The 60,948-nt window shown below is 41.2% G+C and overlaps 7 protein-coding genes, 2 long non-coding RNA genes and 1 pseudogene across 23 annotated transcripts; 6 read left to right on the top strand and 4 right to left on the bottom strand.

Moving 5' to 3' along the window:
- The first annotated feature begins 4,450 nt into the window (after nt 1-4,450).
- Nucleotides 4,451-5,011, top strand: LOC115749696 (RING-H2 finger protein ATL52-like). The gene has a single exon (XM_030686629.1). The coding sequence runs from the start codon at nt 4,451-4,453 to the stop codon at nt 5,009-5,011; it is 561 nt and encodes a 186-aa protein (XP_030542489.1).
- Nucleotides 5,012-8,881: 3,870 nt separating this feature from the next.
- On the top strand, nt 8,882-10,716 carry LOC115749786 (dof zinc finger protein DOF2.4-like). The gene is made up of 2 exons (XM_030686758.2): nt 8,882-9,094; nt 9,253-10,716. The coding sequence occupies exons 1-2, from the start codon at nt 9,044-9,046 to the stop codon at nt 10,273-10,275; spliced, it is 1,074 nt and encodes a 357-aa protein (XP_030542618.2). The 5' UTR covers nt 8,882-9,043; the 3' UTR covers nt 10,276-10,716.
- A 10,458-nt stretch (nt 10,717-21,174) lies between these two features.
- LOC115749774 lies at nt 21,175-23,713 on the bottom strand. 4 transcript variants are annotated; one of them, XM_030686748.2, is made up of 4 exons: nt 23,643-23,713; nt 23,138-23,288; nt 22,882-23,031; nt 21,175-21,824 (listed from the first exon to the last, which is right to left on the bottom strand). In XM_030686748.2, exons 2-4 carry the CDS (start codon nt 23,147-23,149, stop codon nt 21,471-21,473), a joined length of 516 nt encoding a protein of 171 aa, XP_030542608.1. In that variant the 5' UTR covers nt 23,150-23,288; nt 23,643-23,713; the 3' UTR covers nt 21,175-21,470. The 4 variants fall into 4 exon arrangements, with proteins under 4 accessions (XP_030542608.1, XP_030542607.1, XP_048138815.1 ...); XM_030686747.2 differs by lacking the exon at nt 23,643-23,713 and adding an exon at nt 23,376-23,552; XM_048282858.1 differs by lacking the exon at nt 23,643-23,713 and adding an exon at nt 23,415-23,549.
- A 1,727-nt stretch (nt 23,714-25,440) lies between these two features.
- Nucleotides 25,441-30,713, bottom strand: LOC115749773. 2 transcript variants are annotated; one of them, XM_030686744.1, is made up of 5 exons: nt 29,979-30,709; nt 28,181-28,238; nt 27,995-28,112; nt 27,762-27,879; nt 25,441-25,680 (listed from the first exon to the last, which is right to left on the bottom strand). In XM_030686744.1, exons 1-5 carry the CDS (start codon nt 30,543-30,545, stop codon nt 25,630-25,632), a joined length of 912 nt encoding a protein of 303 aa, XP_030542604.1. In that variant the 5' UTR covers nt 30,546-30,709; the 3' UTR covers nt 25,441-25,629. The 2 variants fall into 2 exon arrangements, with proteins under 2 accessions (XP_030542604.1, XP_048139073.1); XM_048283116.1 differs by lacking the exon at nt 27,995-28,112 and having other exon boundaries at nt 29,979-30,713.
- A 2,401-nt stretch (nt 30,714-33,114) lies between these two features.
- LOC115749667 (dol-P-Glc:Glc(2)Man(9)GlcNAc(2)-PP-Dol alpha-1,2-glucosyltransferase) lies at nt 33,115-40,577 on the top strand. Of its 11 annotated transcripts, none has more exons than XR_007199257.1 (11): nt 33,115-33,512; nt 33,627-33,715; nt 34,356-34,689; nt 35,354-35,621; nt 35,721-35,858; nt 35,966-36,170; nt 36,399-36,541; nt 36,652-36,961; nt 37,517-37,584; nt 37,855-38,085; nt 38,209-40,577. XR_007199257.1 is itself a non-coding variant. In XM_048282420.1 (9 exons), the coding sequence occupies exons 2-9, from the start codon at nt 33,423-33,425 to the stop codon at nt 36,909-36,911; spliced, it is 1,527 nt and encodes a 508-aa protein (XP_048138377.1). In that variant the 5' UTR covers nt 33,115-33,298; nt 33,405-33,422; the 3' UTR covers nt 36,912-37,086. The 11 variants fall into 11 exon arrangements, 2 of the variants coding, with proteins under 2 accessions (XP_048138377.1, XP_048138378.1); XR_007199258.1 differs by having other exon boundaries at nt 37,926-38,085; XR_007199253.1 differs by having other exon boundaries at nt 37,523-37,584; nt 37,846-38,085.
- A 1,078-nt stretch (nt 40,578-41,655) lies between these two features.
- On the top strand, nt 41,656-42,039 carry LOC115749669. The gene is made up of 2 exons (XR_004016380.2): nt 41,656-41,735; nt 41,853-42,039. It is a non-coding gene; the product is annotated as an uncharacterized LOC115749669 (long non-coding RNA).
- A 4,730-nt stretch (nt 42,040-46,769) lies between these two features.
- LOC115749664 (probable protein phosphatase 2C 4) lies at nt 46,770-49,113 on the bottom strand. Its single transcript, XM_030686578.2, has 4 exons — nt 47,684-49,113; nt 47,482-47,595; nt 46,989-47,253; nt 46,770-46,892 (listed from the first exon to the last, which is right to left on the bottom strand). The coding sequence occupies exons 1-4, from the start codon at nt 48,971-48,973 to the stop codon at nt 46,777-46,779; spliced, it is 1,785 nt and encodes a 594-aa protein (XP_030542438.1). The 5' UTR covers nt 48,974-49,113; the 3' UTR covers nt 46,770-46,776.
- A 4,275-nt stretch (nt 49,114-53,388) lies between these two features.
- Nucleotides 53,389-54,476, top strand: LOC115749697 (annotated as a pseudogene).
- Nucleotides 54,477-55,659: 1,183 nt separating this feature from the next.
- On the top strand, nt 55,660-59,098 carry LOC115749698. The gene is made up of 3 exons (XM_048282399.1): nt 55,660-56,429; nt 56,723-56,808; nt 56,892-59,098. The coding sequence occupies exons 1-3, from the start codon at nt 56,270-56,272 to the stop codon at nt 59,022-59,024; spliced, it is 2,379 nt and encodes a 792-aa protein (XP_048138356.1). The 5' UTR covers nt 55,660-56,269; the 3' UTR covers nt 59,025-59,098.
- Nucleotides 56,677-57,341, bottom strand: LOC125315937. The gene is made up of 2 exons (XR_007199249.1): nt 57,210-57,341; nt 56,677-57,061 (listed from the first exon to the last, which is right to left on the bottom strand). It is a non-coding gene; the product is annotated as an uncharacterized LOC125315937 (long non-coding RNA).
- Nucleotides 59,099-60,948: the final 1,850 nt, after the last annotated feature.

A 60,948-nucleotide genomic window follows, 5' to 3' on the forward strand; every position in this document is an offset into this window, starting at 1 on the left:
GTCTCGCCCGCCAAGACTGGTAGGCCCAAGAGCCGGGGTCGGCTCACCCCGGGTGGACGAGGCCGCAACGGCCTTGGCCGATGGCCGTCGTGGCCTCGGCGGCCGTTGGAGAAGGCCTCGCACCCTCGAGGCGAGGGCTTCGCGCCCTCGCCCACGGTTGCCGAGGCTGCGGCGGTTGTCGCCCAGGGTCGTTGCGGCCTCGCCGACCCGAGACGAGTCGACCCCGGCCCCTGGACCGGTCGGTGGTGGCTGGCGAGGCACCATAGAGAAATCAAGGGTTTGGCCTTTTAAAAAAAAAATTTCAATAATTAAACAAACCAGAAAAATAAAATCAGCAAAAAAAAAAAGAATTAATGAAAATTTTCGCGTGTACATTAAATATTCAAAAAAATTGGTTCGCCAGTGCCATGTCGCCTTTTACGGCGTATACGTCGGCGATAGTACTCAACTAAACGATTTTTGAAAATTATGACACTTAATTAACGTTTTAAAAGTTATGGCACTCAAGTGGACATCGTACAAAAGTTATGGCACCGATAATGTACTTGTCCCCCGTATAAGCAGATTTTTTTTTTTACTTGCCAATAATGTAAGCTTGATATTATTAGGGAAGATTTTGATAAATAATCTTTATTTAAAATAAAGATTTGAATTGCCAAAATAAATAAATATTTGTGGATGACATTCTTGGAAATAATATTTCATGTTCGGTATGTTTCAAGTCGGAAATACAAACTTTATTTAAAATAAAATTAAAAATAAGCTAAAAATTTTAACAAAAAACCTTAAACTTAAATAAATAAAAAAAGGAAAAGACATTTCTGGGTAGAGAACTAGGCGATGAGTGTCGCCGCCCCCAACCTTGCCGGCCATTGCTGGTGACGGGGGGGCGGCGGCGGCGAGGGCTGTGCAAGCCCTCGCCACCTATTCTACAAGTTCACATTTTTTTTTTAGTTTTGATATTTTTGTTAATTTTTAACCTAATTTTTCACTTTATTTTGAAAAAAAATTGTATTTTTTTTTATTTTTTTTTCTAATTTTTTATTTTTGTAAAGTAATTAAGTTTGTATTTTTAGTTTTTTTTTTCAATTTTTACATTTTTTAATTGATGAATGGACCTCGCCGGAGCCACGTCGGCTTCAAATAATAATAAAATAATGCCACTTCACATTTCTAGCGTAACAAATCGGATTTGGCACCGAAACGATCTTTTTTCCAAAAAATTGGCATTAAGTGATCCGATTGAAATTTTTGGCACCAAATTAATCTCCGTACATAATTTTTGGCACTAAAAGTACCCTTTTGCCTAAGAATTTGTGTATAATCCCTTCGTGAAATTGAGAAATTATTTCGTGAAGAATTGAGGGGTTAAATAATACGATAGTTATTGGATGTAATTGAGATTGAGAAACACCGAGAGTGTTTGAGTGACTTTAGTACAGTTTGTAATCTTCATTGTATCAATTGATTTATACTGAAACTTGATGATGTTCTCCCGTGAACGTAGGTCTCTACGATCGAACCGCGTACATCCGGTGTCCGATTTATTTTCTTGTTTTGTTTATTTATTGTTTGATCCGCGCAACAACTTAGCTGAAAATACCATCCTCATATTTAAGATCTCGTTTGAACTTGCATCTCGGTTTTAATACTACTTACGAATCAAGTATTTTCTTTCCAAATTAACCCTTCCCGCCGCTCCAGCTATCCTCCCCAAAGCCCATCTAATTAAAACCCTAACCCAACCTGAGCTGAGCCCATCCCCTACAGTACCGCACCGTCACCACCCTCCCATCTCGAGCCGAACCACAACCTTGTCTTTGGCAGCCACCCATGACCATGCTCCTCTCTCCCTCCCTGCCCAGTGTTCTTTGTCATGGCACCTCTCTACCGAGCATCAACGAGGGCTCGATGACCGGATGTGGTTGAACCCGTTGGAGTTGGCGAATACTTCGGAGACCTTTGTTTCTCACACCGGGTACGCCCACGTGAGCTTAGGGAAACCGAAGTGTTACCCAACGACATGTGACCCCTGTGCGAGGGATGCGGGGGTTCGGGGGCAGCGCCCCCGACACGGGTGTCTCGTTGCCCGGTCGGTAGGCGGGGGTTCGAGGGCAGCACCTCCCGACGGGGTTTGGACTTTTATTTAAGCTGGCCCGTATGGTGGAATTAAGAGGTTTTAGGTTTTCTAGCCCGTTTTTGGGCATATATATTTTGCTCGGTTTTATCATTATGCAAGTTGAATTGGCTGTAAACCGAAAAATATAGTAAAAAATCTTTTTGCGGGACGTAGCCCTAATTTTGGGATGAACCTGGGTAATCTCGTGCGTCATTGCAGTTTTTCTTGATTCGGTGTGTGATCGTCTGATTCGATTTCGATAAATCCCTTGAGAACTTGCTCCACGATCCGGTCGAGCCCCACCCTGCGGCGTTGAGCTCGGCAGCGACCAAACCCGTGGAGGGCGTCAACAAGGCCTGACCGTGGCCTAAAAAGTTTCGTGCGAATGCACATTGCTTTAGCATTGCAATATATAACAGGAGTCGCCCACACTCCCAAATCTAGTTCGAGGTTTAGGGTTTTGAACCCAATGGAATTCAAGAGCCGGCTCAGAGCGGTCTATCTAGACCCGGTAGAGACTCAAACTGCTGTTCTTGACGAGTCCTTCGGATATAAAAGTCGACCCATCTTCTTTTTATTTGACCCATTTGAAATCTTTCGGAGGACGTGCAACATGGGGATAGTGCGCTCTGCATTGCAATGCACTCGTACTCACGTCATGTGACTTACTGTCATTAATGTTGCAACGGCCCCCGACCCCCTAACACCACCAGGGCACGGAAGCCATCGCACGGCCGTTCACGTATCAAATTCGGATGTGAAATCCGTGTCAGTTGATGCCATTGAGGAGTATACTAGCTTTCGAATCTGTGTATGTGAAATTCATGTCGTTTTCGACTTTGTCAATGTCTGCTTTTCGTATGTATTATCAGCTAGTGTCGCAGGATGGGGCCGGGGAATACCGATTTGCATCTCGCCCACTCCTCAATCTCCAGTTGGAGTTTCGTTGTTCCAGAAAACACTTCCCCATGAATTTTTTATTTTTTTTTTTTGGTTAGAAATTACATTTCATTTCATTCACTTCATCAAGTTACAAGAGAAAAATATCGCAGTTCGACTGCAAATCAAAATACATCCTAAATAACTTCAAAACAAAGCAAGTTTCAGATAATAAGAGAATTTATCGGAACAAGACTATGGGTTACATTCTCAAAAAGCACATCTATGACTTATTCACACCATAATCAGCGGTTGATCACTAAATCTGTTTTCGGTAATGAGCGCACACCGAGAACTCCATCTGTTGCTATGACTTTGCCTTTCGGAGGTGCATGTCAAGGTTTGACGTCCTCAACACCATCATCGAGTAGAGTAAAAAGGTTGGACGAGCATAGATTTGACACTTATAAGAGCGAAACTTTCACGAAGTTTCTCTAATCTCCTTCAAAACTGGACTTGTTCATCAACAAAATCTGAGGAGAGCGAACCTCAAAAACATACTCACAGGAAACCCCAAATCTAAACTAAAGTGGGAGGGGAGGGAGGCCGTTAGAAAATGTTACTGGCGTCTAGGGTTTGGGGAGGGTGGAGGGAGAGAGAGGGGGTTGTGTGGAGGGAGGAGAGGAAAGAGTTGTTGTACATTTTGCAATTTCTCACTTCCCTGTGAATTGAAATATAAAATTACGTACCCAAATTACCAACGAGAAGATTTTGTAATAATGCTAGGTATCTTACTACCGGGTCACAAAATTAGTATATTAAGTATGTTATCGACGCTCGTTGTGAGGCAGGAGAGAAAAAAAAAATCTCATTGTAAATCGGTCTCACTGTACGAGCATCAGTCAAGAATACGAAAGACTGATGCGGAAATAATGCACAATAAACTCCACAATTAATGTACAAAGTCAATATATATATATATATATATATATATATATATATTAAACAATTGTAGTAATGTAAACCATTCCAAATCATGATTAGCAATTTGATTAACACTGACAGAGCTGCACGAGTCCATTTCACAAACCTTGAGAAGGACTAAAGAAGTTTATCCTGTCTCTTCCTCGGAGGAGCCAGGATTCCTCGTTAGACTTCCGATCGTTAATGGATACCATCGACATATGAGTCATGTCAATATCCTTCCGCCAAAAACACACAAAAAAAAAACGAACGAGTCTTTTTCCCACGATTCCCAAACGTTTCGTCCACGTTTTAAGAAAATCACCGGAAAATCGATAATGTCCGAAGAACTTTCCTTTGTCTCGGAACGCTTAGTGCCCTTTTATAGAAACTTATATTCCGATTCGATTCATATATCATGAGCCTCTTTTTGATCTCTAGCAAGTGAAATCTCTCTGCTCCTAGAAACACATTATTCAGATTTCCTCCATGGACGGAGAACATCACCACCACAACCGCAGGTTCGAGCTCGACCCGCTGATCATCGGCCTCCTCGGGATCATGGTCGGAGCTGTCTTGGTCGCGACCTACCACTGCATCCTCGTCGGCCTCCCCAACCCCATCGCCGCACACAATCAAGCTCAACCCAGTAGTGATTCCGATGAGCACGACCGAGAAAGTGATGATCGGGCTCAGAGGCAAAGACAGGCCGGGCCAGGCCTTGCCTCGGCGCAGCTGGACATGGCCGTAATCCGCGACGACAAGGAGGACTCGAGAGGGGAAGACGCGTGCGCCGTGTGCCTTTGTGAGCTCAAGGACGGCGAGCCCGTTCGGGTGCTGCCCGAGTGCATGCACTACTTCCACGCGGCTTGCGTCGACGCGTGGCTCTACTCGCACGCCAATTGCCCGCTGTGTCGAGCGAAGACTGATCCTCCGGCGGACGTCGTGCTCGCCGTGGCGGAACTCGACGGCATTCCGGCAGCGGAGCATCATAGACAGGCAGTTCTCGAGGGTCCGGACCCAGCCCGGGGAAGTAGCAACGTGTTTTAGTTCCGAGTTTTAGATGAGAGAGATTGGAAAGACAAGAAAGTCAGCTCGTCGGGTTGGTGATCCATGGAAGAAAACGGGGGCTGCGCGTATTGGATTTTTCGATTCATAGAAGTAACGAAGTGTATTAAAACTACGCCGGACTTAAAAATGGTAACACGTAAATATTCGAATCGAGACAACGATTTGGTCGATAGGACGGCAAACATCGAGAATTAATAACGCCAAATCGTAACTGATGAAGCCATTCATGCATTCTTATGGTAAATCTCAAGGTTCCCCACACGGATTACTACGTCACAATCGGATCGGTTTACGTTTGTAGTGTTTGAGGTATCGCCGAATCCTGCAGGACATAGAGTTGATCTAGATGCGAGTTGACGGGGCACGAGCAGAACTGTTTTCTGGGCCCGGCACGAGACAAAATCCAGGCCCGTATTTAAAAGCTGAAGGCCCAGGCCCGCCCAACTACCAATTCCATTCGGAATGTGCACTGGATTTTTAACGCGAGTGTTGCGGGTACACGTGTGATGAGATATATTTTAATTGCTGTGAAAATACAATCTAGAGTTCGGTCAGCACAGCCCATGTACGCGACATAAATTTCTAGCCACCGAATGTAAGACTGTGGTCGCTACTCACTACAGAGTGTTGTCACATTTTAGCCTCGTTGTTTTCAAATTCTTATCTCGTTGTTTCGTTAATTGAGTCAACCCGGTCAATTGTGGCTGGAAATCTCTGACACGGATGCCGGCCAGCCTTAAGTGGCGCGATCGGCGCTAACATGGTCAATTTTTATGTACACTTTATATTTTCTTTCTTTTTTCTTATGTCTTTGGCTGGCGAGGTTGCCGGCCAAACATTGTCGGCCAGAGATGCAAGAGTAAAACAAAGAAAAGACAAAAAGGATAAAATTACAAAAAAAAATATTAAAAAAAATATTAAAATGTTATATAATATAGTCCACGTCGGCGCCGGTCGTGCCACATAAGACAACCGACGTCCACATCAGCAATTTTCGGTAAAAATTGACCAGATGAATTCAATTAGCAAAACGTGAAAAAAGTTTAGGATCCAATTTGCAAAATTAAAAAGTTTAGAACTGAATTGACTGAAGTGTAATAAATTTATGATTTTTTGGACAATTTTTTCCCATTACTACCTATTGGATTTCAGTCTCATAGCGCTCATCTGTCTAATATTCAGCACAAATTCAAAACCATCACAAATTCGAGCATCATCCTAAAAAACGACACAAGCGAATGTCTGAAATAAAGGGTGCCAGCAAATGTCCAACGAAAAGAGCGTCCATCGAATTCGATCGTGTCAACCCCACATGCATATTCCATATTCCCAAAAGGAAAGACGTCGACAACTTCAAATTACTTGCTTCCAAACACAATTTATATCATGTTTGTCTATCAAAGTTGTCATTTTAACATATCCAATTATGAGCACAAGATAACAAATATAGAATTACTTACGAGTCGATTGTGTCGTCTCCTCCATCGCCATTGTCACCACATAAAAGTCATGTAGTAGTGCGTGGCCGTTGTGTCATCACCATACGGGAAATTACCAAAAAAGTTCTAAATTTATTGTACTTGTACTAATTCAGTCCTAAATCTTTTAATTTGATCAATTTAGTCCTAAATATTTTGATATTTTACTAATTGAGTCATGCCGACTAATTTGGCTAGTAATCGCGGACGTGGACAAATTTTAAAAGTTTGCTAAAGAAATTTTGAATTCTTGTTATTTTTTTGGATTTTTATTTTCTCTTTTCTCTTTTCTTTTCCTTTTTCATTATGTCGGAGAGTGTTATCATCAGAGAACCTCACTAGCAACAAAGGCCTCATCCAGACTAGGCGAGGGCAACCTCGCTGGTGGCTAGCGAGGCAACAAAGGCCTTAGCCCACGGTTCGGCGACCCTCATCGGCCATAAAAAACTTTCAAAACTTTCAAAAAAAAGAGATGATCTCAAAAAAATTATTCGTGTCGGCGTCGGCTATGTCACGTTAGACAACCACACATCCACGTTAGCCGTTTCCAGCCAAAATCGACCGAAAAGACTTAATTGCAAATTGTCGAAAGGTTTAAGACTAAATTGACCAGATTGAAAGGCTTAGGACTTAATTGATACAAATGGGATAGGCTTAGGACTCTTTTACCCGCCATCATAGCCGCCGCCGCCATCCCGTCCTCCACCACCATCAACCGCATTGCCAAAACAAGTGTACTACCAAGTGGTATAGCAGCATGAATATACCAAGTTGTGCGTATAGCGGGAATGAAAACCATAACTTTCGACATAAAAGCTTACATCCTCTTCAAAACATATAAAGTAATCACGTGATGCAGCCATAACACTTTTTCTATTTTGCGTTCTTCGATTTTTCGCAATGCAGCTAAAGTTGTACAGTTACTGCGCTTTGGCTCACCATGTTTTTGGTCCTCAAAGTTATGCGCTCGTTCTTTCGGTGGTCCCCCGGAGTCAAAAGCCCTCGTTTGACTATTTATAATTTGCATTCCTAAGTAGACCCCATAATTGCATTAAACTCCACCAATTAATCGTCACACTGCACCCTTTGGGCACCTCCCTTTTCCCAATTTTCAATGTTCTCATCCGCCATCATATTTCAAAAAAAGCATCGCCATAAGGGAATTGTTCAGAACCTTCTTCGAAGTATTTTTGTAGGGTCCAAGAACTCTTGATCATGTCGAAAGCGTCGAAAGAGAACAAGTTGATATTTTTCTTTTGGGAAAACACGACACTTAACCCGTTTCAATTATGAGTAAAACATTCATGTCTAAGGATGTCTTGTCTCGATTGCACGAAGTTATTTAGAAATAAGGATTGGGAAACATCAAAGACATAGGCGACTCTTCACTTCCATGCTGAAAATCTACCTCCATTTTGGTAAGAACGAGTTTCCAACTAATTGTGCACCTTTTACGAGTTGTCATTTTCCTATCCATAAATGCCATTACCCTAACTCACACACCACCCACGTCCAAACCCTAGCCACAACCTCACTGCCGCCGCCGAGGTCTATGGCCAGTTAACCGGCATCCTTTGATGCCACGGAGAAGCCGCCTGACCCAATAGTTGTCCCTTTGCCCGTCATCCTCCCCGGTTCCCTCGAATTCTCTCGCACAAAGGAGGTGGACTGCCCGCGGGGGGAGGCTAGGGTTTGGGACGGAGCGGGTAGACTTGGGCTGATGAGAGGTCTTTTCTGTGGTCTGAGGCTCGGGTTTTTGGAACTTTTACACGAGGGATGATATTTAAGTCATTTTAGTGGGGCTGAAGTAGTAAGCTTAATATTCTTTTACTTAACAATTTTGTGATTGGAGTGAATTTTTTCTGTTTTTCCTAAATGATTGAACTTGTGTGTATGGTATCCTATTTTCCCCCCTGAAATTCATGCATGCATCATAAGGTTTGGAGGAAGTTCTCAAGCACAAATTGAATTAGATATCCAAAACGTGGCTCTTGTGCGTGGAGACTTGACCATCATTATCACTAGATGAGTCTGCTCAAATGAAAAAAAAAAACCATTGTGGGCTGAGCTGCAGTCTCTCCATTTTCAGAGCATAAACACACATCTTTTTCCATGCATGATGAGAGCCACTAATCCCTCCCTCTCCCTCTCCCTCCTCTCTTTTTTCTCTCACCACAATGCTTAACACCGCAGAAATCTTATAGGTTAAGGAATAAGTATCAACTCCCCTCTCTCTCTCTCTCTCTCTCTCTCTCTCTCTCTCTCTCTCTAACCCTTAAAAAAGCAAAGAACAAAAAGGAGCAGAGCAAGATGGAACAACAAGAAGTTAATATATAAATAACCAAAAGGACCCCCCTTTATTTTTGCTCCTTCATTCCACTTCCTCTTTCCTTTTCTCGCCACATCTCTCTCTCTCTCTCTGCAACTCTTTTTCTCTCTCTGCCTGTGTTGATGTGATTCTCCCACTGCATATTTCTTCAAAGCCAACCCATCAAGCTTTACAAAAGAGAGATCATAGAACAACAAAGCAACCATGGTTTTCTCATCCCTCCCAGCTTATCTTGATCCATCCAACTGGCAGCAGGTGAGGGTTTTCTTCGAAGATGGTTTCTTTGCTTTGCAAGAAAAAAGCTAAAATTTTTCAAAAGATTAATATTCTCTCGTATGTTGCTTTTGTTAATCCCTTGTTTGAATATACCAGAGATATTTGATTTCTTGCTTTTCTTCCACACTTTCTCATAGCAACCAAGTCATCACCATCATCAAGCAGGAAATAGTGGTCTCAACACTCAGCTCCCACCAGCCCCTCCTCCGCCGCTGCCGCCTCCTCCCCCACAACCTCATGGAGGAGCTGGAGGGAATCCCGGTGGCTCGATCCGGCCGGGTTCGATGGTCGAGCGGGCCCGGCTAGCCAACATACCCATGCCAGAGACGGCGCTCAAGTGCCCGCGATGTGAGTCCACCAACACCAAGTTTTGCTACTTCAACAACTACAGCCTCTCTCAACCAAGGCACTTCTGCAAGACCTGCAGAAGGTACTGGACACGGGGGGGAGCATTAAGGAATGTTCCCGTTGGAGGCGGCTGCAGGCGGAACAAGAGGAGCAAAGGAAGCAGCTCCAAATCTCCCATCACCAGTGGCGGCGGTGACCAACAAGCCAGCGGCGGATCCGCCAGCAGCATCAGCTCAAGAAGCAGCGGTGGTCTCACCGGTGACATACTGAACCAGGCGACGGCGCAAATACCGGGCCTCCGCTACATGTCTCCAAACAGCTTGAGCAGCCTAGGTGAGCTGGGTAATTCGGGAGAGATGGGGTTGAACTACGGCGGGATTCCTGGTTCTATGGTTGGGGAAGCCGGGAATTTGAGCTTCCAATTGGGTGGTAGCAGCTCGCTCTTATCGATGGGAAGCATGGAGCACCAGTGGCGTCTACATCAGGTCACACAGCAGTTCCCCTTCATGAGTAGCTTGGACAAGCACACCAATCTGTACCCAATGGATGCTTCCACTAGTGGTGTCGAGCCGTCGGGTTTCGCAGGTCATCATCATCATCATCAACAGGTGAGGCCAAATCTGTTCATGAACTCAGGGGCTTCTCAGACGAACTCCGTGAAGGTGGAAGACATCAACCAAGATCAGCTGAATTTGTCAAGGCAGTTGATGGGGAATTCAGGGGCTAATGACCAGTTCTGGAGTGTTGGTGGCGTTAGCGCATGGACCGATCTTTCGGGTTTTAGCTCTTCTTCTACAAGCAGTGCTTTATAGAGAAAATGCCTTTGAAGTCTAAGCTTTGTCCAAAAAACCTTCCTTGCTTTGAAGCTTCAGTTCTTTCTGTTAGTGTAGCTTCAACTTCAACAACAAAGCCCCAATACTCATCTTGCTCGCAGCTATGACTTGCCCACAACCGGCCCACTAGTTCAGGAATCACTGAGATTTTTAAGGGTGAGCTTTGTGTTCTTCACTGAAGAAAACCCTAGAATCTGTATCTGTTTTATCTTCTTTTTCCTCTTTTCCTGTGGTTTTTTCTTTGCTTGAATTTAGATTGATGATGCCTACGACATGTATCACATGTGAAAGAGACGAACCTGCAAGCTGCATCCATATCCATGTCTTGCTGGTGTTCTTATGCTCAAGGTGATGTACAAGACGAGTTATTGGGAGCCGAAAAGTAATGTAATACAAGTTTTCTTCACTCCTTTTTGTGGATATCTTTAGTCCAAAGTTATTAATCCCATCACGTAGGTCATATACGTTCACTTATTATATTTCTGAATATTTGAGGGAGCAATGCGATTATGGTCGGAAGGTCTCTCTTGTATAATAACAATTTGGCTGGTACGGGATCGATAACTTTCAGTTACCTCGCTCCGTCATTGACGTATTTTATTCAACTCGGGGGCATGTTAATTGATGTAACTTAATCCTTCTCACCTTATGGCGCAAAATGAAAAAAAAATAAAAATAAATAACACCTCTTATCCAATTGATCTTGCCGACGAAGAAAGCATGAGTTCTTGCTGAGATGTTACTTTAGAAGACTAAACTGCATCATTTTACTCTTCTCAGATCACGACACGTCTTCGATCTGGAATATATGCGTTGCGTCGATAGTCTGTAACGATCTTTGGTGAGTAGATTGAGTTGAGCAATTCGAAAGAATCACAGTTATCCTCGCAACGAAAAGCTCAGCTGATGTTCTTTGCCACGAACTTGAACACCATCTTATACATCGAATGAGGCTTGGACAGAGACACTTGTTTGAAAGATTGAAATACGCCGTGCCCACGCCATCAGAAGAAAGATTGATTTGCTACAAAGTGATGATAATGAGATTCGTGGAATTATTTTAGAAAGTATGTTTTTGCTCATTCTCAATTGAACTTTAGCAAATCACGAAGATGTTAGATTATTTGAATGTCATGTTCTAAGATATATGTTGTCAAATAACAAAAAGAAAGACATAGCCCTGGAATCGAAATTTACTAGAGGTTGATCAAGTTGATAAAATGGCCGAAGACAATAACCGTAACGTCTCAGATTGAATTCAAAGACAATGCAACCTCTTGGGGAGTGGTATATTATTTCTACGCTAAATTTTCTATGTAACGGCTCATTCATTGTCGAACAAAATCAAGAGATCAATGATCTGATGCCCTTTTGGTTAAGGTCGCTCTAGTTACACTAGAAAATATTCCTACTACCCGACTACAATCTGAAAAACATTTTAAATTGTCGTCGCTTCGAAAGTAGTTTCATGTGTATATATGTGTCGCCCTTCATGTGAGATCATGTAAAAAAAATTTCACATTTTAAGTGGAACTAATAGAAAAAGTTTCATTAGTCTATATCACTTTGCATGTTGTCTAATTAATAATGTTCAATGGATGTCATTCATTTAATAAATACATTAAGGTTATTAGTTTTTTATTTAGTTTGAATTAAGTCTCGATCTGCCATTCGGGTTATAGCCTCATCACCATGTCGAACACATCACAGCGCCCAAACATTTCTCTCGATCTTTTTTAAGAATGTGATTTGTTTAACATAACATCAAAGCACAAATGTGAATGTGAATGTCTGACACAACTTATATTAATATATACCTCGTTCATCATTCCTAATATTCCGCCTGTTTTCCCAACTGAAAAATCTATCAACTCAATAATGTGTTTGATACGTAAAACGCAACTTACAAATAATGAGAAATGCTGAGAAAAAATATATCGTAATGTCGAGATTACCCTATCTATCTCGTTTTCTCCCTATAAATTCTTATCGGAAATGATTTATCTAACACCACCCAGGACCCTTCTTTCAATAGAACACAACATAGCTATACTTTCTAGAACTTTGGAGGAGATTTTACCTAGGTTTTCCTGGGATTTGCCGACAATGTCATAGAAGTCTTTGGGGGTTTTCGAGGAGAAGAGAAGGGTCTTCGGTCGAATACCCGAAGGAATGATTTTGGAATCATGTAAAGAATGTAGTTACGCAATAAACAAGAATATGTGTGGATGTACTGACTGTTTCTTGAGTGGTCGGTCCGTTAATTACGTGATTTTGGGTTGGTGGGACAAGAGCCTCAAAAGACGCCAAAAGATTTTGGTACCACTCAAAACCCTAACTACACACAAACACACCCCAAAATCTTTAACTGACTTACATTAGAAACAAAAAAAAAAAAAAAAAAGGTGAGGGGATGTTTCCACACTTATTTCGGTTAAAGATGAAAGATTTTGTGAGACCCACTATAGACTATTTTAGAATCTTATATTATTAAATAAAGCTGTGATTTCATATTTAAATATCCAATAGGAGGTCTGAAAATATTTGAAGGTAGGAACTCATGCTCTAACACCATTAAAAATATTGATGGATCATTGTCAATTATTCTAAAAACTCGAGCTTATATGAAGGCCTAATTAAGTATTCTCTGGCTATTTTCTCGGGTATTCAACCCCTCTTGTTGGTTTCTCGCCACCATCTCTTCTGCTCAGTCGGGAAAATTACCAAAGAATAGTCAAAACCTATTATACGGATGTCAATTCAATTCTCAACCTTTTTAATTTGATCAATTTAATCATAGTCTCTTTTGACGATTTACCAATCTAATCATTCCAATTAATTTTGGCCGAAAATTGTTAACATGAAAATTGATCGGCATTGTGCTGACTTGGAAATTTTTTTTGGCATTTTTTTTTTCTTTTTTCCTTCATCCCCTCCGCGGTCATCGAGTCTCAACATTAGTCGGCGACCTGTCACGGGCGAGGGTTGACCTTGCTAGCCTCGAGCGAGGTAGGGTCAAGGCTCACCGGGGTTGGGCTGGGTGAGGCTCCAACCTCACCGGCCATCACTCAAGCCCAAAGATAAGTCAAGGAAGAAGGACAAAAAATAATAAAAATGATACTAAAATTCAAAAAATTAGAAAAAAAATGCTACAATTTGTTCACTTTTGCTCTGACCGTGCCACGTAGAACGGTTGGTGTCAATGTCGTGAGTTGCTAACCAAAATTTGCTAAAAGTACTACATTGGCAAAATTTTCAAAATGTTTATGACTAAATTTGTCAAATTGAAAGCTTTATGGCTGAATTAGCATCCGTATAATAAGTTTTGAACTTTTTTGTTTTTTGTAATTACGGCAATGTATATCCGCGATTTGATCTTCCACATCACAATGAATGACGTATATTTGTTGGAGGACTTAAGTAAAAGCAAGGTAAAAAGTTGAAGCCCAGATTTTCATCTGTCTTTATCTTGGTTTATTGCTAGAAAAGAATTTATTTTAAGGTGTTAGGAATTCATTCTTTTGAGCTTCATCGAAATGGTCCATGATCTTTACAAAGAGTAAAGCTCGGGTCCATCATTTCCTCCATAAGGCACCCCAACAAAATATTTGACCATAAGATGCTTGACCAAATACGATTTTGAATGGTATTTTGGTCGGTTTTTTTTTCGTAAAATAGGTGTTTCTTTAGTATAAAAAAAAAAAAAGAGTGCTTAGAGTTATGAATGGCATTTGGTCGGATTTATATTGCTGAAGCGAGTAACAAATATGCTTCGAGTTAGTTTTTGCGCCCACATTCCACCACATTTCGATAATTCCACGGTGAATGTGCGTGGATTATTGATATATTGAGAACTCAAAATGAATAACCGTGCTTATGTCGAAAAGGCGTGCAAAATCCGAGTTGGCGGAAATTCAATCGAGAAATCTATTTCGTATTTCGAGCTCGTGCCACTAATTAATCATGACCATTTCGATTACAATTAGTATGACAAGTGGTTAGGTGGATCTGAAATCTATTTAATATTCAAAATTTAGACGGGGACTATGGAGTAATTAAGAGAAAAAATTAAAGTTGTAGAGAGAGAGAGAGAGAGAGAGTAAAAGAGACGGATGGCGTCGCAGGAAGGGGGTGTCCGGAACCCCCGCCCCGCCACTTTCGGCAACTTTGACGCGCGTCGATCCGCGTGCCCTCCACGACTCACAAGAAAACAAACTCCTCTTTTGTCAGTTTTTGGACCAAATCATCGCTTTGGACTCTTGTTGGAACCGAAAGACCCTACCTCCCAAAACCAATTTTACCGCTCATTTTAACGTGAAATCATCGATTTGTATGCGTAGCACGAGTTTCAATTTGATCCGTCCTATTAGAATATTTAAATATTGAAGTACGTTTAGCAATGATCCCAACAAAATCTCACGTGATATGAGAGCATGAATTCTCGAATTCAAATCCCTCTGGAACTCCTTATTCGCTTAATAATTTATTGGCACCCGTATTACTCATTGTGAGTTTCACGATCCTAGCTCGAGTCAACTATTTGTGATTCGGCGGACGCAATTGAACTGATGAGATGGTCGGAGCTTATGATTCGGGCCATCTGCTACTTCATATGCAGAGATTTTCGGACTCTTGATACTTCGGCTTATTGAGATGATGGGAATGTAAACTTGCGTATGATTTACACCATGAAACAGTGAGGACATAACCCTAGGAATGGGCCGTGTTATAAGCATGGGAAATAGGGATTAATATGATAACATCATAATTCGAAGAAGGGGGATTCGTCATCATGAAAGGGGAAGGAATCTCTGCGTCTCTGGATTTTTAGCTTTTGCAGCACCCAAGGCAACCGGCCTTGCTTACTCCCCGAAACGAAGAAGAATCATATAAAGCATTCAAAACCTCTCTCTCTCTCTCTCGAATTTTGCTTATGTGATCCTGAAAACGGCGTCGTATTTGTCTTACCCGCGTCCCACAGAACATTAGTAACAGCAATATAACTAAAAGAAGATAAAAGAAAACGGTACGAACAGCAGCACTCTATCCGACCGGAGAAAAAAAGAAACAGCGGCTCAAACTTCCAAGCCGACGTCAGTTTCGTCTTTCTTCCTGACTTCCATTTCTTTCATGCTGCTGTTAGAACAACATGGATGTTCGTGCCCTTCTCTCGCTCTCTCTCTCTGTTTTTTCTTCCGCAGCTTTTCCTTTTTGGTCGCAACGTCCCTGTAGAATCAAATCGTTTCTCGTTGACGACGGGGATGTTTATACAGTGCAGCCGCGCTCAAACATGCCACCGGTGTGATTGGCCTAACCATGAAGGGCCACCTATCTCCGGCGAGTCTATTTCCCATCGCGAGTGAACATCTGAATAGCTCTTGCGACATTATTCTGGCATGCTATGTATGTGAAAACTGTTAGGGTATACGTGTGTGAGTGAGTTGTGTTAAAAAAATCCCACATGGAATTATCGAAATGGTGTAGAGTAGTTAATATATCTAAGTTGGCCCATAACTCATTAGCTTAAGCTTTTGAGTGAAGGTGGATTTGAATGGATCCGTTAAGGGGCTCGGACTCAGGCTCCTTCTTAACGAAGATAAAAGCATCGGACTTCTACCGATAGATATCGCTCAATCACCAACATTTTATAACAAGACTTCAAGTTACCCTTCTTTGTCCTTTTAGTTATAGCGAAAACCATGTTCAAATAGGGTAAGCGAAGAAATATTACTTCATCCAAATAAATTTCTTAATAAATCCATCGTGCATTATGCAGCGTGAAATATACAGAATCCTCCCCCTCTTACGCAAAACATTTATGTATAAACTCGCGAAAAAAGCTATATGGACTAATATTTGTCTCAAACTTTTAATTTAAGCAAGTGACCAGTTTCGTTTGTTTCGGTCATCCCTTCTTCTTTTTTTTTATTGGACTTGGTCTTTGACTCTTCGGACCGACGAGCTAAAATAAGATATTCCGAAAGCCACGGTAAAGCTCCAAAAATTGTCGGAGAAAAGCAACGAAATTTCAAACGGGTCGAAAGTAACAAGATGCATGCAGTCAAATTTGTCAAAGTGTCCGAAAGTACGTCGAGAATAAACAGATTTTTGAAGGCAAAGAAATGGCTCAATCACCTTTTGCCGTCGAACCCTCAATGTAGGGTCTTGAATGAGTTTTCATGTGCTACTTTCGTTCTTCAATGATATTCAAATTGATGTTTTTTTTTTTTTTTTTGGTAAGGGATATTCAAATTGATGTTAGTTTTGCCGAAAGTTAAGAATTAAACTTTCAAGTTACTTATGCGTGGAGGATCGGTATTCAAGTTAGGCCCATCTAGAGCATTTAATATCCCGCGATTTAAGAGAAATTAGAGGTACTTATGCATTAGATAGAGGTTAAATAAAATACAAAATAGAGACATTGATCTTCAAAGAAATTACCTGAGAAGAAGGATGATTCGTCGGTGTTGATTCTGTACTTGACGCTTACGGATGATTGGATGACTAACGGTATTATTTTCGATTTCTATCCCAAAAATTTGGGTGGTTTGGTTGAGAGAGATTGTATGAATATAACTCCCGTTAAAATTTCATGATGTCATAGACAAGTAAGGTGTGATGCTTTATCACCTCTTTTCACGTGCAAACCAAGCTGAGAACAACGTAAGGAATTGAATAGGCCTGTCAAAGATGACCCGACCCAAATTGACCTATACAACCTGTTTATGATTCATTTAGCGCAATACAAATTTCTCGCTCCATATCCGACCCAACCACCAAAACATTTTCATATTTGTTCACTTTCATATTTAATCTAATTTAGGAAAAAAATTTCTTACAAATTTCCAAAAAAAATTATATTACTAAAACAATGTGGACAATTTTTTATAATTTAAAAAAAAAAGTCTGAACTTTTTCTTTTTTTCCCTTTTTCTTTTTTTTTTTCTTTTAAATCTGGCGAGGACTACCAGGTGACCCTTGTCGGTCATGGCGTGAGCCGCCCAACCCTCACCGACCACAAGCGACTAGGGGTGATGGCCACGAAGGCCTTGCCGGTCGCTGGCGAGGGTCACGACCCTCGCCCGGAGTTTGCAAGAGTCATGAAGCCCTCTTCGGCCGCAAGCGAGGGTCGGCCACTAGCCGGCGCCAACCCTCAAATGAAAAAAAAAAAAAAGTAAAATTACAATAAATTCAATAAATTATTAAAATATTATGAAAAAATATCTATGTCAATGCTAACCATCTAACATGACACAACCGGTGTCCATGTCAGCAGATTTTCAGCCAAAATTGATTGGAAGGACTTAATTGGTACCAATGTAAAAAGGATTAAGACTCAATTGGTCCAATTAAAATGTTTAGGGTTGAGTCGATACCAATGCAATAGGTTTCTGACTTTTTTTTAACTTCCCCTCCCCGCCCCCAAAAAAAACCAAATTTAGAACTAATTGTATACAAATCATGAGCTTTCCACGGTCGTGCACGACGTAGCAACATACCACTATCGAAACATAGTAAGATTGTTGTGATTCTTGTTATGCTTTGGCTTTCTTTTGTAGTTTTCAAAGCTCTTCGTCCTCTAGGTGATATACCAATTTTCTGAATCAGTTCCTACTATGCATATAATATCTATCTATATACATATTATATAGACATTTCTATTGGAAATATACATAAAAAAATTATTTTCCTCAGAGAGGCCTACGAAAAATCCTGGAAAAACGCCAGCGACTAAAAATTAGTTCTTATTCCGTTTAATAATCAATAATGAGCTCATGACATTTCGCTACCAAGCTGTGCTATATCCTTTTCATCTGGTCCACAGTGTCATTTTCTAGAATCCTTCTGCATTATAGTCAATATGCTGCTTAAATAGATAGCTAGCATGCACTCATATAACCTTTATGCAGCTGAAATGCTTTTAAGAGACTTTCGAATAGAGCAAGCCATCATGATAATGCTTACCAAACTTATGACCATTCTACCCTCGATCTCTTACTTAAGGTAGGGCTTTTTGCAGGCCTAAAAAAGCTGAGAAAATTGACAAAAAATTCATGAACCTTTTGCACTTTTTCCAGTTCAATCATAAACATTTCTCCTTTTACCAATTCAGTCATATTGGTCGGAAATTGTCGATATAAACTCCGACCATCCTACATAGCACAACCGGCATTAGCGTGAACAATTTAGTAATATTTGTATACAATTTTGAACAATTTTATTATTTTTTCCTTTTATATTCTTTTTTCTGTTTTTCTTTTTCCCTTTTCCTTTTTTTTTACCCCTTTCTTCACGATTATTATACTGTTATTCTCTTTCCCTTCATATTGTCAATGTCTATCCATATGGCATGATGCATCCGTTTCATTGAGAAAGCTTAACTTACGAAAGACGAGTTCAACAGTATTCATACCGTGGATGCCAGGGACACACACACACACACATATAGATATATAAGACAAATCTTTCTTTCAAAAGTTGATCATGTTAATGGGAAAATAGCGACAATCTACATTACACTTTCTAATATGCACCACGTCCAATACGACAAACGCGTCCAACGTTGCGTGCTAATTAGATGCCATAATTCCTACCGCGTTGGGGGTCATGTCACGAACTAAAGCGGCGTGTCGACTCCACGGCTAATTTGGAGATTCCGAAAGGGCGGCATTCTTCCTTGGATGCCATCCGCTCCTCGCCTGAAAAGTGGGGTGTGTCAAGTGTGATTTGATAGGATTTTGAGACGACAAAGGGAAAAGAGAGGGGAGGCCCATCAAAGCGGAAAGGAGAGATGGTAACAAAGATGCTAAGGTCCTTCCGGTTTCAAAATCAAGAGGAGGAGGAGAAACCGGGGGGTCCAGCTTCAAATCCGTGTCCTCTTTATCTTCTTCGACAAGGCCAAGTCGGGGGGGAGAACGACGTCGTTTTTGGGTGGTGGAGGAGGAGGGACGTTCCCCTTTTCTTGAGATCGCATGCAAGCGCAGACAGACACAGGCCTGCTCCGTCGTGGGGCCCGGCGGTGGAAGGGGGTTACGTAAGAGGAATGTGGGCGCAGGGGGGAATCCAAGATATATCCTCCATGATTGAGAGCGCACGTGTGGAGGAACGAGAATGTCCATCGACAGCCCTCGGAATCTCTCGCTCTCTTGCCTTTTCTCTCTCCCACTTTGAAGCCAGACGGGAACGACGGGGAAGGGTGTGATTCACAGAGACTGACCTCGCCAAACACTCTTGTCTTTGGAAAAAAAAAAAATCGGAAAATGTACTAAATGTATTGTATTTGTGCCATTCGGTCCTAAAAAAATACCCGACCAATTTTCATTGAAAAGCACTAACATCAACACCGGCCGTCCTACATGGCATAAGCAACGTATGACCGCTGATGGTGACGTGAATAATTTTTGTAATTTTTAATTTTTTACTTTTCTTTTTCTTTTGTTTCCTTTCCTTTCTTTACTTTTTGTTTTTCCCCCAACAGTGGGCCGGCGACCATCAATGACCACATGCGAGGGCCAGGCAAGGGCCTCCACCCCTCCCCAGCCACGAGCATCCCCACCTAGATCCAGGAGAGGGCTGCAACCCTCGCCTGTTGGTCAGTGAGGACCGCAACGCCCTCGCTTGGTTTGATTAAGGGCTGAGAGCCCCCCACCTATGGCCAACAAGAGTGCCGCGGCCCTCGCCCATTCCAACCGAGGTTTACCAACCTAGAGTTGTAAAAAAAATAGTAAAAAGTTATTGACGTTAGAGTTGACGCGTCAACTATGCCACGTAGGATGATTGGCGTACATGTCGGCGATTTCCGATTAAAATTGTCAAGATGAAGTAGCATTGGCAAATTATCAAGAATTTTACAACTCAATTAACACAATTAAAAGGTTTAGCATTAAATCGGCATAAATGCAATAAATTTAAGACTTATTTTTTTCATAATTTTCCCTCTTCCTAAACTTTTTTAATATTTTAATTAGTTATATCCACCACTTCGTTCGTGACTAGTTCATATGACAATTTCACCAACAATGACGTCAAAAGCTCATTCAAGATAAAGTTAGCCCGGCCAAAGCATGGATGCGGTTTATGTCATTATGGATGTGGTGGCATGGGATGTAATGACACGGAAAAATGACATGACACGATGACAAGACAACAATGGCATTGCATGTAAATGTTACATAAGAGCGAAGAAGATTGAAATGTATTAGAATCACTGGGGGAAAACTTTTGTGCTGCAACTGAAGTGCCTTAAATTAACTAGTTGGGCTGGATTTTGTGCATTCTAATAACGTTGAAGTTCTATTTGGGCAAATCAGAGAGAGAGTTTTCACTTTATATCCGTGCTTTATCTAGCTTTGACAACGAAATTAGGCCCTTACCTATTAAGGGCCCAACCCGGCCCGCCTATTTGAGAACTTCCGACCCGAATATGATGAACATTCTTACAATTAGGGTCATCTTCCTGAGCAGCATATTCTATTTGTTCTGTAAACACATCTTCCTCTTCCTGGAGTAATGCAATAATAGTTACATCTTCTCTATGTTTTAATCATATCAATAACATTCTCCAATTTCATTCAAACCTTGCACATCCGTTCTGGGAATTGCCCAGTTCTTTTGATCAAATTTAAGAGTGCATTTGAATCACCCGAAGATTCATTATAGAAAAGCAATTTCGTAGATCAAGTAGTAGTTGCATATCCTCCATATTTTCGTAGATCAATTATTTTTCCGTCATCCAAACACCGAAGGTCGTAAAGCAATTTCCCAACAACAATTTTCCTTCAGACAAACGGACCCTAAGGTCCTTTCCAAGCACGGAAGAAATTCAATGCCTAGATCGTAGTGTTACCACACTATAAAAAAGCTGCGGACCATGACAAATCTGAAAAGTGAAAGGATTAGAACGGCTTCCTTAAGTGTCTGCTCAGCGACTCAAGATAGAAATCGATGATATCTGACTTCAAAATGACCAATTGAACTTTTTTATCAGTGAGTCCCAAATGCTCAAAGCAACTGTTGGTCTGTTGCCAATTGATAAAAATGCTATTTCATGCCATCATCCAACGATCTGTCCCCTCAAACATGAAAAGAGTAAGGGAACTCCATAAGCATTCAAATCATCTACCTGTACCTTTTGCGGATTCCTCCTCCCGTCTGCACCCGGGAGAATGGCTGAGTTAGTACCCACTTGTCCACCAACACAGCGCTCTTGATTCTGAAGCAGAAGGATCTTGTGTGAGGTATCTGGGCCGGCAAAGGGCTAGGTTGTGATTCCTTCGGTAACCGCCAGCAGCTCTTCTTTCTGCTTCTAGAAAGTAACCAAGGGATTGAGCACCCTTGATGGTCACAGCATCTGTGTTAAGTTTCGAGCAGAGCGAGAAGAACCAGGATTTGGACTTGTAACTCCTCTTATCTCTAGAACTTTCAGCAATTCTGATCCTCGTTGACCGTCTTGGAAGTTCTAGAATGCTAGAAGCACCTATTAGGCTTCCAAGTGTAATGCTTTTGTCATGGAAGAAAGACCCAGTTGACTGAAATTGATAGCATAAAAAATTCTCACACAAAAGCATGGACAAGCTTGGATACAAAATAGAGCAAATACATAAGCAAGATGCAGAACAGTCCCACGAGAACAAAAACTTGATTAGCATACCATGTAGAGAATTGGATGACAAGCCAGGTATCAGGTATCATCTAGAGTATTGCAATACTTGATTAAATGATCAAAAGACTAACTGGACTCCTAGTATTAGCCTATTAGGACATTTTACACAACATAATCGAGAATGTACAGCCAGTGAACCATATATTTGATCATTTACATGGATAGGGGGAGTTGGGTTGGAGTGAAATCTAGTTGATACAACATATAGAAGTTGATGAAAAAAGGTTCCAGGTCATATGAAAACCGGAACACGTGAAACTAGAAAAGTTTATATTCTAGACTGCATTCCGCTGTGGACTCCTCCTATCGACAAACAAACCAAAGTTCTTCGGTGTTTCTTCGATTTCTCGACACTCACTAAATAAATGACTTTAGGACTTTGACTTGCTCTTCACCAAAAGGATGGGAAAGGACATATGTTCCTGTCCAATCTCAGACTGGAAAGTAGCAACACAACATAAACAAAACAGTTTCCACGATAAACATCTGCCCACATTTGCGTGCTGTGAGACTCCTCGTCAACCAAATATAACTGAAGAAGAGCTAAGCAAGAAAGTCTCTGAAGCATGATCAATGAGAATGACGAGGACAAAACATGTACCACTAAATTTAATGAGCAACCTAAACAAATTATCAATTCCAGTGGTGGAGGGTTTTGACAAGCCAATGGAGTATCTTCCTTAAGATGGATTCGGAGCACATATAAGACTTTCATTTCCACCGAGATCAGGTACAAACTCAAGTAGCAAGAGAATGATCACAGCCTAGAGGAGTACTTGATGCGAGACATTTCTCATTTCAGCCATGGAACTCCCCCACCGACGAATCGTACAGTTAGTATCTCGAGGCTGTCTCTTAACAGGAAATCGAAGATTCAACATATCCCAAACGGCACACGCCCATAAAATACAAGCGCAACTCACTTCTGTATCAAGACCTGAAGAAGTGTCGGCGGTGGAAGTGGGAGAGCCGGTGAGGAGAGTGCTGAAAGAGGCTGATCCGGAGCACCCACGGTTCCTCACGACCCCAACTCTCGCGTTCAACGGTTGCAGCCCCAGCGGCCACCCGCCTTCCTGAACAAGCATTTCATCAAACACATAGCAGTCAAGAACCAGAAAACAAGAAACACTCGATGCGAAACGGAACTTCCCATTTCCAGGAGGCGAATAAAGAAACAACCTGCTGAGCCATGAGTATCTCTGTCTATCCCCCTCTCCAGAAGAGAGCGACGGGGACTGCCGCGTTCTAAGAGGGAGACAGGGACGGTAAAGTCATCATGGCCAGAGGAGAGAATACCATCTTTCTCTGCTTTTTAAGGCCCCAACAGCTGCTGCAAAAGCGACAGCGTCCAGTGAGGAGGATGTCTTTTCAAAGAGGATGATTAAAAATGGCAACCCCCCCCGTCCGTCCGCCAGACCCAATAAACGAAAAAGAAAGGCAGAGCAGGAAAGCAAACGGTATATCCTCCAACGAGCCTAACATGCAATGAGGGGAAAAATATATTGCTTTCACATGGGTGAGTCCAGGCCGAGTTACTTTGACAATTTTAAAACCAAGAGAGAGAAAGAGAGAGATGTTAGGTGATGAGCAGGACATCTCGCGGTTGGGTTGGGTCTCTGCAACGATGAATTCAGCAGGTGGAGCGCAGCGAAGAGAAGAGAAATCTCAGTACGTCTGATGGGACAGATGGGGTTGGTTCTCTGCATCCATGAATTCAGCTGGTGAAGAGCGAGCGAAGAGGAGAGAAGGTGGGATTCTTTTCTTTTTAAGTTCCGGAAGCGAGTCGACAGCGAGAGGTGGGGGAAAAGGGCACGACATGGATGTAGTTCTCGGATTTACAAGTGTTTTTTTTTTTTTTAGTACTTCATCAATTTATTTATGTTTTTGTCGTCTCTATACGATGATGATATTGGAGACGTCATATCTAAGATTATATCGTCTTTTGAAAAAAATTGTAAATCGATCGCCGATTGTACTTGAATATTATGATAGATCCATCTTTATATAAAGAGCGAACTTTTACAATACTAAATTAATTTACCTTTCAGATTTACTTGCTTTGTCGAATTTTTATATTTCTTTGATATGAAATGAAGACATTTATTTCGACCGGCCGGGGATTGGTAGCTAGAGCGCTCATGACCTTTCCCTTTCCAAATTGTACCGCTCAAATTTTGCCAAATCCATGTGTTGATTTAGTCAAGTTTAAAAGTCTGGAATGGGCCCTTGTCAAAGACCTAAATGCCCCAATGTTGGGTTTAGCATTCACCTATTTGTCTCCGCTGAATTAAAACGGTGGGGTAGGGCATTGAGTGCCCCCATCCGGATCATCTCTCAAATGTTATCATAAAAATCTCACTTTTTTTTTATATTGGATTTTAGTCCATGATATATCATATCACCACCGGTTTCTTATATAAAAAGAATAAGCTGGGTGAATGTTCCAAGATGAAGGAAGAAACAGGTTTACGGTTTTGAGCAGAGGTGGCGAAATGAATCAAGAACCAACCTTCTAACCCATATTTAAGAGTTTGGGTTATAATTAGGTTCCTTAATAAATTCAAGTGAGTCATAAATGAGTCACTTAACAACTTAATAAATCTTAAATGGATCATAAATGGATTACTTAATTATTTTAAATGAGTCATAAAAATACTTTCCGACTTCTTTGTTTTCTGATTTTTTTTATTTGTTTTTCTTTTCAATTTTCTCTTTTTGTTTTTTCATTTATACTTTCCTTATTTCTTTCTTTTATTAAAAATATAAAAACTTTTCAAAGAAGTAAAATATCGACCGTGGCCGCCATCCATCGCCAACAACCACCACCACCATTCGCCTCCGCCGTTGATTGCCATCCGCCGTTGAGCTACTACTACGCCCAACAACATCTCGGAACTCACCGGATCGACCGCTAATGTATAGCGGTGCTTGGTAGTGTTTGTTCTCTTCCGCATAGTTGACCGCTGCCGGATTTCGAGGGGGGAAATAATTTCAAAAAATAAAAATGCAAAAAATATTTTTTTACGAAAACAAAAATTATTTTTTGAAAAAAATATAAAAAAAGTTTCACTATGTTGCATGAACGTGTTTCTTAACAAATTAAAAAAAACAAATATTTCATAATTCAATTAAATATAGAAGTATTGAAATAATACGAATCGAGTCGAATATGAATTGGATATACGTCGTTAGATTTGTACTGCATGAAAATGAGTCAAAACGGATTAAATGGATCAATACGAGTCAGACCATATTTTGACCTGAACCAAACCCGACCCGACCTGACCTAATTCTGAGTCAAGGGCCAGGTGTTTGTGCGGTTTGTCACCAGTCTACATCAGGCCACGATATCCCACAAGCTGATAAGATAGTCAGCACAAATTTATGAAATATGAGTCACAAATTTACTCTGTAATGAGCAATTACGTGAGTAAATTCAGGTATAACAAAGAGAGGTCGGGATGCTGGGACATTGCATATGGTTTCCCGAATATCTTCTGCCTCCCCCTCCAAGATTTGATTATCGCTACCGGTGCCTAGAACAACTGTTTTGTTACTAGCAACGTACGATTCTGGTCCCGGAGAATCGTGAGAGCTACCGAAGGAGCAAAGAATTGGATATGGTAAATTGACGAGGACCTTATCTGTGCCAGGAAGAGAAGAGTTGCTCTTCACGGAGCACGGCTTGCACCAGGACGATACTCCCCGATGCCTAGCAAGTCCTGCATGAAACAAGATGACACGTATTCAGGAGAGAAACTAGGATATGCATCTACAGAGAGTTGAACCAATTTTTCTGCGGGCGACTTAGACAGCCAAATATATCAGATCAAAGAAATTATAACATGCCTAATATATCAGATCAAGGAAATTATAACTTTCTTGAAGATTGTGAGGCAGACTCAGCGTATCTCATGTACCAAATATGCCGTCCTTCCTTTGTTATGTGCTTGCAGGTGAACGTAACATGCTTAGAACATTAATAAGCTAAAGGATCAGGACAGTCAGGACAGAGGCTGCACCACAATTGATTATTTCCCTTCCCTGGCAAGACACAATAAGACATATACAAGCCGCCTTAGAAGCAAGAGATCCTTCTTAGAGTATATTGACTCGAAGGATGCATGAAGTCTCCCGCTAGCCCATTCTAATGTAAAGAGAACCTACTGAGAGACATACACTGCAGATCCTCCAATTGAACTTTATCAGAGCAATCCCACTTTGTTTCAAATGTTACCAGTGAATTGAAAGAGACTTCAGTTCCACAATACAAGAAAACAGGGCTATGGCAATGAAATTATGTAGCGATAAAAATAGCTCCGTCACTATAGATGGCCTATGTCAATGTAGGCCAGGTATTTTGTCACGATTGCAACTAAATTAAAAAATTTGTCGCCATTGCTCCACCCTAGTGCGATGATAAATTAGTTCCATTATGTCCAAGCAAACCAAATCCAAACTTCAGCAACAAAAATAAAAATTCAACACCCTAGGGTGGAGCAATGGATACAAAATATAACTCCATCGCCCTTGTTTTGTGAAAGAGCGACACAGTCCTATTTTTGTCACCTTTCATAAGACTGAGAACTTATCAAACTAGCAGATTTTGTCGCCACTGCTCCGACCAAGCTTGAAGAGACTTGTTTTTTTCGTCACGTTAGAGTAGAGCAGACCAGTCCTTTAGCAACGAAAATGGTAATTCATCACCATAGATTATGTGTATGCAACAAAATTGAGATCTCATCGCATTTGGTCTGAGCAACAATGACAAAGTTTTATTGTCGCCTTTTATAAGATCAAGAACTCAACAAAGGCGACAAAACTATCATTTCATTGCCATTGCTCCTAACAAGCGCGACAAAACCTTTGACCAAAAACTTTTCTTTTTTTTTTGTCAGACAACAAAACCTATGTTATAGAGCGCTAAAGTAGACCAAACCAGTCCTTTCGCAATGAAACCAGTGATTTGCCGTTATTGTGACGACGTTCTATTTTCATCGCCTTTGATTTGAGCAAGCACAATAAAATTAGTCTTTTATCGTCTTTGGTCTAAGCAAACGCGACCAAATGAGTTTTTTGTCACCATTGATTAGACAAAAACAAGACTAAGGCAATGAAATCCTCATTTCGTCGCATTGGTGCTTAATGTAGAGTTTTTCAGGAGTAGAACTTACGGTTGCTCAATTTTAATGTTAACAAAGCTAGATTATTATATTTATATGCATTAGATAGTTTGACAAATTTACTATGTCTATCTTAAATATAGTTTATAAGTTGTCAACTAGAAATAAAAGTTCAATTAGGATAGAATGATGTCTATCAAGCCTAAGCATTGAAGAGCTTGACCACGTCATGATAACATGCTCGAGTTGAAGTATATATATCCATAAATTTAGAATACCTATTAAGGTTATTATAACAAGGAGTACTAGATTTCATAATCGGTAACTAGATCTTATGCTTTGGATGACGGTGGCTAAAACCAGAACAACCTAGCCAAAACTTGAATACCCAAAGGACCCACACAAAAACCAACCCAAGACGACTCAAGTAGGGAAACAAAAGCTGTAAGTTGGGGAATCTGCGAAACAAATCAATCATCAGAGCTCCCTATACAACACATAAGACACCAAAAGTCTGTAATATTGGAAATTGTTGATTAGCTCCAACAGTTGTCTACTTGCATGCATTGTTTTTGCCAATAAGGAGCATTAAAAGTTTGCCACTTTTGCAATTGAAAGTATCTTACTCAACTATGCAAATACGAGCCAAGCAATGGAGTTTGGACATTGATGTAGATTACCTGGCAGGCCTTATTTTTGGCTCTAGTTTCTGCTGTACTAGGGATATCATGATTTGGTTTTGAAAATCTCTTCTCTCGCCGCTCGCATGAGCCCCAACCATCAGAAAATCGACCACCCCTAGTAAAAGGATCAGATGCAACCGCAGGTGAGATTTTTAACAGTAGTGAAGCAGCCTGAAATAGTTGACTGAATCATGCCTTCATGACAGAATCATCCAAAAGACACAACATACTGCATGTATGCTCTGATGACGAATTCAGCACGCTGTACATTCCTGTTCTCATCAAATTCAATAGTCTTATCTCTGATTTCGTAAGAAAGATTGAAGTAGAATGATATTTTTCTCCAACCTGTAACATGAAATGCTTCTCATCACATCTATCATACCATATTAAAACTAAAATATCTGATAGACTACCCGACTTCTTTATAAATGGGTTCCCGGAAATCATTGTGTAGTCAGTCTTCTCCAGAATCTGCCCGGTCAAACAAAAAGATTCACATGTAAAAATGTGAAACCAGATCTAATTATTTGCAAAAATAACACAGACATCGAGCAGTCAAGGAGCAACAACCAACATCCTTGGATCCCAGATGACTATATCTAAACAATGCAAGTTGGCCAGTTTAGGCATCACACTTTAACCAAGAAGTGACTGAGTAAGAAGGTAGACCCTAAAGGCGAAAAAAAAAAACTAGCTATGCTCATAATGGCTAGTAGGAAGATGCTGGAAAAGAAAATTCTTCGAGCAATCTCTATAGCCTTTTTCAGAATCTCCGACTTGGTGCTTTCTCATCAACCGCTAATTCTCCTAATTTTTATCAATATTTATCTTCTGGAGAAATTCGACGACTTAATACTTTGAAAAACCTTTATCATTTCGTCATGACCACGAAAATGCACCTTTCTGCAACATAGTTTCTACACATGGGCCAAACAATACCAACTCTTTCTATAAGTAATAGAGATGGTTTTCTTCCTTTCTAGATTCTATTTCCTGCGTATCACAAAAGTTTCACATAAGGTCAGCATCTTCTAAGAGATAATGCAGGGGTCTTAGCTGGAAAGGTTCTTGATTCATCATCACTGCGAATGACTCAGCAGCAAAAACGATAACACCACCATTTACATCAATATTAAGAAAGCCTTTCCTGCTAAGTGCAATGTAGAGCATTGCCACCCTTACTGCTATCTTATTAAAAAGATAACCTTAAGCTTAACCAACATTTGTGATCTCAAAAGTTGCCAGATGTGCCTCTCCATGTCATATCTCCTACTGGGTGCTGTGAGGTAAATTCCCATCAAGTTGTCCATCCTTCAGTATATTGTTTACCAAAGCTGCTTGCTCTTTGGTATCTATTGGTCTCTAATTTTTACCATACTTAATTTTAACCTCTTCCCTCACTAAATTGCATTTCATCTACTCCACCATTTACTTACTTAGACTACACATATGTTATACTGTACTTCCAGATAGGATATTGCAGAAAATCCACCAGATTTTACCTAGTACCTTGTCTAGGAAATGACTAAATCCAAGATCCTGCGCAGGCTTATACTGACCCAGCGAGTGTTTGGCTTGCCTTGAATAGGACTAGACTACTAAAGAAATTTAATTTGACAAGAGAAAATCAAGTTCTTTGGGGGAAAAAAGAAACAGAAAAACTGAACCGAGGGATCAGTGCCAGCAATCTGACAATGGCAGCTGTTGTTGGACCATGGCCGCTGCTGCACCACCATGATAATTGTCCTTAATGGAAATTTTTTTCTAACTCTACTTATTCTCAACCAGGTCATTATCTAGTGGTTATTATCTAGTAACAGTATTATCAGCTAAAAGCCTAAAAGCATACCAAGAATCAACACTTCCTCGGTATTTCAGGAATGTATTTTCTTCTACTTCTACCACCGCATAATACAGTTCTCATCCTAAAACTGCAAAACATGACGCTGATAATTATTCAGAGAATCCAAAGCAACAGGACAGCCAACACAAAGAGTCACTATACTGACATGTTTTCTCCATAAATCTCCCCTAGAAATTTCTACTCTACAACGATAACAGCTTGAACTTGATGGAACACGCAAGTTCACAGGAATATCCAGTAAATTAAATTCCTATCACACAATAACGCAAGGACTTTGTACATGCAGGTTTCCTACAGGACAGAGCATAAGAAAATCCAAATCCAAAGCTAAAAGCATCAAACAATACCGCCATGGCAGCATTCTGATACTCCTTGAACAGCGAAACCGTAGGAAACTTCCCATTCAAGCAATGCCTCATGACCTCCTTCTCCTCGCTCTGCACATAGTACCCCGGCGAGCTCATTGCCGACCTCGAGATCTCCGGCGACAAGTACGCCTCTGGCGACGAACGCATCGGCGTCGTCGGCGTCCGCTGTGCACTCCTCACCAGCGGCAGGGGACTGGCCTCGCTCGCTTCGTAGCCCCAAGACCTGGCGATCTTCTGCGGAGGCGGCAGTGGCCTGTAACCGCTGTCCACCGGCTCCTGGACGACCTCTCCGTCCCTGAGAACCCTGGAATCCGAGTCCGCGCGAGGCGAGTGGTGTGCTCGCTTGTTGCATTTGGCGGAAAATGTGAGAGCCGGAGGAGAGTGGTAGGAGACAGGAGTGGGGGATTGGTGAGTGGAGTGCTTGATCGGGAGCAGCTTGCGAGGTTTGGAGGAGAGAGAGGCGGCCGCGGAGTCCATTAACGCCCACAACGTCGCGTCGTCGAGGTCCTTGTCGTCGATGGAGTAAGAAGCGACTTCCGAGGTCATTACGGAGATGCAGTGGAGGTGGGGAAGAAGAAGAAGACAGGATGGTGAAGTGAGGCTAGGGTTTCGAGAAGAGATTGTTGGTGTTTGGCATCGATCGCCTCTCTGGTTCCGGCTATGGTATTGGCTCGGGAGCGAGGCAGAGGACGAGAAAGCAGTCGCGCCGTTTGAATTTGAACCGCTTTGAAGAAACGGCATCGTTTTCACTCTCAGTACGACTCACGTATGTTTGGGAAGGATAATAACATAAAGGGAAAAAGACACCAAAAACCTTAAACTATGCTCGATGTGACATATTTACCCCAAATTTTTCTTTGTGACACAAAAAATCCTAAACTTGTATGCATGTAACACATTTACCCCAAGCTTGTGCTGGTGTGACACATTTACCCCAAACTTTTTATTGTGACATTAAAAACTCCAAACTTATAGGCATGTGACACATTTATCCCAAATTTTGAGGTAAATGTGTCACATTGATATAAGTTTAAAATTTTTGATGTCACAAAAAAATATTTTGAGGTAAATATGTCACACGGGTATAAGTTTAGGGTTTTCGATGTCACAAGAAAAAGTTTAGGGTAAATGTGTCACGTTAGTAAAAGTTTTGGGTTTTTGGTGTCACAAAAAAAATTTTGAGGTAAATGTGTCACAGTTGACATAGTTCAGGGTTTTTGGTGGTTTTTTCCCTAACATAAATAATTTATGAATTTTATTCTAATGTACAATGTGATCTATAAATTTTAAATTTACTCAATATGGTGTTTGAACTTTAGCTCAATATATAATACCATCACCGAACTAGGGGTGCGCAAAAAAGCTGGCAACTACCCGGAACCGGAGTTTCGTAATGGAACCGATGATTTCTAAGGGAATCGGTGAACACCGGTCTGGTTCCCATTTTCAGATTCTAAGTGTAGAATCGCCCACCTATCCACCTGGACCCGGATTGGATCGGTTATATATAACGTATATTACTTAGTTTGTATTGTTTTTAAATGAAAAATCTTAATCCCAATTTTGAAACTCACTCACCTCATCTCAAATTTTCTCTTATTTCGGTCTTGACTCTCTCATCTTAGACTTTCAATGTCTCGCTCACGGTCACGTCTTTGGCCGTTCATAACCTCCATCTCTCCCTCTCAGTCTCCTCCTTTTGTTTAGTGAGACCTATTTCATGTACCCATCGGAGAATTAGAGTAGACCAGAGGTCTAGTTCTCGGATGGATCCATGAAACCAATGAGCAGATTCCGATTTCAACTTTTCGGAACCGGCCCTTAATGAACGATTCTCGATTTTAGGGTGATGCTCACTCTTATTTTCAATATGGTCCATGAATTGTTGATGCATGTTCAATTTAATCCATGAACTATATTTAATATTTAATATTATATATTTATTAATTCAAGTTCACGAATAAGAAAAAGCCAAAAACATTCTTTTACTTCGACCAATGAAAGGCGAAAACGGCACCGCTAGCCGCCACAAGGCTGGCTGAAGGAACCGGTTAATTGCCCCCCGCAAACTATAAGGTGCACATGTTGTCCAAGTCGTGATGAACTACTTTAGTAATTACAACTACAAGACAGTATTTAATAGGATTTATCTACATGAATGACTGGATTTAGTGGGACTTATGAGATATGATTGGATTGTACTTTGATGAATTAATTAGCTATTGTGCTTTGATTAGCTATTGAAATCAATTACTATGCATATGAATTTTGAAATAAAAATAGAGTACGCAGGCGGTGTTCTTACGAAAAATTTCAGTTAAAATCGTATGTATATTTTTCCAACATGCAAGCAATTTGACCAGAAAAAGAAAGAAAATAAATAAAAACCAAAGGCAAACCTCCCGGGCCATATGTGAGGCGAACCTTGCTAGAGACCGACGAGGATCATCGCCCCCCCCCCCGGCTGTAGCAAAGAAAAAAAGGAAATGAGAAAAACTAAAAAAATAATAATTTAATTGTCTATCGTGAAAATCCCCTTGATTGATTTGAATATTTAGTCGGCCTGTAAGGTTAGACTCTTATTTGAAATTGTCAATATCACTTCATGCTCTTATTCGCTTTAGGTCCTTATTTGAAATTTTCTTTTTTATATATAATATTCATCTCTTTGTACCTTAAGCTGTGCAATGATCGATTTTATCAATCCGGTTCGATTCCTGAATGGGTCCAAGAATTAACGAGCAATTTTCAATTTATGAAACTGATAATTCATGGGAAGTTCTCAATTTCAAAGTAGGAATCGGTTCACTCTAAAACAAATCACTCCTACCTCGGAGCTCGACCTTCGTGCCAACCCCATATGATGACGGAAGAAACTAGGTTTTGATTACTTGACGACGACGGCGAAGAGCATAGTAGATATTTCTGTTATTTCTAATTTTATTCCCCATGTAATTTCGGTAAGTTAAAATAGAATATCCATTTCTTCGACAAAAAAAAAAAGAAAAGAATATCCATTTCATTCTTATTCCTGCGCATCTGTGAACGTCACGGGGCGTGAATTCTGCTCTCTTGTCAGCGGACGGGCTTCATCTCGGACGTAGCCCGTCCAGACAGGCCCATTGAATAACTCGTGTTCGAGCTCTTTTGACCCGAAGCCAGCGTCTTGTCGACCCGACATCGAACCGGCATTGGCCAACCGTAAGAGGCAGCTTCTTTTCTTCGTACCTTCCGAAGTCTGGCGGCATCCTCCGTCCTGCCCTGCAGGGTGCGGAATGGTCCGACTCTAAAGGAGGAGGGAAAAGTAATTCAACAAGTGCCTGAAGCTGCTGTTTTTTCGCTGTATTCTTGTTCAGTTCGGTCGTCTGGCATTGTCTGATTTTTGCGAGTGTCGAGGTCGGTCAGGGAGAGCGAGAGAGATTGATGGGTAGAGTCGCAGTTGCAGTGATCGTGAGCTTATGGGTCGTTCCCGTGTCCATTCTTGTGAATCGCGTCGTTCCCGAGCCTTACATGGTAAATAAATCAGGGAGTGATGGAAAAACTTTCTTCCAATTCTTTAGAGTTGGGCAATTTCTTTGTGTCAGTTGTTTTTGTTAATTGCTTTTGCTTGTCCGAATTGTCGTGCAGGACGAGATATTTCACATACCTCAGGCTCAGCAGTACTGCAGAGGCAATTTCAGAAGTTGGGATCCCATGATCACCACCCCTCCTGGCTTGTATTTTCTTTTGCTCCTTTTCCTTTTCCTTACGGGCATTTTACTTGTTTCTTTTAAGTTCTTTGCTTTTTCAAGATACAAGCATTTGCTAGCTAATGATGGTCGTGCTAGATTTGATTGGTTTGGTATGTTCATGTCACTGGGTGTAGGAATTAGGATGGACAGCATTTCATACTGGTTGTGCATGTAAGAGGGTTCTCTTTTGCTATCGTTTATGACGGCTATTGAGCTCAAAGCTGTATTGCGAGGCAAAGGAAGTGAAGAGAAGGCTTTGTTATATGTATGTAGAATTTGAGGGGCTGCAAGGAGATTGCGTTTACCTTTTCTTTATGTAAATCTAGCGACTGAAACCAAATCATGAATTGACTGGCTCAACGGAGTTATCAAACGAATTCTGGTCCTTTCGAGTAATCATGTGCTGTGATCAGTTTTTCTTTTCTTTTTTCCCTTCTATAGGAGAAGGCCATAACGTTTATGGCACTGCTTTTTATGTAGTTTGCTTAGGCCTACAATGTTTTCCATTCTCTCACTGTTTGACAAGATAAAAGCCGAGGGGAAAAATAATAGAATATTATCACTTAGATACCGTTTTAGGGGGAGATGTTGAGTTGCAGAAGTTGACTGGTAATTTCTTGTTCAGGTACTATCTCTCACTTGCCTATGTTGGGATTTTGTACCCAGGGATGATCTTTACTCGAGCAATCGCATCTTTTCCGGATATTTGCTCACCAGAAATTCTTCGTTCCGTGAATGGTGTCTTGGCCGTGATATGCAGTGTTCTTGTATACGAGATAATGACATTATTGAGGCCCGGGGTCAATGATAGGAATGCTACAGCTTGTGCAGTGGTTTTAGCATCATATCCTCTACAGTGGTTCTTCACTTTTCTGTATTACACTGATGCTGCATCCCTTACTTTGGTTCTGGCTACGTATCTTGCTTGCCTGAAGAAGAGATACTGGATAAGTGCACTAGTGAGTGTGCTTTCCTTAGCTAAACTTTTCGGTAACATACTTTTAATTATCACAGTGCAGTGTGCTTCGTGTTGGTGAAATAGTTTCAGTGTCAGAAGGAAGTACAGAGTGTGGAGAAGAGCAAAATGAGAAGTTTGATACAATTGATGAACTAATTGTATGTGCTGTAGGATTATCAGTCATGTAGAGGTCAGATTGAGACATAAAGTTAAAGAAGACTAAATATTCGGCGATGCAGAATAATTGCATGCCGTCTATTATATTTATCCACATGAAAGAATTTCATTTGTTATGATGATGTATTCATTCTTTAATTATCTACCAACTCCTGACTAAAGTGAAAAGTATTCACTTCTATATGCCATTCTTTTTGTGCTTTTGTCATTAAGTGGATTCTTATATTTTTAGTTGTTTCCAGATGCTAAAAGATTTTACACCTTGCTTTTTCTGCAATTTTGAACAACATTATCGAATCATTAAAATCCATATTGAGATGAATCGAGTTCTTTGTCATGCGTTTGAGTGAAAAGAATGTTGCATTGAACTGACTCTTTCAGTCTTGATGATTATAAGGACTTTGTAGTAATTATTAGAAACTGAAGTCCAAAGATATTTAGTCCTTTGTCTAGTTTTGAGTAACTTTTCTCATAAATATCTTTTGCAGATGGGCGCATTGTCCGTAATCGTAAGGCAAACAAATATTGTATGGATGCTTTTTGCTGCCTGCACTGGAATCATAGACATTACCCTTCTTTCTGGAAAGTGTCGTGTAAAAGTAGCTGATATTGATGGTCCAATCAATGTATCAAGTCAGCTAATTCGCAAGAATAGTAATATCAGCTCAAATTTGAGAAGGCGAAAGAACAATGGTGCCGTGGATACTGGTGAAAATGTTGGACCTACTGCAAATATATTTTCATCTGAGATGCCAGGTTTCCTGAAACAATTGTTATCAATTTGTTGATGCACATCAGCTCCTGAGAGGCTATGCACATTAGTTGAAATGTTTTTTCCTCTTCCATCTTGATCAGGTTTGCTAGATGAGATTAAGGCCATTTTGTCAACTTCTTGGCATATGAAGTGGGAGATTTTGGTGCATTTTGTACCCTTTCTCATGATCCTCATGGCCTTTATTGCATTCATCAGGTGGAATGGAAGCATAGTGCTTGGTATAATTCATTTATCAGTTTTCTTTATTTGACTGTCTTTCCTGATTTTTATTTCCTGTTTTAGGTTATTTGGGGTTCAGTTCTCACCTTACATCATTATGCTGCAGGTGCAAAAGATGCACACACTGTTTCTCCTCATTTTGCACAGGTTATGTACTTTGGTCTGGTTTCTACACTGGCCATGGCGCCTGTGCATTTCTCATGGGGTCAAGCTGCAAGAATCTTCCGGTCCTTGTGGAGAAATAAACCTCTAAGTTTTCTTCAAGTTCTTATAGCTATTTGTGCCGGTTTCCTCTCTGTTCATTTTTTCAGGTCAGATCAGTTAACCATTGTATAAGAAACTGGCTTGCTTATTAAAAGTTAACTATGTTTGAAGTAAAAATCAAGTAACTTTTGCTAATGGGCATGCATAAGTGTTTCAATTATAGAAAATCATATGATTTTACAATTGGAAATTCATCTCACAATGTGGAAACAAATTTGTGCAAATGCGTTTGCTTCTTACACCTGATTCATCACTCTGGAAATTTGACCGTGCAGCATAGCTCATCCCTATCTCCTTGCTGATAATCGGCACTATCCGTTCTATTTATGGCGGAAGGTCATCAATGCACATTGGTCCATGAGATATCTTCTGGTTCCGCTTTACGCATACTCGTGGCTTTCGATTTTCAGTGTTTTGGGTGAGTTCACTGCTGATATGCTAGTCTTGATCAGTACACAGCTCTTTTGACTCCACTTTATCTGAATTCATATAGTGAAGTGAAAGGTGGTTTAATCCTTTTTTTGGCAGGAAGATTTCAAAAAAGGATCTGGATTGTAGCTTATTTTCTAGCTACTGCAGCAATTCTTGTTCCTGCTCCGTTGATCGAGTTCAGATATTACACTGTGCCATTCTATCTTTTGATGCTGCATTCTAATGTTACTGATAGTCGAAGTTGGTTCCTGATGGGCTTCCTCTATGTAATGACAAATATCTTCACGATGTCCATGTTTTTATTTCGACCGTTCCAGTGGAATCATGAGCCTGGGATTCAGAGATTTATATGGTAGCCTTTAGAAATAGTAAGGGTCTACAGTATGTGTGCACCTCTTGATTATAGATATTTAAGCCTGTCCTTGCACCAAAAACTAATGCAAGAATATCCTCAGCCCTTTTTGTTGTACGGTTGTCTATGAATTTTTTGGAATGGAAATGATAACTACATTCCTTAAATGGCGTATTGTACGACTCCATTTATGGCAGTCGATGATGAACCCTTGTTCTACTTCTAACTTTTCAAGTGAGTGCCGAGCACTAAGCGCAGCAACTTTTTCGAACGGTGTGTTGTCTTGTGGTTTTTCTATGTGTGGGACTCAGAACGTTTAATCAGTTACCATCACGTGTTAGGATTTTAATATTTGTTAGACCAAACCTTTTATTGCTATTTTGTGTGTTTCTTAACAACATGTGTGGTGCCATGGATTCAAAAAGAGCTGGTTCTTAGCTCTTCCCATTAGATCCTCTGTTTCCCTGGGACAAGTCAGGACTTTCATTACTTTTGCTTTGCTGATGAGTGAAACTGGCCTAAGGTTACCAATTGATGATCAAAATATGATTGGACATTTGAATGTTGTGAATTGGCTAATCTACATGTCAAAATAGTGTGTCTTGAAAGTTTCAGGTGTTTCGAGTTAAGGAATAAAGGCAGAGTGTGTGAGTCTAAATATCTACAAAAAGCCAAAGGTAAAAAGTGAAAGGGAATTTTCTTCAATTATAGTTCGAAATGAGGTTATAGATTATAACTTCAAATTCCTTTATTTTTTATCTATGAATTTCTTCAAAAGAAAGTAGAGTATTATTTTTTCCAATACTCAATTCATATCAATTTTGTAAGGAAAAAAAAAAAAGGAATCGTGATGATTAACATTATCTAAATAGATGTATACTCATGGTCTCTGTCTCTGATACTGTGTCATTGACTTTGGACGCTTACTATGCGTCAAGCTCAACCAGTTCAACTTTGCTACCGAGTAGGCTGGCGAATGATGGCTAACACCACCATGCTTTGCCCTTTGACGTGGTAGAGGAGGTGGACCAAGAGAGTCCAGGTGATCATTGCTGTCGCTGTCTTCCTCCTCTCGTCCAATCCGAGGGCCCCGGCTTGATCACTGGCCGATGATCTCAATATGCCCGCTGCTTTAGTTGATTTGACCTTGCTTCGCGATGCCGGGGTAAAGAACGCAGGTAATTTTTCCAAGCTTTGCATGATTTCATTTCATGAACTTCGTGTTACTTTAAGTGGATGTACCACAAAAGAGAAATTAATCTGAGTTTTAGCCTCAGCTGAAATTGTGCGGGCCTTGTTAGGGTTGTAGTGTGTTTGGATGGGAGTGCACCTACCATTCCTTGAAGGATTTCGGATCTGGCTCCAAAGTTGGCTCATCCACATTGAAGTTCGCTTTTGATGATATCTGATTATTTCTTTGAATTTTTGAGAAATAAGTTTTGTCTTAAACTCAGTTTTGGCGTTGGTTTGTTGCCTCGGGTACTTTGGTTATGAAATTTTTCTTTTTGGCTATGCTACAGAAGTATGACCTTTTTTCTTCCTTTCGCTAGCCAAGTAGGCAATATTATATAGATAAGAGAGGAGTGTACAAGATAATTCCAAGAACTGTCCAGAAATTACAAAACCAAAGTGAGAGTATCAGCAGCCTTAAGTGCAAGAACAAAAGGAGGATTGAGGCATCCTTTATATCTACGAGAAAGGTTCCGTCTAGCTAGTTCTTGGGCTGTCATGGTTGCTTAGCTCGGAGTCGAACTTTCTCTTACAGAGGGCTTCTCTGTCATGAATGTCTGAACATCATTTACAAAAGCTTCCACTGACCAAGGAGACTCTGAGGAATATATTCTTTCATGACATGTATGCTATCTCCATCTAAATGAGGCGTTGCCAGCTTCGTGATCTTGCCAGTGGAGATGCAATTTTCGCTGCCCATGCTTCTCCACTTTCTATTGTGGTGGTCTGCTCCAAGAAAAATCCTTCTTGATGTCATTTCCTGCAAGTGAGATTGAGCATTTAGTGTACTTCTCTGTGAAAGATCCAATAAGGAGTTGTATTGAGCTTTTACGTTCTTAATGCATTTATCTAATCTAAAGCAGCCTTTTCATGTTTATGAGATTCCTCCACATCCACAAATAATCTAATAGTAGGAGTCTAGAGATTTTAAAAGGCTCTATCTCATCATCAGCTAGATCAATACTTGGATCTAGAATTGCCTCTATCCATTCCATTGTCTGTCAGTGTTGGAGGTTATCGGTTCTAATGCCTTAACAACCACACCGGTGTAGCCACATGACAATAAAAAAGTACATGTTTGCTCTTTTCAAAGAGAGCATTACAAAGGACTCTTTAGTTTGTGTTTGCTTGTTGACCAAAGTGAAAGTTTTCTGGCAATGCTAGAACTCCGGCTGTTATCCTCTAAGCATGCATCTGCTACCTTTCTTAAGATTTGATTTTCCTAATTTGTTTCCACAAGTTCTGTTGCACACCATTTACCTGTCCAAACCGGCAAGAAGTAGCTGTTGCAATTCCAGATTTAACATTGTAATTACCATCTATGTTTTGGAAGCCAAATTAACTTATCTTCAAGTTTAGTGAAACTTAAGGGGATTCTCATGACACTATCACTTCTTCTTTTAATAGTTTATAATAGTTCCACATTCCATCCTCCCCTTCTCTTATTAAATCATTCACCTGGTGAGACTATTTTTTGGTTGGACTCAGAATCCCTCTAAGTTTGGTACCAAGGGGTCTGTCCAAATGTTTATGTTTACCCATCTCCAACCATAAAGCAAATTCCTCTGCTAAGTGTCTCTCTCCCTTGAATGATGTCCTTCCATACTTCAGAGTTGTTGGGCATTGTGCAACATGCAAAAACAAGTATCGCTGACAGTATTTTTGTCAGAACAAACTGACACACACAGTCTTTTCTTATCTGTCGCTAGTTGCCAAACTAGTTTTGATATGAAAGCTTTATTGACATCCTCCATTTTCCTGAAACCGATAAGTTCTTTGGTTGGCATAAACTATAACTATCCCAAGCCCGTAGGTTAAGATTGGGACTTTGATCTTGCTTATTTCCCCACCAGAATTTTCTCATGATTCCATCCATCTCTTACAGATTTTTAGGGCACCATGTCAGTGGAAAATATGTGGTTGGGGATTGATTGAAGGGCAGATGACATAAGTGTCACTCTCCTTGCAAAGGAAAGGATTCTCCTTTCCAGGTCTCTGTTTTCTTCCTGAACTTATCCAAAGTGGATTAATATTTTCCCCTATGTTACTTGAGGCACTTAATTAGTCCCTCAGTCAGGTGTACTGTGTAGTTGCTGCATTTCGGTTGCATTGGATGGTTAGGTTGTGCATAGAAGTTGATCTTTGGTTCTTTAAAGGGATTAGTTATTGGCTAGTTATGTGTTTCATTCTGTCCCCCATTTCCTTCTCAGAGCATAGTAACTAGGTCACAGTTTTTCCTGGAAAAAAGAGAAACTGTTGCCATGAATGACAGGAATTACCTTTCAGATATGTCAGTAATCATGCATGCGTGAATCAAGCATTCAATAAAATTACATAGTTCAGAAGAACAACTTGGTAAGTGAATTGATGTAGATGAAGGGACGGAGTATAGTGAACCCTTTTGTAAGTATTGACCTCATGCGATGCGCCTTTGATTGAAGAAAGGTCATTCAGGGAAATCCCATTGGTTCTTTAACATCATCAGTTCTGCCTTAGATGTCACACATATAGGTCGAGCTTCTTTTGAACTTTCCCTCGCTCGATACATGATCGTTTGGTGTTGATTATAAATGAAAGTCATCTTTCGTTGTATCAGGAAAGATATCAGCGGGAATGACATGAGCGGTCTTTCTGTCACTTTGTTGTTCAACTTTAGGTCGTGCTTGAACAAATGCAATCTTAACCAATGCAAATTAGTTAAAGTGAGAATGATGCACATCACGTTTATTACAAGCACAATCTAGGATCTGTCGCACATTCCTATTTAGCCATAAGAATCTAACTTTGTCAAGTGAAGTTTCGGAGTGTTCCAAACAGGTCGTGCGAGACTATTGGTCTTGTGAAAATTACAGCCTTCTTCTTGTTGTATTGTTAGTGCAGTTCTGTGATAAACAAATGCTGCTTCAGATTAAAGGTTCAAAATGTTTCAGTAGGATTATATTGCTCATGGTTCTTTTCCGCTTTTCAGTTTGTTAGATTCAGATAGCCCAATAATTATGGAGAAAAGTTAAATGACGGTATTACCAATTTATCTTCCTCTTGAAGTTCAAACCTGCTAGGTCGGGGTGTACAGGAAAGTCTAAGTCTTTTAATCATTGCATTTTTTCTATGAGAATGTCAATTGTAATGTCTAAAACTTTCTGATGAAATGTGTCTAACATGACTAGAATGATATCCAGATTCAACATTTCCCGGCCATCTGGGACACACGGCTCATTGATTTTCTGATTTATTCACGCCTTGTAGAAGACGTGGTTTATTTCTTGTTACATGTGCATGATCTACTTTGATTTTCTTGGATGAATTTTTCCAATTGAACAATACAGAGTTGATTTAGTTTATTTCTTTCTCAGAAGACAATGTTGATCAAACAGGACCGCGTCCAAGCTTTATGTCGATGGATCCATACCTTCTCTTGCATGACATACCTGCAAGATGGTGCTATTCATAGTTTGTTTGCACATGGTAAGTGACAAGGTTGGATGCCATAGTCTAAGATTGAGTTAATGCTTGCTATTTCTGGCCACTCAGTATTACTCATTTGGGGTGGATTAGTTGCAGCTGTGCACCTTTTGCAAGCAGACAATTGCAGAGTCAGGTTGGAGACTCTGCTTATCCATGCTGTCCCTCTTCGCTACAACACGGATTTCAGATTTGAAGTTTTCCGCCTTTTTGTCGCTCATGCGATGTGCGTTGATATCGACTCTCTTCATAGGGTTCATATGAGGGCGTTTCTTCATGATAACTGAGCCTAGGGCATACAGGTTGAGCGCTCCTCTAGGCTTGACTTTGCTATATCCATTCTACACTCGGATGCAAACGTGAAGTACAATAGCACAGGCGCCCTCGATTTCTCCTGAAACCTTGAATTATCTTGTTAGATTATTCCATGAAAGCTCTTACCGCGGGGCTTCTTCTTCTTCTTGTTCGCGTAAAGCAGATAAGGCATCAGCTCCTTTTTAATTTAGGGTGCGTTTGTTTCATTGGAAATTTCATGAAAATTAATTTCTAGGAAAATAGTTTTCATTTTTGGTCAGTGGTTTAATGAAAGTGATTTTCATTTTGCTAAAAAGGGAATTTCTTTTTCCCCGATCCAAGCTTGTTGTTCTCAATTCATGAAAAATGTGTTCCATGGATCGATTAGTTTTCAGTGATTCAAACACTATAAAGTCGAAAAAAAAATTTCGGAAATAGTTTTCTATCAAAACAAACGAGTTGTCCGAATACGAATTAAATAAGGGCCAAAACTAAACGAAAATAAAAGAGGCTGTAGTAAGCGCCAGCACCCAGTTTCATCCTCATTCAAATTAATTAAACTGTCAGTTTGACTTTTACTTTCTGGAGTCAATGAGCAAAAACTCAATGACTCTTTAAAAAAAAAAAAAAAATGCACGATGAACGTGGTGGTAGGGAAGCCCTTATGTCAGCCATGGCGTCTGCCACTTGAACAGATTCAGACCACGCAGCAAAATTAAGCAAGAGAAAAAAAAAAGTTGATTAAACAACATTAACTGTCAACATCTATGATAAGACCAATGTAATCGAAATTTATGAGGTTAAGGGGACTTATGACCAATCGCAATTGATTGTATCCGACCTATGCTATACACAAAATGGAAATTTGAGGGAGCGTACGTGGATTCTTCTATAGCTTTGATCGAGATGGGAGGTGAGAATCCCACTTTGGACGACCAGAGATTAAAACCCAATAAACAAAAGCTTCCAGAACACCACCTCCTCCTTGCACATATTTTTAAATTATCCAGTCTTTTTTATTGAGTGCCCCCCCTTCTTTTTTTCTTTTTTTTTATTGCCGGGAATTTTCTTACTAAATATAAATTTGTAAAGCGGGCATAACTATATCTCTCTCCCTAACCCATGAACATGATAAAAAATCGATTTTGGTAACTCCCCAGCCGTTCAGATATGCGTGGGAAGACTTTAAAGTTTAAAATCCTTTGTCACTGTCATCTCTCGAGGTTCTTGGCTGGAAAGATGGACCCATCTAACATAATGTATAAACCCTTTGGGTGAATTCATTGTTTTCGAAAGCTTGGCTTTGTATGAGACTTAGAGATCCAGCACATGATCGTTGCCGAAAGTCAACTCCGCGATTTATATAGTCTTCCAAGATCATTGGATCAGCTGATGCACACATCTCGCAAATGCTCCACATCAGTGGTTGGGATCCGAGCATCACCCCCATGGGGGGATACCGCTAACAAATCTCGGGTTTGATTCGGACGACCGATCATCGGGGCTCCCCGAGCTCTCCCGTTCCCGTCTAGGATTTCCTCGAATCGATCCGAGAGAATGATGATGTTGCGTTCGTGAAAGTCACGTGACACTGCGGACATTTTTTTTCGAGTAATCGACAGCTAGCTTCATCATATAGTCACTCTTTGGTGTAGGGGTGTCGCAAACTAGGTGCCTCTCTATTGGAATATTTGTCAACCACGTCCATGATTGACCCCTATGCTCCGCGTGTGAGGAACCCATCAATGTCACCACTCGAGATGCTTTGCCATCTTCCCCCCCAACTTTAGGGTTTTATTTATACCGATCAAGTTGGTCACGAGATGTCAGAGGAAAACCTAAACCACCAGCAACTGTCGAGGACTCTGAGTTGGCCGCAGCCTGTTCTCTCTCCCTTCTTTCCACATATGCATGCGTGATCAATTAACGTCGAGAACTCAACCAACCCTAACTTTCAAGCCCATTTTTAAAGTCTTTTCACCGCTATCTCAAGAACACCAAGAGCAAGAAGGCACCTCGTCCTACGTGAACCTTTTGTCTTCATGCATCCATCAAAATCTCGAACTGTTGTTATCTGATGTACTCGACGAACGGAGGAGATGATGCTGGTCCACATCTGAAAGCAGAAAGTTCGGCTCTATCCTCGTATGTCACCTGGTTGACTTTTTTTTTGGTTAACTTCCAGGAGTCTTTATAGCTTTTAGATAGTGCCCTAGGGTGGATAACATTAGGGCATTGGGAATATTGAAAAGAAAACAGAGGATGAAATAAACAAATCGGATCAGATGATGTTGAATTCCCGAGTCAGGACAGGAAAGCGTGGAAATAATGTGATTTTTTGACTATCGCCATCAAGGCCACAAACTTATCACTCCCTCCACTAATATGCAACCGCACTTACAAGTTGACAATAACCAATATTCTTGCTTTGGACATGATAAGGGAACAGATACTTTCGTATATTATTAAAATTTAGGTTAGTTGGAATATGCGTATGCCTGACAAGCTTTATTTGTTCTGTCTTAAGTTGACCCAAATGGTTGTGTCTTAAGTTTAGATCAATGCCATTTTGGTAACCAAAGTTTAAAAAAAAAAAAATTGCTTTTTCAAGATACAAGCGTACCGATATCTAAATCCCTATAAAATCAGTTCTCTAGAACTCTGGATATTTTTTTTTCTACCTTTTGTTTTCGAATTTTGGAGAGAAAAGGAATTTGCTCTTTTTTTTTAAAATAGGCAAAAAACAAATTATGATTTCCGAATCGGCTTAATGAGACACAAAAGAATTCAAACAATTAACGTTTGACCTAGATTTACTCTTAGTGATGCTGTGCTTTTGGCAACGTTATACATGATGAACCAACACTTGGTGCGAAAACAACCAAATTAGAGATGACAAGCTTTGTGCAACTCTTTGTGTGTGATGCGACACAGAGAAAGTGTATAAAAAAAAAAAAAGGGAGATAAATGTTTGCCAACTTGCACATTGACAACTACAATCACATGATTTGTGAACTGCCAAAATTCAAGATTTGAGGACAGCAATGTCGGTCAATTCACCATAAATTTGTTCTCATGGAAATTTATATAGGACTAAATTTCATCTATTGATTGTGGTTTTCCTAAGTCCTCACGGGTTACAACAAAATACGTATGACCACGACATGTTACGATCACTAATGAAATCGGTATTCTAGTAAAAACAAGAAGCCTAATGGGGTTCATATAGGAATTTCTCGGGCGAGCTATACATGACCATCCCCCATCAAGTTAGTCCGGTTTGGCATTGAGGTCACGCCCTTAGAATATGGAAGGTGTATGTTTCCACTCCTACGGCTAGGGGGACACTGGCTAATGGAAGATCTGAGTTAGATCACTCCAAGGGTAGTGATGATTATTAGGTTTGATCCACGGACACGCCTAGGCCCTAGAGTGAACCTATACGTCATCGAGGTTTATATAAGAAAAGTTATCAGATTTTCATAATGACTCGATCACGCCTAGGCGGGTTTGTACCTTTCCACAGTACAAACAAGGGACCACTGTGCATTAGCTAATCTCGTGGACACATGCAAATCGCCACATCCACGTGCATCGAGGAAGGCGCCGCTCCTATGTTGGTAAGCATGACCCCCCTTTGTTACACTCGGAGAGAGGGACATTTGGATTTGAACATAAGATACAAATCGAGTAATCCTAAAATGGTAAGGTACACATGTGAGGGTGTTAGGCGAACGAAGCCTCACATCAAGATGCGGTATAATGTGAAACTGTCGATATGTCCTAATTGGCCCATAATTTATTAATTTAAGCTTTTGAGTGAAAATAAGTCCGGCGGGATATATTGAGCTTATGTTGCGTCATCCCAACAAGTGATATCAAAGCCGATAATAGAGTAGTCGGCCTCCAATGTGAATCAGTCTTTGGTGACTTCATGCTAAATTTGGCTCGATCAAGGATATTGAGGTACAGTTTGAAGGGCAAATGTTGTTCCTCTCTCCAACATCAACCAAATTAGGTCGGGCTAAGATGAAAATTTGAGTTGAGATAATGTTAGTGCAGAAGGAATGTTTAGATAAAAAGGGGGAACATGCCCAACACAAAAAAACTCACATTTGAGGGAGAGATTTGTCAAGGTGTACATGTGAGGACGTTCGGCAAAAGAAGTCTCCCATTAGAATGTGGCGCAATGTGGAGTATGCAGTATATTCTAATTGGCTCATAAGTCACTAGTTTAAACTTTTTAATGAAAATTGGTTTAATTGGATATGTTAACGGATTTGAATTTGAATTTCCTCTCGGGTAATCCCCTTGGATGAAGGTATTTGATTTCTACTGCGTCGATCTAACACTACATAAGTAGATAATTTACTTTGGATTTGGTAACCTAAAGGACGTAAAGAGTTGACCTCCATTTTCTTTAGCATAACGCAAGAACCACTCCATATGGCATGCCAAACCACCCTTGCCAACTCCACAATAATATTTACTTTCCTCTGGCTGTTTTCCTCCATTTGACTCTCTGTATGTTATTGCTGCATGCAACGACCATATTCTTATTCCTCTGCAACATCACTTGCCCGAATTGACTAAATGCATTGAGCATCATCTGGTAACAACTCCACAATTGACAATTAGAGATGGCAAACGATTCACATGTGTTCGAGTTGTTGACGTTGTGTCCGTCGCCAATGTTTCGAAATGATCGGGACATTGATGAGCAAAATGGGTGGAGGGCCATGAATCAGAAGATAATAAGCAGAAGATATGCACATAGTGACTGTGGTTTATGAAAATATGATTTCCCCAAAGCCTAGTCATTACAAAAATACAGGAAGAAGGCGAAAACTTGGGGACTCAATTCTGTAAACATTTAGCTGTATCTACATTGGTGACCGCCATATTCTTCCTTCCAAGGATATGATGATGATCGAAACGTCGTCGTGGTACCGGCGGCGATCCCCTTGAGGAATGTCAAGCAACTCATGAAAATCCATACCTGCAAAACAGTAATGTTTCGTTCAGGCTTATGTAATTTGCTATTGATTCGTTAGCCTGACACGGTAATTAGATCCGTTCGAGTAGGATTCCTCACCGGCTTGCTTGGCGGCTTGGAACAACACTTCTTCGACAAGGTGCTGGGCGGGGTCTCCTTCGGGGAATGAGGAAAGGAACGAGTCTACTTCGGAAACGGCCTCCTGATTGGTGAAGTACTGGTTGAGCCCGTCCGAGGACAGTATCAAGAATCGGTCTCTCGGCCCGAGCCTGTGGTGGCTCAGAGATGGCGTGCAAGTGAGATATGGGGAAGTCCCAATGTAGTCGATTCTGAACATCTCCAGGAGAGCATCGTTCCACTTCGGCTGTAAGTACAAGGGAACCAAATTTTAAGCTGTCGATCGATTAATCCCAGCGTGGGATCACAATCTTAACACGCGGATAGACGCGAATCAAGGGGGATATGGTTTCCAAGTCTCCTAAACAAAATGTCCGGATCTATGCATATCGTATAAATTCGGAGAAGCTGCATTTCCCAGTCATTGCACGCCGGAAACTTTGAATGCATTGAGGACTCGATAATGGAAGTGTACCTGTTTGAGAAACCCGGCGCCGAATGCTCGGGTGACTTTCAGATAACCCTTCACGCGGTCGTTCACTACCGCGGAAGCATCGTCCGGATGTTCATTCCTGATTCTGTGCACTTCCTGAAGTACAGAAAGTTATGACACTTGGAATTTCACAACCTTTTCAAGGATCGCAGAGTCAGACTAAAATTGGCAATGAAGATCGTACCTCTTCCACATATGTGCTGTGATCCTGGGTCAGTTGGAGGGAAATCAGATTGTGCATTTCGTCGAACTGGTCACCACCGTCACGCGAATCGATCCTATAAGCAGTGCCCTTCGCATCCGATTTACCCTTCCGAGCCAAAATAGCCCGGCTATCCCCGACGTTCATCAAGTAAATATCCTCGCCCGTCATCAGCATCGCCAGGACGCAAGACCCCATCAGGGCCAACTCTGGATTCTCCTTCACCATCCTATCCGCTGTCTCCAGAAACGCTCCCTCCGTCTTCTTCAGTGCCGTCTCGAGCGCGTTCAGCACGTCCGAGTGATCCGCAGCCTTCCCCGAATCCGACCATAGACGAAGGTTTCCTCTGTCCCCGTCGGCTGGCGTGGCCAGACTCTTCTTCGAGAGCAGCCCTTGGAGTTCTTTGCAGACAGCAGAGTAAAGATTGGAGAGCAAGAAATCGGGGGCATCAGGGCCATTGAAGCCATCGTAAATCCCCACGAAGACCCAACCATTTTCCTCGGAGACCACCACGTGCATTCTGTCTTCCCCTGCTTTGCCCTGTGCCCATTCGAGATTTTGATTCTCCACATAAAACTCGCTCTCGCCATTCAAAATTCCACTGCTGCTCGTGCTCTTAACGTTGTAAAAATCCGAACTCCTGCCTGAAAACATGTAATCGTTCGCTCTCAACACTCGCTTAGCGATCGCTCTTCTCAAGTACTTGGCCAACCTGCGTTTCTTGGAGCCGTACCCGCCGAGAGAGAAGTCCCTCTGCCACCGATCGCACGACGAACGGTCGACGATCGAGCCCGAGTGGTAGAGACCCTGATCGATAGGGCCGGACGCGGACCTGAGCTCGATGGGGCCCGACAAGAACCCTTTCTCCATGGGGCCCGACCTCGACCCGCCCCGGGGGACGGGCTGGAGGGGCACGGACGCGAACGAGACGGAGCTCTCGAAGACGGAGGCTTTCTCGAGCGAGGTCGTCGTGTAGTAGCACGCGTCGGCCAGGGAGGTGGACAGCGGGGAGGAGGCGTTGGCGCTGATGGAGGCGCCGGATATCGAGCTGAACGTCGTCGACGTCACCGTCGTCTGGGTCGTGCAGTCCTCGGAGTGGAGATCGGAGGAGGATGCCGGGTCTTGGCGGATGTAGCAGAAGGAGTGGCCGTGGCCCTCGTCGGAGTAGGAGGAGGGGTGGGGGAAGGAGTCCGCCCCGTCGTGGCGGCGGGAGATCTCTCCGGCGCCGGAGTCGGCGAAGCAGCGGCGGAGCCGGGTGATGCCGTTGCCCATGGCAGGAGAAAGCTGGTGGCTTTTCGGCGGGGGAGGGCTCGTCCTTGGCGGCGGATGCTTCAAGCTCAAGCTGCCATTGATGCGTGCAGGGTGTCTGAAATGAAACGCTGAAGCAAAATGATCAAATGGAAGAGAGAGAGAGAGAGAGAGGGAGGAGTTGACTTTTGGAAGGGGGGTTGGGGTTATTTTTGAGTTGTTATATGATGTTTGAATTTGATTTTTGTTTTGTACTTTAATAATGTTGGGAGTTGACTATGAATGGTCAGTTACTTGAGTAAAAAGTTTTAGCGTTTTGGCGTGGCAAAAAAAAAAAAAAAAAGGAGAAGGAATAAATACAAAAGTCAAAAGGATGGGAAGTGGAAGTGGAAGTGGAAGTGGGAGTGGGAGTGGCCACCTTTGCATTCTTCCTAGTAAAAAGCTTGCCTGTTTTTGAAAGGCAAGAAGGAGGACCAGGAAAAGGCTCACCAATTTTTTTGGGGGGCTCTAAGGCATTTATTCCTCGTTCATGTGTTTGGGGGGCACATGGAAGAAAAATAGAAAGGATTCGGTTCTTTATCCACATTTAGAAAGTAATTAGATTCTCATGAAATTGGTGGTACATGACCGAGACCTCTTGTACTGATTAGGACGGTCCATGTTAACAGTTATCCTGATAAAGAAGTAGGGCAAGCTCCCATCGATTCCTCGCCTCCTCTCGTCTCGTCGTGCGCCTCGTCGTACTTTGAACCAGCTACCAGTGCGCAACTTTGTACTTGAAGAGCTTCCCTCCTCGGCCAGACACAATCCTTGCATCATCATGTCTGGGCTTGGTGCCTCTCTGATTGGCCCATCCCATCTGTGGGTTCGCCGGATATCGTGCGAATGATCTTCTTTGACACCATTGGGTGTCGATTTTGAGCTCAAATGTCCTCCAAATAATGGATGGACACTTCGCGAGGCCATCTTTTCTTTTGAGTAGTTCCCTTCGAGGTAACATCTAGCCGGAGACTAGCTTGCTGCATTCGAACCTGCAATGTTTCTCGGTCGCAGGTTTGTTATGTCGCTTCGTCGTCATCGAATTGGGCTTGTAACTCCCTGAACGACCACAAAGAACATTTGAAATACGTATTAGGTTGGGATTATCATAAATGGTTACTGTTGTTGTCATTGTTCTCCACTGTGAAATCTACAGTGGGAGTAAATGGCTGTGAGGAGAAGAAGAACCTGTAATTGACATACAGTTTTAGAGAGCAAAAGCGGTAAAACTAGGAAGTGCTTTGTGAATGAACATCTAAGAAATAGTGAAGTCGAGAGAGGGAATGGATCGCTTAGGCTGCGTATGGTAACGTTTCTATTCCCAGAATAACTTTTAGAACGGAAACATTTTTTTTCTGTTTATGTTCCCAACAACGATTTTTGGGAACAAAAACGCGTTTGGTAATTGCAAAAAAATCTGTTCCCGGAATAAAAAAAGAACAGAAACACGTTTGGTAATCGCATAAAATTTATGTTCCGGAACAAAAAAGAAGAAGAAAAGAAATGCGTTTGGTAATTGCAAAAAAATTGTTCCTAATTTTTTTCATTTAATTGAGGGGACTATATATATTAAAATTAAAATGTCTTTATCTCTTTAACTTACTAAATCAAATTAAATCGCATTTGTTCAATTTACTAAATCAAATTGGACCAATATATGTATAAGTAATTTATGCACGATTTATCAAATGATGATATGGACGAGATCAACTATAAAAAAAAAAAAAAACCGAAAGAGAAGACGAATTGGAATTAGACAACGAGAACATCAAATATGTTTTCTATAGATAGGAAAAATTGCAATTATGAGTTACACGTAAATGTTCGCAAGTAGTTAAAAATATGATTACCTTTAAACGGGAACCCTAGAAAAATATTAATTACACTTTGAGTGAAATCGGGGACTAAAATGAAAAATATTTGTGCATTTAGGTCCTTTTAGTCCAATTGTGCAATTTTTCCAAACATGAGGACTGAAATGAGATGCAAGGTATCAAAATCTCATGTCATGACTCTAAAAGTAAAAATTTTGGTTAAAATGATTTAAAATGAATTTTTTTAGTCAATTTAGGATTATGTTCAATGAAGAGGCATGTGGTCCCAAACTGAATTTTGTTAAATTTAAGAGACCAAAATGAAAAGGGAATTAAAATAAGAATATGGACTATTTTTGCACATTTTTCTAACCACAAATACTATTTTTCCTTATTTTCGGCTGTTTTTATAATTAAAATAAATCTGCAAAATGTCAAATATTACAAAAACTATTTTTTGTTCAAAATTGGTTGCTAAGGCTAGGCCAAAGCTTCCAAGGTTAATTTTGTAATTTTATGAATTTTTTCATATTTTAAATTAATTTGTTAAAATAAAATGATCAAAAATCAAGTGTCAACATCATACAAAAACAAAAGAGAAAAAAGTGTGCTAAAAAATAAAATTGTTCCCAATTGTTTTTAAAAAATGTTCCAAATGTGTTTCTAAAAAGTGTTCCAGGAACACAAAAACAAGTTTTTCTTGTTTCTTGTTTTTGCTCCAAAAATGTTTCTATTTCTCAAAAGTATTCCCGGAACACTTTGGGAACACTTTTTTACCATACGCATTTCCGTTCCCAAAGTGTTCCGAGAACACTTTGAGAACAAAAACACTTTTTTGAAACGTTACTATACGAGACCATTAAACTCTGTTTGTTTCACGAAAAAAAATAATGATTCAAAAAATAACCGATCAATGAAAAATATTTTTTTATTATCGACAAAAATTGATGTTTATAACGGTTTTGTGGACAAAAAAAAATTCGTTCATTCATTCTTGTCGACAATACAAGCGATTTTTTTAGGAAAATATGTTCTACTTTATTTATTTTCAATTAAAAAAATGAATAGAGTTAGACCTTTTTATTTTGGATATGAGCATTAGGAGTCTTAAAACTTGTTACGAAAGTGTAATTGGTAAAACTTACAAAAAGTGCAATCAAGCTCTAAAATTTGTCAAACTTGTACAGTCAAGTCTTTCCGTTAACTTCATTTAATTTGGTGAATGGAAAATGTTGACGTGATTTTTTTTTTTTTGTTATTTCTTTATCTTACATGGCACTAACATGGGTAAAACGACATCATTTTGGTCAAAATTTAATTGTTTTAATGCAAATTTTAGGTTAGTTATATTAAAAAAAAAAGAAAATTGTAAAAAATAGTACAATAAATGGAAAAAAAAAGTTGGAAGATGTAGACGAGGGTTGCATCACCGTCGGCGGCCCCACCATCGCCGAAAAACATCGGCAATGATGGTGAAATGGTCGGTGGGGTCACCAAGCCTTGTCCAAAGGCCACTACTAGGGGCAAACCTCCGCAACTAGCAAGCCTTGGCTAGACCTGAGTGAGGGCCCACTACTCTCGTCTATTTGGGGGGAGGGCTACGACCCTTGCCAGCAATTTGCAACCCCCACCAACCATTCCCCCACCATCGTCGACGAGGTTCACTTGCATCTTCCTCCTTTTTAAATTTTTAATTTTTTAATGCAATTTAAATAAAATTCGTACTAAAAAGTCAATTTTTGATCAAAACAACATTGTTTTAGCCATGTCAGTGCCAAGTAAGATGAGAAAAAAAAAATTGCATAATTTTTTTTTCGTTAACCAAATTGGACAGAGTTAACGGAAGGACTTGATTTTTTTACAATTTTAGGATTCAATTGCACATTCGTGACAACTTTTAGAACTTTCGTTGAATTTATTCCTTTTTTTTCCCAACTATATATGCTCTCTCTTTTTTTTTTGGGCCTTTCAGACCCGAAAATTTTCGACGATCGGGCCCATGTGGCCCCGTCACCTGGCGCAATCATTGGAATCAGCCGAATCCATGAAGAAAAAATGGGCTTGACCCGACCTAAGTTCAATTAGGTCAAGGCCTAGCCACGGGCCCGATACCTATCAATGGGAGAAAAAAAAAACGGGGATAAAGGCGGAATTCTATACTTCATGGATAGACAAACTTCTAGAAGGCGAAATGCGACGCTCTTCCCTTATTGCCTCCCTCTACATAAGGCTCACGAACTCCTGAAAAAAAACAAGGCAATGTGCAATGTCATTAAGGTGCACTTTAGCAGGATTCCGATCTCTAAACATTTAATTTATTTAAAAGTTTAGAGATCACATTAAATAGATTAAAAATTTAGGGGTAACATTACATGTTGAGTTAAAATTTAGGAGCCACATTGAACAAACTAAAAGTTCGAGGATAATATTCTTAGGCCCCAACAACCTAGACTTGTTGGTAACTTGCACTCTGATATCAATGTTGTGTGGTTTTGGGCCTCTCTCATTCTAAAAGCTAGTTTAAAGAATGATATTTTTCCTCACACTTATAAACCGACCACTGGCCTCTTTCACAACCAATGTGGGATGACCCTAACAATTTCCCCCTCACACAAGCCATCGGCTGACGAAACCCTCACGTGCAAGACCTGTGCAACGCCTTGGTGCGTTACCTGCCTCTCCTACTGGCCCCCAAGCATGGTCGAAGCCGTCCAGTGGGAGTGCCCCGACTGCTCCCTGCTCGCTGGGGCCGAGCCCTAGCTCGCAATCGCGGTGGGGTTGGGGGCCTCCAGCAATCTGTTGGTGGCGATCCACGTGATCGAGACGGATGATTCATTGACCGAGCTGGAGAAGGCGAAGAGGCAGCAGGAGCTCCTGATTGGCGGCGCGAGGGCCTCCGAGTGAGAGGACAGGAAGGAGAAGGGCAATGGCGTGCTCGACATTCTCGATGGGAGGTTGAACTGCTCATTTTGCATGCAGTTGCCGGAAAGGCCGGTCCCGACACCTTGTGGACACAACTTCTGCTTGAAGTGTTGTCAGAAATGGATTGGGAAGGGGAAGCGCACCTGCGCAAATTGCCGCCATGAAATTCCTGCGAAGATGGCGAGCCAGCCTCGTACTAATTCTGCACTTGTTATAGCCATCAGAATGGCGAAGAGGGTCAAAATCAAACAATTAGAGTGCCCGGGCCAAGGTCCATCATTTTATCCACAACCAAAGCCGGCCTGACAAGGCATTCAATGCTGAGAAAGCAAAGAAGGCCGGAAAGGCCAATGCTTGTAGTGGAAAGATCTTCGTTACCGTCCCTCCATATCACTGTGGTCCAATCCTTGCAGATAATGATCCAGAGAGAAACCAGGGTGTGTTGGTTGGAGAGACTTGGGAAGACAGGATGGAATGGCAGAGAGTGGGGTGTGCACCTTCCTCTTGTTGCAGGGATTGCGGGGCAGTCGATGCATGGTGCACATTCTGTGGCTCTTTCGGGGGGCTATCAAGACGATGAGGATCATGGCGAGGGGTTCTTCTACACAGGGAGCGGTGGAAGAGACCTTACTGGCAACAAGAGAACAAATAAGGAACAATGTAAGGATCCACTTCCACAATCAAAGTGGGATATCCTCAACAATCTTCCTCTTAAACATCAGGCCGCGATAACTTATCTCTCCCGCGTATGACTTTTGAGTTCAGACTTGTTGGGTGATCTTGAGCTTCTCTCATTCCAAAAACTAGCTCAAAGGATGAAGCCTGTCCTCGTACTTGTAAACCGACCACCAGCCCGTTCCATAACCGATATGGGACAATCCCAATAGCATTAGGCCAAAATTCAAAGACTATTTGTATGATTATCCCTCTATTTTTGCTGGACGCAACTACACTTTTCGGGATTGGTGTACTCATGATTAATAGATAAATGACATGAATTTTATGGCAATGTGACACATAAATCGATTTTTTAGGGTTTTCTTATGTTGATCATGAACCTTAAATCCTAAGCTAATTTAGAAAAAAAAAAAAAAAGTCGGATTGAAAAAGATACTACAATTTATGTTGCTCTTCAAGCTATATGCCCGGATAATTCATTTCAAAGGCTTTTCACTTAGTTTTCTAAGCATCGTTATCAAAAAAGTGCCCTTTATGAAGCCAAAATTGGGAAAATTACCTAATCAATCATAAACTTGTTATACATATGTCAATTCGATCCTAAACTTTTCAATTTTGCTAGATTAGTCCTATACCTTTGTGTGAAATTCCAATGTGATTCTTTCGGCCAATTTTCTTCCAGAAGCGGCTAACATGGCGATCTAGTCATTTCAAGCCTTTCTGCGTGGCACTATGTCATATCGGTGAGTTCAGAATTTTGCGCAAATATTTATAATTAAATTAACAAAATTAAAAAAGGTTAAAATCGAATTGACATCCGTACAATAGATTTAAGATTGATTGGACAATTTTTCCGGCCAAAAGTTGCACTATGACTCAATACCCCTCAACATTATTTATCAATATTGGCCCATACATTTGTGACAGCTAATCTTTTCAAAAATCAGCCATAACTCATAAGCAGCCACTTTTCCTTTCAATAAACTAAAAAAGAATGCCACGTGTCCGAGAGAGAGGAGAGATGGCAGTTAATACTGTTGAAAGCGGCAACAATTTGCCGAATGGGAGGAGAGACCGAAAACTCTGAAATTCCTATTCTCGTCGTTCTTTTGCCTTTCTTCATTCCTCTTCTACCTTTGGGCCATGTCCCGACCTTCACCCAAATTCCTCTCTCTTTCCCTTCTTCTTTGGTAAGAAGATTTCCCGCGAATAAATGGCCAAGTGCCGCATCTCGCTAAGTTTATTATCGTGTCGTGATTTGGCTGATCGGCCAACGATGCCAGCGATCGACCATGTACACGGCGTCGCGAGCACCACAAGAGGTAATGGACGATGCCGTTTTCTGCCGTTCTTCTTGCTTGTTTCTCTGTTTAATTGTGCGGATTTTACATTGAATGTTGCCTGCTGTTACGCCGAATAACTGAAGCGGTCGTTTATTTGTGCGGACGCTGTTACAATGAAATGAATGAACAACAAGTAACTTATTGCTGAAGCTATCCATTCCCGTCATCACATGAGCAGGTTTCATCCAACCCCACATAGTTTTCCCAAATTCAAAGAAGTTAAGGCATGTTGTTCTGTCCGAAAGGATTTCCACGTGCTTCTCCGAATTCCTCGTCGATTATGCATCTTTCAGGTTCAGCTATAAAGATGATTGCAATCCGTTTCTCCTTCATTCGTAGTTTCCCCGATCTGTATTGGGCACCGTATGCTTTGGGAATCGCGTGTATGTAACATGGTCTTGAGTCCTTATCTCGTGTATTCTCTCCGGTTGATCGATTGCCTGTAACATGATTCAGCCGTCAGGAGCTGAAATCTTCTCTGCGAGACTCTTAAGAGATCCAAGAGCAGCAACCCCATTATCCCAATGGGGAAGCACGTGCGAAGCAAGAGCGCGCAGCTCCATTTGGAGAATCATCAGCAGGGATGCATGTGGAGTATACTTCACGGTCTCAAATACCATCAGTGGCATTATGTCAAGAAGAGGCTTCCGCACGTGAGGCAAGGAGGCGGGAGGCATTCGGCAGGTAAAGCAATAGCAATCCCCGTCCATTTCGATATCAATGATGCTGTTGATATTCGTTGGTAGTCTTAAGATATTTAAGGAGATTCGAGCAGTACCCTTCAAAATGACAGATTAGTAGTTTCTTATGATTAGTTTGCGTGGGACCTTTCCCCAAGGAGTTGTCTCAATGAACTAATTCACCAGCTGTGATAATTGGGTCGATGTTGCTATACAATTCTTGCAGAGATTAGATGGAATGACGATAGTTTATAGAAAGATTCGAACAATATCATGACCATCATCCTTTTTGGTTAGGCAATGGAAGTACTGAGAGCAGTATGAATGCCCATCATACTGACAGATCACCGGAGTACACCAATGCCGATGGCGAAAGCTCGCAGGTGAGTTCGAATGGATCTCGGTAATTGCATGTCTTGTCTTCCTCGAAAGCTACTGAAAGATCTGGAAATTTACGGCTGACCAGAAGAAGAGAGAATTCAGTCCGGCAGCCAAGGTCTCCGTGAAAGCCAGGATAAAAGCGCTGATCTCGGAAGAGAAGTACAGAAGGAAGGGCCGGCACCGCAGGAGCTGCACCTCTCCAGCGCACTTGCAGTTGGTTAAAGCCAGTTCTAATCATCACCCAGGCTCAGGCTCCTGTCGTCACGGGTCTTCACATGATCACTTTGACATGCACAGGATGCAACCGATGCAGAAAGGCGAACATAGTCAGGAAAAATCGGAAAACTATGAGCAAACTCTGCCACAGGATAATGTGCTAATCGAAAGGTGTGATGCCACTTACGATCTTGATCACCGAGCACACAATGGTACAGATGGTTCTGATTGTCGGCCGGGGATTTTTCCTGACCCTCTGGATAGAAATGACCTGGACAAGGAGTTAGTTCTCAAAGTTTTACAGGACAAGGGATCCTTTTCGGCTCGGCACTTTGACGGTCAAAATGCGGTTAGCTTAAAAATGGGGTCAAGCAGGTCCGGAACTTCTCCAGTATCAAACCACTCAGGTGAAGATGTCTTGGCGCCGAGCACATCTAGAAACAAAGAGGAAGAAGAGTGTAGCAAAAGCAAGTTAGGCAGCCTCGGTCAAGACACACGTTTGGTGGAATCCGATGCTTCTGTGTCCGTCCCCGTCCTGTTTCTAAAGAAGCAAGGCAAGAATCATGTCGTCAGTAGGCGCTTCAAGAATCTGAAAAAGAAACTGAAACATGTAATGAAAGCAAGCCGAAACGAAAAGCACCGGATAGCCATGGACGGGATCCTTGACAAGATCCCTCAAGACCACGAGCGGTCGATGGAAATCAAGCAGGACGTGATCCGGAAGTGGAAGGACGTGGTTTCCGAGAGAGATTATACTAGCCCTCCAAGACAAGGCAATCCGCGTGGTATGAAGAGGACGCCGTCCCTCGATGCATCACTCGAGAAGTATTGTCAGCTGTTTGAGTCAAGTTTCAATAGAGAGGCCAAGCACAGCGGTATCGGGACATCTAGAGTCGGAGGACAAGAGAAGATTTCGCCCCGTGAGGTATCTACAAGATCGCTGGCGCGCATTTGTTCCTTACCTGAACTCAAATCTTCCTCTTTTAGGACTGAGAACTCTTCGGTATCTTTTTTTACCGGGACTCCAGTTAGGACTCCCACGGACACTGATGTGAGCAGAGGAAGTAGCTCCGACGCGGCAAGCAATCAGAACTTTAGGTTAGCTTTGGAGAAGTTAGATGTGCATGTAGAAAATGAAGTCGATGACGAGAAGGTAGATCATGGTGAAGATTCTTCGGTCAGTAAAGAAGAGAATCAATTAACGCCCGTTGCCAGTTCTCAAGATATGTGCGACTCAACAGCAGGAGAACGTACGTCTATCGACGAGGATGTCATCGAGCTGGTGCCCTCCATTAAACTAGAAGATACAGATTCCAATCAAAGAAGCCCCGTCCTCGATGGAGTGGAGTCCGATCCTTTGGCCATTTGCTGTCGCGAAACCAGCAGAAGTGACGTGCCGCTGCCGGCAGACAATGATGAAGTTCATCTTGCAAATGCGGAAATCTCGAGTAATCAGCTGGACATGGACTTAATGTATGTTCCTGTGGATGTGAAAGACATCGAGCTGTTCAATTATGTCAAAGATGTCCTAGGCCTCTCTGGATTCGGTGGCAATGAATCCCTGGGAAGATGGCATTCTGGAGACCAACCGGTCGACCCTTTGGTTTACGAAGAAGTCGAGGGTTGCTCACTGCCCAACCTCGAGTCTCTGGAGAACAGCGAAGGCGGTCACTTCGATCACTTAATTTTGTTCGATCTCATCAATGAGGTGTTGGTGGATATCTACCAGAGATCGTTCGGGTACTATCCAAGCCCTCTGTCGTCTCTCTGCCGAGTGCCTCCAATGCCGGAAGGGTTCCGTGTTCTCGAGGAGGTGTGGGCGAGCATAAGCTTCTACACGAGTCTAAGGCCTGAGCTGGATCCGGCGATGGACTATGTGACTGCCAGGGAGCTGGAAAGGCATGACGGGTGGATGAATCTACGGTTCGATAGCGAGTGCGTGGGGCTCGAGCTCGAGGACTTGATCCTGGATGATCTTCTGGAGGAATTGTTCTGCACTTGAACACATTCCAAATTACACATTTTTTCTCTCTTCCTATAAATGTGAAGTTGCTAGCTTAGATCTAACCCGGAAGAGTGTCGCGACCTAAAAAATCAATTTTTCAGGCTAATGGATTATCGGGTTAATTTTGATGACTAACCTAATATGGACTCTCCCAAGCCCTACCAAATCGCAACTTTGGTTAATTAGAATGATTTAGGATTCGGAGTCGCCACTAACCATTTTGGGTAGGTTGATTAGAGACCTAAATAAAAATAGCGAGATGACTATTCTTATTTCTACGAACCGGAGATTGTGGATTCGGAGACTTGATTACATTAACTAATCAAAGCTAATGCCCTTTCGGTACCTTAATTTCATGAAATGTCCTAGGTTGATAACTCATGCTTGGTTGAATTCACTTTATGCTCAAATGAGGTGTTTTTTTTTATGTTTTCGCTTTTTAGATGAATGCATGATATAAATGAGGTGCATGATATCTTTAAATATGGAATGCAAGATTAGGGATATTCGAAAATATGCAGTAGATATGCAAAATAAATGAAATAATACAAGCATAGATATGCACGAAACAAGAGATATGACAAAAGATAACATGAAGATATGCATGAGATTTTTTTTGTATTTTTTTTTAATAAGATGAGATATGCATGAAACCGCATGAGATGACAATGAGCTGATTTTTGTTCCTTTTCTTTTGAATTTTCGGCCAAATTAAGAATATCATGATTAGATTCCCTTGATCAAAATTTTCAAGATAAACTTAATGAGATAAAGTTTTTAAGAAACTCTATCTTCCTAAATATTTAATTAGATATAGTTTCTAGGAAACCACACCTTACTAAATTTTTTAGGAATTCTTTTAAGTCTATCGGGAAATTTGAATCAAACAAGATATCGAATCAATCACAGAATATCAATCCAATCATATAGTCCATGATAACAATCCAGCTAAGTCAAAACATATCAAGCCCCCATCCTCTTATAATTTTCGAAAAAAGGAACAAAATCTAAAGTTGGCTTCTCAAAAAGTAACAAACCGGATCTAAATGGCAATAGATCAAGTCGGCTATCTTTCCCGAATTTTTCTAAACCGGAGGATCGTTCCTGAATGGCAACGGGAAAAATCATTCAAGTTTAAACTCGTTGCCTATTAAGAAAATGTTTTCTTAATTCAGATTTAGTCCTTTTTAGTATTCTGAAAAATATGTCCAATTAATCCCAAAATTTCGAAAATCATGACAAAATTAGGGTTTTAATGCAAAAAAAAAGACTTTCATGAATTTTCAGAAAACCAATGATTCACGCCCCAAAATCAGCGAGCAAAACAGCACGAATCCATGCAAAACAGCATTAAAACTGCAGTAATAACTTACCCTAATGCCTCCGTAAAATTCTGCATGGTTAGATATCATAAAACATGTAAAAGGGGCCTTGATTCGGATAAAACAGCACACCAACAGCGTATAAACAGCATCAAAACAGCATGTCCTAAAAAGTGTAAGGAAGTTACCTTGTATTGCTGAGCAAAAATTCTGCACCAAGCTATCAGCCGAAACGCTCGAAATCAGCTTTATATTAGGCCTGAACAGCAAAGAAAAATCACCTAGAACAGCAACCAAACAATCTCAAAATCTGCGGTAAAATTCTGCGCTGAATTGTAAGTAAACCGAGGCTGGGCAGCACTATTTTGGCACCAAAACAGCAACAAAACAGCGCTGAATAATGGCGAAACGGTGCTGGATTAGTATTAAACAGTCCATGACAGCAGGTGGGTTGCGGCGGCGGCAACGAGACAACGTCGAAGACTTGGGGTTTGGCCGATGGAATCGAGGACCAACAGAGTACCGCCGAACTCTCTCTCACGTCTTTCTCTGAATATTTTCTGAATTGTGCGTCCTCCCCATAACCCTAGGCATAGAGA

This window comes from Rhodamnia argentea, chromosome 7 (genome assembly GCF_020921035.1).
Source record: "Rhodamnia argentea isolate NSW1041297 chromosome 7, ASM2092103v1, whole genome shotgun sequence".
NCBI lineage: Eukaryota > Viridiplantae > Streptophyta > Magnoliopsida > Myrtales > Myrtaceae > Rhodamnia > Rhodamnia argentea.

What these genes read in the sequence shown, in the direction of transcription:
- LOC115749698 (XM_048282399.1), top strand. Translation starts at nt 56,270, where the DNA reads ATGGGGAAGCACGTGCGAAGCAAGAGCGCGCAGCTCCATTTGGAGAAT. An exon ending in AGGCGGGAGGCATTCGGCAG is followed by an intron (nt 56,430 to 56,722) that starts GTAAAGCAATAG and finishes CTTTTTGGTTAG; the next exon opens with GCAATGGAAGTACTGAGAGC. An exon ending in CCGATGGCGAAAGCTCGCAG is followed by an intron (nt 56,809 to 56,891) that starts GTGAGTTCGAAT and finishes ACGGCTGACCAG; the next exon opens with AAGAAGAGAGAATTCAGTCC.
- LOC115749696 (XM_030686629.1), top strand. Translation starts at nt 4,451, where the DNA reads ATGGACGGAGAACATCACCACCACAACCGCAGGTTCGAGCTCGACCCG.
- LOC115749786 (XM_030686758.2), top strand. Translation starts at nt 9,044, where the DNA reads ATGGTTTTCTCATCCCTCCCAGCTTATCTTGATCCATCCAACTGGCAG. An exon ending in ATCCATCCAACTGGCAGCAG is followed by an intron (nt 9,095 to 9,252) that starts GTGAGGGTTTTC and finishes ACTTTCTCATAG; the next exon opens with CAACCAAGTCATCACCATCA.
- LOC115749774 (XM_030686748.2), bottom strand. An exon ending in CTTCAGGTCTTGATACAGAA is followed by an intron (nt 21,825 to 22,881) that starts GTGAGTTGCGCT and finishes TATCAATTTCAG; the next exon opens with TCAACTGGGTCTTTCTTCCA.
- LOC115749667 (XM_048282420.1), top strand. Translation starts at nt 33,423, where the DNA reads ATGGGTAGAGTCGCAGTTGCAGTGATCGTGAGCTTATGGGTCGTTCCC. An exon ending in TCGTTCCCGAGCCTTACATG is followed by an intron (nt 33,513 to 33,626) that starts GTAAATAAATCA and finishes ATTGTCGTGCAG; the next exon opens with GACGAGATATTTCACATACC. An exon ending in GAATGGAAGCATAGTGCTTG is followed by an intron (nt 35,859 to 35,965) that starts GTATAATTCATT and finishes ATTATGCTGCAG; the next exon opens with GTGCAAAAGATGCACACACT.
- LOC115749664 (XM_030686578.2), bottom strand. Translation starts at nt 48,973, where the DNA reads ATGGGCAACGGCATCACCCGGCTCCGCCGCTGCTTCGCCGACTCCGGC. An exon ending in GCGCCGGGTTTCTCAAACAG is followed by an intron (nt 47,254 to 47,481) that starts GTACACTTCCAT and finishes TTGTACTTACAG; the next exon opens with CCGAAGTGGAACGATGCTCT. An exon ending in CCAAGCCGCCAAGCAAGCCG is followed by an intron (nt 46,893 to 46,988) that starts GTGAGGAATCCT and finishes ACTGTTTTGCAG; the next exon opens with GTATGGATTTTCATGAGTTG.
- LOC115749773 (XM_030686744.1), bottom strand. Translation starts at nt 30,545, where the DNA reads ATGACCTCGGAAGTCGCTTCTTACTCCATCGACGACAAGGACCTCGAC. An exon ending in ATCAGAATGCTGCCATGGCG is followed by an intron (nt 28,239 to 29,978) that starts GTATTGTTTGAT and finishes TTGACCGGGCAG; the next exon opens with ATTCTGGAGAAGACTGACTA. An exon ending in CCCATTTATAAAGAAGTCGG is followed by an intron (nt 28,113 to 28,180) that starts GTAGTCTATCAG and finishes TTCATGTTACAG; the next exon opens with GTTGGAGAAAAATATCATTC.